Genomic DNA, 72,089 nt, shown 5'->3' on the forward strand with positions numbered 1-72,089 from the left:
CATGTATGAAATAACTCATTAATGACTCAATGTGCCAGTTAAAACTGTTGGCGAAAAGCAGGAACATGTTTACCTATACGTTTAGTTGTTGTGGAAATTTGATGTGTGTTACAAAAACGGTATCCTCAACCTAGTTCTACTAGGCAAGAATCCAGTAATAAGGTAGAAGCCACTAACTGGTGGCAAAACGCGTTTGTGCTGCACTTACACAGCAGGCTACCGCCGCACCACTTCTTTGTTGCTCCTTAATATTTATTATTCTTTCTTATTTATGTACTAATTGTTATTCCATGTCTATTTCAACCTCAAGCCCTTTTCTGACCGGTCATTACTCTTTTGACCTTCAAAAAACTGGACTGTTGCGAGGTATGCCTACAGTAACTTGGTTTCTACATCACCTATTACAGAAATATATAGTACAAGTTAACCCATGCATGATACTCATGCATTCTAGTCAAATCAAGCTACTTAAGGTGTTAAAAAGGTTCTTGTCATGCATTTGGCCTAGCCCAGGCCTCCTCAGGGGAAGAGCGTTACTTCCCGACGCAAGCGCCCTTTTTTAACGTGGTTTTGTCCACATGTCACCACCTCATCATTTTTCTCCATCACCTCATCCTTCATCTTCATCGCCACATCCTTCATCAAGCTACTTAAGGTGTTAAAAACTCCCCACTGTCACCCCCGGCAACCACCAACCACTCCCAACAGCTTGTTTTATTTTTTCACACACGCCACTAGGCATTTATATAGTAGATTATATATGACTCTATGGCACCAAAATGTTTTGCTGAACATGGGGGCGAGGTTGTCAAGATTGACTCCATCGCAAAACAATGTCCCAATGTACTTTCTTGTCACCTCTTTCTATAAATAGACACTGATACCAGAGTCATATATTTGCATATTGAATCTCCAGAAATGAAACAGAAAGTTATCCACACAAAATATATTTTTGCTTCTAGCGTCTGTTTCAACAAAAATGTCAATTGCACACTGTTTTGATGATAGTGTCGCCTTAAAATGCAACTTTGCCATGGTAGGAAAATTTTTTCAACAGTAGTGTTTAGGATCAGGGCCGCCATCAGGGGGGTACGGCCAGTACTGCTGTGAGGGGACCTGATAGACTAGGGGGCCCGAACCGCTCCCTGGACTGTCCGGGCCTGTCAGTCTGACTGACTGTGCTGCTCCATCTTCTCCGTGATGCTGCAGCTCCGCCTCCCAGGCTCTGCTGGGAGCGCTGTGCGGTGACATTATCACTGCGCGCCGCACTCCCAGTGTATCAGTGACCGGGAGCTGTAGCATCACAAAGGAGAAGGTAAGTTAATTAGCTATTCATTTTATAGGAGAGGGGCAGATAGAAGAGAGAACATTAACTGTGCCTGGGGGGACATTAACTGGGCCTGGGGGGGAGGGGGACATTAACTGTGCCTGGGGGGGAGGAGGGGACATTCACTGTGATTGGGGGGGGGACATTAACTGTGATTGGGGGGGAGGAGGGGGACATTAACTGTGATTGGGGGGGAGAGGGGGACCTTAACTGTATTTGAGGGGAAAGAGGGGGACTTTAACTGTGGAGGGGGGGAACATTTACTGTGATGAGGGATAGGGGTGCATGTATGGCGAAGAGGGAGGGGGGCACATGTATGGGGAGGGGGGGCCCTGCCAGATTAATTAGTACTGGGCCCCACAGTTTCTGATGGCAGTCCTGCTTAGGATAGCCAAATATGCATCAGAATTCAGTAGAAAAACCTAACATCAGACTTGGGGCATACACATAAGTGGTCACATTCAGTGGGAGATAATGACCAAGCACAGTGGCCGAGAGGGGGCATCTTCTGCTCTCATTTACCAAAAAATTTGATAATGATCTGATCAATTTTTTTTGTGTGATTACTATTGGTCAGGGCCTGATTAATGGTTCTGGCTAAAATCCAGCTTCCTTCATTCCCCCTCCCACCAATGTTTACATTTCCTTCCAAAACTCAGCTCCACTTGGCTTTTTAAAAGGGTCATGGCAATCTTTCTCACTCATTTAGTTTTCATTAAAATCAGAACTGTATAGCGGGATGGAGGCATCAACAAGCGCTACTGAGGGTGAAGGTGGAGGGGCTGTCACACCTGCTTCTGTTGCCCTCCTTGTCTCTCCTTCTCGCTTTTTCTCACGCGCCTGCCCAAGGATGACTCATTGTCTTCATTGCTTAACGTGGGAATATGTCAGGATTAAATACCTTACTACAATATTCTTTCACATCTTCTTTTTACTTTGGAGAACAAAATTTGCACTCCCCCACAAAAGCCTTGCACCCTAGGCAGCAGCCTTGTTAGCCTATTGGATAATCAGGTCATGAGTTCAATTCCCGACCATGGCCTTATCTGTGTGGAGTTTGTATGTTCTCTCCGTGTTTGCATGGGTTTCCTCTGGGAAAACCAAGACAGTCAAAAGTCCAATGATCACACCAGAGAATCTATTTAATACTGAAGACCGAGGGGGAACAAGGGTGATTTGGAATAAATTTTGATGGGGTTTTCTTTTAAGAGACGCTCAGATTAAATGAAACAAGGAGTGCTAGGCCTGATGTAAGAATGTATACAGGACATATCTAAAGTATGTGTTAATATATTGTGCCACTTCATATCACATGCACTTACTACAGTGGTGTAGGCTCCCGTGTGTCACAATACTTAACACGTGTGAGAGTTTCACAATTCTGCCCATATGAGGCAATTTGGAAAACACTTCCATTTACTCTGTCTGACACATGAATATAATGAGCTGGTTCCCATCAGTTCTAATGTAAATAGGATTCATGAGTAATGGGACAATCTATTGTACATTATATTATTTTAACCATACTTGCCAACTCTCCCTGAATGTCAGGGAGACTCCCTGAAATAGGGGTGATCTCCCTCACTCCCTGAAGAGTCTGGCATTCTCCCTGATGCTGAGCCAGTACAAGACGTGGTTGGCTTCGCCATCTGTGGCATGATGACACAGTTCAGAAATTGTGTCCTATGTCCATGTATTGATGCCTATGGAGGCGGCCATTTTCATGGAGACCAAGATTTAATCAAAGACTGATGGGTAAGACAACATGACTTCAGTAATGGAGACATAAATGTAAAAGACACTTCAGTCTCTAGAGATTCATTAGCTGCTTTTCTTTAACGTATAGTTGCCTTCTCTCCCAGAATGCCCGGGAGACTCCCGCATTTCTGGGAGACCTCCCGGGCTCTCAGGAGAGCAGGGCAACCTTCCAGTTCTCGCCCTCGCAATAGATAAATGGTGGGGGCAGGAGTTAATGACACAAATACCGTGTCATCTTGGCCAAAATTGTGACAGTCGTTTAGGGGGTGGGGCCTAAATGATGCACGCCCACCTCCCCCGGGATCTCCCTGAAGCCAATGAGGAAAAGTTGGCAAGTATGATTTTAACTGATGAGTAGGGATGTTAGTAATTGTAACTGGTGAGTGATAATATGACAAAACACAGTTTAAAATAATATTTTGTAAGAGGCTCCTAGTATAGGTGATAATTGTATTCAAAGATATGTTGTAGTTACGTTTCCTGCATAGAAACCTTCTGACAATAGACTTGTAACTGTTTTTGTGCACAGAACTCTTCAAGAAATTGTAAGGAAAAGATACAATAAGCGTGAAAGAGACAGAAAAGAGCCAGGTGTGCATCAGGCGGTTAAAAAGTCAGATATACGGGTCCCAGGGATCACATATTTTCTGGAATTTAAACCTTATTTGAACCTGACATTGCTATGTAATATAACCATCTCCATGTATTCAGTCAAGGAGAGAATGAAAGTGTTTGAGTAGCTTGAAACAATTAGGAATTCAATGTTATAAAGTGTGATCGCTCTGTTTTACATGGTTAGGTATAAAACCTGCTCACACTCTAATAAGCAAAAAATTAGGTCATGGATAAGCCGAATATTGCTTTGTAGCCAAGAGGAAGATAATAAATATCTTTGCCAGTAGGGAGGGAAGTATTTTGCCACAGTGAAGTAATTTGGAATCTAACAAACGAATTAGGAAGTTATCCTAGAGCTAATTCAGTGCTATTTTTAAGTGTTATAGATCTCCCCAAACAGATTCAATACAATTGCATGGGACGGAGTTGAACTGGTTTCCAACATTTGCACAAGGTTTAGTGATGGCGTTCCCCTAAAACACAACAAATTTGCATGCTCTGTGCTCCCTGTATAATGGATCTCTGAATTGTAGGGCAAACAAAGTCCTATTGAGAGCCGAAAGTTTAGATTTGTCAAACGACCCAGAACCAGATTCACCATCTTTTAAAAAAATCCAGAAGACGTGGCAGTGGACACTTCCCAGACATCAACCATATTATTGGGGTGCCCACTTGAGTCAAAATACGGCCTCCTTCACCCCACCTGCCACCCTGTCCTGGCTTTATATTGAATTCAAGCCAACAAGAGAGCACTTGACCAGACCCCTTCCCACCTTTCACTTCTCCATCAATGTAAATCTATGCTTATTCCACAAACTCCACATTCTCCCCTGACCCCATTGTGGGGCAATATTAACTTTCCCCCCCAGGCCTGTGATATTCATATTCCCAATCATAGATCAGAGCTGGAATACGTTTTGTCTCCAATCTTTAGTCAGAGGGTCTTGGGTGACTTAATTCTAATTTTAACGATTATATCCAGACTCTACATTTCTGAAGAACAATCCGAAAACCTAAATCTCCTATAACCATGCCTAAGTTTGAAATGTTCTGTCTATCCTCCCCATTACAGAGAGGCGTGATATATTCTCTCTACTGCATCCTACTAGACTCAACACTAGAATCCCAATCCAGGCATGAAGTTGAATGGAAGAAAGATCTCAGCCAGCCCCCGAAAAAGGATATTTGGGAAACTGTAAAGGAAAAATATGCTTCTAGCTTCATCTCAAGCCTTAGTAAGGAAAATGCACACAGTATTTGTACTAACCAGAGAGGTAGTAGCTCTCAAGTATAGCTCCACCACCCTACATACTGGAGGGATTGTGGTCAGACTGGGAGAAAATGACACATGGAGAAAATCAACTACCATCTCCTTCAAGGTGGCTAAGTGGTTAGCACTTCTGCCCCATAGCAATGGGGTCATGAGTTCAATTCCTGACCATGGCATTATCTGTGTGGAGTTTGTATGTTCTCCCCATGTTTGCTCCGGTTTCCTCCTGGTGCTCCGGTTTCCTCCCACACTCCAAAAACATGCTGTTAAGGTAATTGGCTGCTATCAAAATTGACCCTAGTGTCTCTCTCTTTGTGTGTGTGTGTGTGTGTGTGTGTGTGTGTGTGTGTTAGGGAATTTAGACTGTAAGCTCCAATGGGGCAGGGACTGATGTGAGTGAGTTCTCTGTACAGCGCTGCGGAATCAGTGGATACCATATAAATAAATGGTGATGATGGTGATGATTTAGGTTTGGGTCCCATCAGGGCCGGATTAAGGGAATGGAGGCCCCTTGGCTAATGTAACCTGGTGGCTTCACAAATAACTTAGACTTTTAAGAACTTGAACAAGCTTCATGTTTCACCAGTGTCCCCGTTTGCTGTTTCCAAATAAATCTTGACTCACGATGGCAATATTAACACAACAGATTAAATAATGAATCACAATTTTTTTTTATTCATAGTCAAAACATGTTAGCCCTGTATTCACAATCATAACATATTTGCTACATCTGAAAAACAGCCCATCAAAAACCCAAACTAATTTTTTTTTACATTGAAAAATAAATCTTAATCTCTACAGTTAAAATACAACGATAAGTTTTGTCACTAGAAATTCATCATACAGAGACTCAGGTACTCTCAAAGAGCACTTTCTCAGTTAAGCACATTGACCCACGGGATATTACAATAAACTACTTAGTAGAAAGATGAGCAAACTTCACGCAGATTATTTTTCTTAACTAGTCACAGTATAGATACATAGTTTCCTCAATTCAGCCTTGAAATGTATTTCTTTTGGATTAAAAGATAGAATTTTACATTTAACACCAGAATTTTAAGGATAGTGTAAGAGGGTTGACTACTCGTTAATTGTTGATCGCTGATTTTGCCAGCCATTGACCAATCATATGGCGCTGTCGGCAGAGCGTAGCAGTCGGCCCTATCATAATATCCTACGAAGGATCTATCTGCATTTATAACATTGATTCCAGATCCCTGTAATATCCAAAATCTGATGAATTGTAAAACTTCCTGAATTGCTACTTCACTCATGTCTACGGCTCAGTGCATCTTTCCCATTGACTAATTCAGTGAATGACCTTTACTTTACCAGAACACAGAAAAATACAACTTAGCTGGATACAAGTTATCTGTTCCAACATTCTCCAGAAATTACAGTTAGTTCTCTTCATCTACATTTATTTTCATCCACTATGGGGATAGTAGTATATTTCACAGACCTGAAGTAGTCTAGTAGTGTAAGATACTTTTAAGCATGACTGATGTGAGCCACAACATAATGTTCTGTTCCCGGTCTTACTACTGATTTTCCAATTTATTTATTTTTTACCTTCGCAAAACTAATTCGTTTAGTTTAACATAAGTTCACTACTTCCCCCGTTTATTGCAAATATAATAATAAGTAGCGGAAATGGAATCAGACCAATATATAATGGATCAAATGAGTCATGTTTGACGTTATAATATAATTATATTATAACTGATTCAAAAATAGATAATCTCAACAGTGGTTTAGTTAATCTTATTTAGTAAAGAACTGATAGACATGTGTGTTATACAGTTTGCACAAATGTTTAGGGGATTTACACCTTCATAAAAATTTTAAGGGCTAGATTTACTAAACTGCGGGTTTGGAAAAGTGGAAATGTTGCCTATGGCAACCAATCAGATTCTAGCTTTTATGTATTTAGTGCATTGTACAAAATGACAGCTAGAATCTGATTGGTTGTTCTAGGCAACATCTCCACTTTTTCAAACCCGCAGTTTAGTAAATATACCACTAAGGCTTGTATGTGCCCCCTGCAACTTTTACTTAAATGCATTGTCTTTTCTTTGTCACTCCTTCCTGTAGACTTGTTTTCATGTGAGCAGGGAAGGTTTTGTTGCTGTGCACTGGATACACGTGTATCAAATGGTAAATTTACAGCAGATATGTGTTGTATACAAGGGAAAATACAACAACGCAGCCTGATCATATCAAAACATGACTGAAAAGAACAGAAGGAGGCTAGAGGGAAAAAAACTAATTATGTAGTAAATGCTGCAGGAGGTAAGTACAAACAATCTAAAGTAATCTGAAATGGGAAAGTCCTCTAGTAAGGGTCATTTAAATAAATGATCTCATTTGCAGTTTGTAATGCTTAAAGTTTTACAATGATCTTTATAAGCACCCAAACAGGTTATTTTTCAAGGAGTTCCCTGTGTGAGAACATAGTATACAATTAAAGGCCAAGTCGAATGTATATTGCCACACTTTTTGCAGATCCAGTATTTTGGAATTTGGTTAAATTACCCAAAGGCTTAAAAGGATGACCTGTTCTCAGGGAAGGAGATAAGCAACTGCTTTATAGTCCAGTAAAGTAACACAGAGGATGACATTTAAGCAAGTGCAAAAATTGGGGCTTGCAGCACAAATTATCTTTCATTGATGTCATGCCCTTTTTATGGGGAGTGCAGGGATTTGCTCGGCAAGGCAGCCCACTATGGGAGCGACCCGGCCAGCAAATGTTTTTGTCTTCTGACACGAGGAGCTGGGCCGAATATTGACTAGACGCGCTCATTCACCTCATGTTGCACCCATGTGCAAAAAATAATTTCGTTTTGCAGACCAGGATTACTTAAATAACATTGAGGCGATGGGGAGGGTGCAGTGAGGGGGTCGGTAGTCTTTTATCAGGGAGCTCCTTTGGAGGTGGTATAAATCAGGCATCGGTAAGAATATTTATAGGGGCATTTTACCAATGTAATCTAAACATTCAGATATTCTATGTAATATACACCACAAAGACACACGCAATAAAGACTTTCATGATTACTTTAAGACATAAACAAGGCTGCTTTTTTGTCTTCTGCAATATGGTAACCCTAAACAGGTCGAGCAACTAAAACGATCAATAATAAATAAGTATTTTGCTGAATAACATGGATTGGATTTTAAACCAAACTAGATAATCTCACTTAACATCAGCCCGTTCCATAAAGCAGAATCGGTGCGTGCATTTGCTGAGAATGTCAGCATGCTGCTATATATTAAATGGATTGTAAATGACCCTTACTGGCTTAGGGCTTCCACCTCTACATAGGTGGACATTGTCACATGTTTGCGTCTTGACGTGCACACGAGGACCCAGCTGAAGCCATGTTGCAGAATAAAGTAGATTGAAGTAGAACAGACATTATAGCTGCTGTGTAGGAATTATAATAGACAAAGGATACATTGACTGTGGCAATCACAGAATATTATCTCCGTAATTTATGGAAAAAGATATATTCTACATTCCCCCTACTCAAATTAAAAGCGATTTCTACTGATAACAAAATTAATAATAAAAAACCCTCTCTCTACTATACAATACATTGCACCTTTTTTTTTTGTTAGTACATTTTGCCCTGCTTAGAGGAACACACTTTTACTAAGCGGTTTATAGAAAATGTGTCATATTGACATACAAGGAGAAATAGATTCACATTTGTCCAAACATCACAGCAGCCAACGGAATGTTTACTAATCCCATTTGTATCAGTCTGCAACAAACATCTGGCTGATTGTTGTGTATTTTATTTTCTTACAAAAAAATGTTGGTGTAACTCTGAAAACTATTCTTAAAGCTTTTCATAAACAACCATTTCAGGGACACCAGGTTTGAACTTTTTTTGTGCAGATTTCTTTAGACTTTATTTGTGCAAAACCCAGAAACAAGGGCGGGTAATGGGCCCATTGTGGTACCACTGTTACAGCTATACCAACATGAAAGTATTTACCCTTTTTATGTGTCCTGTCTACCACCAAATAATTTGTTTCATTTTTTGTTAATGATTAGAAAAAAAAAATATTTACAAAAGATATTATCACTGTGAATAGCTTATGTGGGGATGATGTCTGTTGCTCTTGAATGATGCCAACATTTCGGTGTTGAAATGTTTTCCTATTGTCATTTTGAACTACTTACCACTGCATCTATATATAGTCTATCATTAGTATGTTTGGAAATAGCAGATAGATTAATGTCTCAGCTTGCCCACCATGCTTTCTAGCCATTAAGTATTAAATGTGTTTGTGTTTTATTATTATCTTGATTGAAAAGTTGCTTGTTAACATCATGAAGAGTTGTCCTATCACCGGAGGTAGCCAATCACTAGGAATAAGTGGTAACTTGGTGATGTCACTAGTTTGTAATAAACTGGTGCAGTTGTTTCATAAATACTGGACCAGCCTAAAATGTGGCTTTGAGTAGGTGACAGGTACACTATAGTAAACAATGATATTTATATATATATATATATATATATATATATATATATATATATATATATATATGGAAAAAGTAATGGGAATGTAAGTGAATGGAATTTAATAGTTTTACAATGAAGGCAGCAGGAGAAGCGGAGGAATGACATACCCCGTATACATCCTCACTTCGACTACTATATATATATATATATATATATATATATATATATATATATATATATATATATATATATATATATATATATATATATATATATATATATGTTTGCTACCATCTAGAGAGTTTAATAAGTGCAGATGAAGGGGAGTAAATGCATATAGCATTCTGTATTACATAAACACAAGTGGGTAAGTGTATTGACTGGCGATTCTAGCAAATCGCCAATATTCTGCGAATTTTCAGGGATAATTTAAAATGGATGTATTTAAAGACAAGTTTTGCAGAATAAGTTATGCCGGCAAAGTTGCCGAATATCGTCGGTTTACTAGAATCGCCAGCTAAAACATTTATCCCAAATCTGAACAGCCATTGCTAACAGCATCATTAAGAACAACAAACTTACTCTTGCCTAACATTATACCATTGTTTTAATACATTGATGTCTTAGGAAACAGCTGCCGAGGATTATAAAGTAATATCTGGCATCTAGTATTAGGAGATTTATTTTTATTAGTGTTTATAGAGGTACACAGAGGCACCAGGCACTGTTTATATGAGGATTAAGTGCTATTCCTGATCTCACCTTATTACACTCAATTATATTTTCTTACACTGTCTCTTAACACCATAATATGAGTCTCCCAGCAGCTGCCAGCGCACGTCATGGAAATCTTGTAATAAAAATGCTGCAAGTCACAGAAAACTGTGTACATAATTTTTTCCCCCCCAAAAATAGAAGAGAAATTGCTTCATTGACACCAAGTCTTGTATCCTTCCACTGAAGTCTTCTTTTATTTTCTTATAAATAAATTAGTCATTACTTCCAGTTGGCCGGCATAGGCTTCAACTGTCGTTTTCCTTCCATCCACGAGCATTCTTCCCAAACTTGTACACCAATCGCCTCCCGTCTACACGCTCCAAGATCTCTCTCTTGTAGTAGTATCTGGCAAGAAGATAACAAAAAATAATAATGTAGGCAAAGTAATGATGATCAAACACAACTGTCATGCTGTGTTGCTACCAGTTTCTAGTATAAATTGAGCAGCCATCACCATGGAGCACTACCTGACCTCCTTACACCCTTCTATATAGAAGCCATCACCATGGAGCACTATCTGACCACCTTACACCCTCTACAATGTTTATCTGTTGTCTATGTTTCAGCACCATGTACGATGTTAGTTATATTTTATTTTTACTGGGATTTCAAGTTGTAATGCATCTTTGATACGGTTTGAAAATAAAGAGTTAAAAAACAAAACAAAACACAACTGGTATGAAGTATTTTATATCCCATTTATGTATATCAAATATGTAATTAGTTGTTCCTTTATGGCGTCTGTAATTCAAGTGAATTTACAGATTAGTGGACGCATCTGAGAATATCACAGCTCATTGACTTCAAAGGAAAACAGATGTGAATAATCTACTGGTGGTGATAGTGAGCCGATGCTGCAATAGAGGCTACTGCATCTGCATTAGTCATCACATGACCAATAGTGGTATACATGCATGTCAATGATGTGACATTATTAGGTGTAGCTATTCTGATACAGCCAATTATCAAGGTCAGTGCTCATTCCTGCTATGGGACAACAACCTAATAATATCACGGACGCATCAAAGAGAAAGGAACTTCCAAAGAAATAGAAGTTTATTTTATGTGTAAACATTTGGATGTGATCTGTTATATTTGTTCATCCTTGTGGCTATTGGTAAGTTAGGCTCCCGCAGTTATTTAGAATTTGTTGTGGTGTTTGATTTTATCTGCAGGGGAGTTAATGCCTCCAAACACTACAAAGTTAACTTGCTGGGCTGCGTCTCAAAAGTGAGTGCAGTGTTTTCACCAGTTTTGGCAATGGTGACGGTTATTGTTAGCAGAAGAGTTGGCCTGGAGGTAGCAGGCTTTGTATTTCAAAGAGCAGTATAGACCTTATGCTATAAGAGCAGTGTAGACCTTATGCCATAAGAGCAGCATAGACCTTATACCATAAGGGCAGTATAGACCTTATGCTATAAGAGCAGTGTAGACCTTATGCCATAAGAGCAGTATAGACCTTATACCATAAGGGCAGTATAGACCTTATGCTATAAGAGCAGCATAGACCTTATGCTATAAGAGAAGTATAGACCTTATGCTGTAAGAGCAGTGTAGACCTTATGCCATAAGAGCAGTGTAGACCTTATACCATAAGGGCAGTATAGACCTTATGTCATAAGAGCAGCATAGACCTTATGCTATAAGAGCAGTGTAGACCTTATTCTGATGAAGCAGTAGCTCCATGGGCAAGGGCAGAACACTACATCGTTGGACCCCATAGCAAAATTTGGAGGGGGGTCCATTGCTACAGTTTGTAATCCTGCAGCCCTTGCTCTGCTTTTCTGAGTATCTGCGGAAGCCTGTTCATGAGCAGTGAAGTCCGGTTTAGCCCTGATAGTCAGAGCAGGCAGTGTTGGAACTGCCGCCATTGCTGGAGTAAGGTGGCAATCAACACCCGATCATCTCTGGGCCCCGGAGCTACTGCACCCCTGCATCGGGGGGTAAGCTTGGCCACTGACCTGGTATCCAAAATATATCACACTGGTCGGGGTAAGGTATTCAGTATTAAATTTAGAATAAAAACAAATGTTCTGTATATTAACAGAGGAAGAATTGTGGAGGCCAAATACTGTTGTTAACTTCACCTTTTGTTACGTAGTTTTTATTTATCAGGATGATCCCAGTTTCTTTGTTTTTAAATGATTAACCCACAGTCTATAAATGATGATCTATGCATATGTACGCAGGTGAGACTCTCTTCATACAGCTCAAACTTCTCAGACTCTAAAAACATACTACAATCTGATATCTCTCAGGCGGAACATTGGATAACGCAAACAAACTGTTTTTTGTTTTTGAACGCTGTTCATGTTATTTGGGACAAAGGCTAAATTAAAAAAACAAAAAAACAAAACCGTAAAACATCTGATTAGAGCAAACTCCGACATTCATCTGACTTTTAAGTGTCCAAATATAAAGATTTGGGTTCACTAGATCCTAATCTTTCGTTATTCACCTTGGCAAACTTGATATCTATTTGTGCATCTAAAAGCCCATCAACGTGACATGTTATCAGATCTAAGATGCCTGTCTGTGGTGTCCAGACATTCTGCCCTTGCTAAGGCTTCCTGCAACAACAAGTAAATGCTTTGGGAATCCATGAATTAAGCATATAACGCTAATTCTCCTGTTACCTCATAGCGCGGCTCAGCTTCTCGTAGGTCATGCTGCTGTTGTTTTTCTTCTTCCCCCAAAGCTGTGCTACTGCCTCGGATTTGAGGAACCGGAAGACTCCCTCAGACCGGTCTTCCCACCGTATCAGACCAGGGTTTTTTTCGGGCATCAGCAGGATATCTCTGATAAACTCCCATAGATGAGTCCCGCGTGGGTCTACACAGACAGACTTACGGTCAGTTCCACCAATGATTAATCCGTTAGCACAAGAGCCAGTAAACTGGGATTACATTGCTTTCCCTCAAATCTACTTTTAAGGTTTTATTTTCAAAATTTGTGAAGCACCCCCTGTTTTTCCAGATTAGTCTACTGCCTGTCCCTCCTTTGATACACTTCCCATTTGCACCTTCATCTGTCAATCATACTCACTTTGTATGGGACCACTATGGGAAAACTATCTGAAATCTTATGCACTTGTTGAAATAACCGCTAGTTCCTGATTGGACAAGAAGTGCCACGCCTCCCCCCAATCAGGAGCCAGTCTTTTCTACTAGAGCAGTGGTTCCCAAACTGTGTGACGCGGCTCACAGGGGTTCCGCTGCCAGGGTCGGTGGTAAGCAAGGTGTGGGACTACTTGTTTAATACTTTGGCTTAGGGGTGCCTTGAAAAAATTACGGAGACCTTAAGGGTGCCTTGAACTGAGAAAGATTGGGATCCACTGTACTAGAACATTGATCCTGGGGCTTGTAGATGGCTCTCCCGCAGCCGGGATACATTGAACCACGCTAAGGTTGTAAGTGGTTCTCCTGCCCCCGCAATGCCGATAAACTCTCCTGTATAAGTTATTGGCAAATTAACAATCACTCACTGTGTCTCTTTGTGCTGGTTTTCTGGGGATGGGCCTGGGATTTATTCACCTCCGATTCTGCAATGGCTAAAAAAAAAAGACAAAACAGTATTGTTGTCCTATAGGGTGGACTGTGCCAGGAGTGGTGTCATAGTGACTGTGGAAAATTTCATATGGAAAACAAACAAAGGACCAGTTCAGTTGTGCGACAATGCAGCGTCTTAACCCCCTAATGTTCCCACAGCCTTCACAGGGGCAATTAAAGGATTATCATAAGGGGAAATTTAACTTTGTTTTCTATATGATGTAGAAAAAAAGTTTGAAATACATAAAGCATATGAAACCCATTCTAATGAATAACCCAAGAGTGGGTAGGAGACGCCGCGCCTACTGGCCATTAAGAGTACTGCAACAGCTATGTTCTCTTAAAAATTGGGGTTTTGGGGTAGGGTTTATTTTAGCAGTCTCCCAAAATGAACTTGTGGCTACCGTATTGTTCAGTATAATATATGGACACTATATAAATAAAGCGTAGTAATAACAATATTTAAACTGTTGTGTGCAGATATAATTGGTCCATAGTAATTTCATTGTTAGGGATTAGATATATACACAGATTCTAGCTATCATTTTGTAGAATGTAGTAGATAAATATAATCTGGTTGCTATGGGCAACGTCTCCACTTTTCCTTTTTAGAATGTTTGATAAATCCATGTTATCTATAAGCAATAGCCTGTGGTCATTGCCTATGGAAGATAAGCCCTTTTTTCAGGTAATATTGCACATTTTAACATAATAAAAAAGCCATCTGCATTCAAATAAAATAATTTTTAATTGGGGAAATAATTGTGTTGTGTTCCTTTGACATGATTATTCTCACCCTTCTCTAAATTGTCAATAGATTGTTGTTTTTATTTAGTTATTGCAGAGCCTGCACAGTTAAAAGGGTTGCACCAGCCATTGGCATTACAGCGGGAGATGTACTTCAGTGTGATTGGCCAGAAACACTGCAAAGCAACTGGACTGAAAAGGACAGCCTGTGATTGGATGAGAGCCAGAGAAGTCCGCTTATGGCTTTGTTAGCTGTAGTTCATGTCTAATCAGTAGTTAAGCTCTTAAATACGATCAGTATAACTTAGTGACTAAAGACTACGGTCAGAAGAATATTCAACCACAGTGGCCCATACCTAAGGTCTCTGTTGTGAACACTTACCTGTAGTGTAATGATTAGACGTTGTCACTGAGAGCGGATTCCGACAGAACGGTTTACTATCGTACAATTCTAGAACACAAAGTGGATCTGAGTCAGACTCTAGTTGTGACGCATTAACGTACACACACAGTGGAGGCAGCCATTGTATAGACTGAACCAACATAGGAAGGCTTCCTGCCTTGGTGATGTCTGCATTTTAATGTTGCTTCAGCCCACACAATGGCACTTTAAGGTCATATAAACGTACAAACGTTGTACTCTCCGCTTACCGTCATAGCTGTTTTCATATAGAAATGCGTCTTCTTTCCAGGGAGTGACAGAGCTGGGTTCTAGGACAGATCGGGTAACAAGCAATGATTAGAGAATCATACACCTAAAAACCATGAACTTGCTCGCACAGCTTACACTCCAGCTTCGCTCTACAAAGAATAAGCTAATTTCGTTATACAACACTACACTAGGGTCACATAGATGGCTTTTTGGATTGTCATGTAGGGTACACAACATGACATCAATTTATAAAACAGATGATTAAATGCCAGAGCTGATTCACCCACATAGTGTGACACTCGGGTGTGACAGAGAAACATTTTTCTCCTGACACATGAGAGAATTCATGATCAACCAGCTTGTCCGTTATCAATGTCTCAATAAGATAAATCAGGTCTCATAAAAATTAGTCCCGAAGTCCTTGGAACACGAACTTAAGGACAGTGTGTCCAGGACTTGCCTTTCATACCATTCGGTATTTTATGGATTATTTCCTGGGACCCACACCATTGGGGCAATACAGTAGGCCTGGATTGGCTTTCCAGGAATCACCTCATTTTAAAGCGGGAGAAGATGACCATCCAGGACTGTCGCAGGCTGATCCACAGTCTATTAAGAGACTACAACACCCTTGACAATCATGATGAAGAGAAGGATGATTGATTGTTGTATCCATCTTCTCCTTTTCCTCTGTATGTGTGTCTTTTTTTCATTAAAACCTTCGGTTTGTGCCTCCCCTCCCTCACCTCCTCCAACCCATTCCCCATCTCTGTTTGAAGTGTTATTGAATGGCATGCCTTATTTATGCACCCTTCCCTATATTTGTGTCTGTCCTCAATAAAACTTCGGGCCTGTGATCTCCCCACCCCACCCCTCTCACCTACCGTCCCCTCACATCCATTGGTTTTTTTTAATCTGTTTTTTTTTAATCTGTTATGTGGTTTCAGTTTTGTATGGTTAGTGCAGTACTCGATGTATAGTGTATGATGTTAGAACTTGTACTTTTTTCCTTGTATTGTACTACGATGATTGAATGATTATGTTTCACGGTGTACTGCGTACACTTGAATGTAATGAATCGTGTGTTTTTTTGTACCTTTATATAAATAAAGTTACTTTTTCAATCAAAAATTGGTGTAGTCCACGAAATGGCTGCATCCACTGTGTATACAACAAGTCAAGTTTTATGTGGTCAGATTTAAAAAAGTCCTGTCTAGATGTGTCTCCACATCTGCTGTACCAATCTCTCAATCCCTACACTGGCTTCAAATCCAGAATCCACCTCAAATTCCTCACCGACAGCTTCCCCTTCATGAGATACTCTCCCTCGTGCCGTTTTAGATCTGCCTCCAACCTAAAATTCACCTCTGATAACCACCTCTCACTCCCACCTCCAAGACTTCTCCCGTGCTGCTCCCAATTATAGAACTCCTAACCACACTTGACCAGACTACTCCAAACTTCAGTCTTTCAAGCGCTCACTCGACTAAAACCCACCTCTGTCCTACAAGAAACTACGTTCCCAATCTCCATTCCGAGTCCCACTCTCTCCTATAGTCCCAGCATTGTCCTCTCCGTCCGCCGTAGTTTTGTGGGACCTTGTAAATAAATGATGCCGAGTTGCCTGACAAATTTTACATTATTTTTTTCATCCCAACACCATTAATCTAGTTTCTGAATTGACTATACTGATTAAGATTTTGCAAAAAATATACAAAAATAATACCTGTTTGCTCTGTCTTGATAACAACGTTGAGGGATTGAAAGACCTGACTTCCATAATGTCCTGCAAGAAGGAAAATATATTGAGAATGGCGAAGTCTGTAGCACCTCATTTATATAGTGCCAATCTTATTATGATGTGCTGTACAGAGAATATGGAATAATTTGCATCAGTTACTGTCATCATCATCATCATCATTTGCCACTAATTCCGCAGCGCTGTACAGAAAACTCACATCAGTCCCTGCCCCATTGGAGCTTACAGTCTAAATTCCCTAACACACACACTCACACAGACTAGGCTCAATTTGAAGGCAGCCAATTAACCTACTAGTATGTTTTTGAAGTGTGGGAGGAAACCAGAGCACCCAGAGGAAACCCAGCCAAACACGGGGAGAACATACAAACTCCACACAGATAGGTCCATGGTTGGAACTTAACTGATGACCCCAGCGCTGTGAGGCAGCAATGCTAACTACTGTGCTAAAGTGCAGCCTCGTCATCACCAAACATTTACAATGAATAACCGATGCCATGGAAATGTATATGTGGCCTTCATTCTGTGAAGGCAGTCCTTTTGAACCGGTATTCTTTGCAGTGGCATTTATCAATTCACAAAGAACTAATGGCATAGACATGAGGCTGAATATTGATTTAGTCCACAAATGGCTGCCTCCAAAATGACTGGGATCTGCGGCTTCATCAGCTGTCGTGTCAACAGGGATATGTCTAGACCAGGGGTAGGCAACCTGCGGCTCTCCAGGTGTTGTGAAACTACAAATCCCAGCATGCCTTGCCACCTATCTGCTGGTTATCTACTGGCAAAGCATGCTGGGACTTGTAGTTCCACAAACACCTGGAGAGACGCAGGTTGCCTACCCCTGGTCTAGACAGGGGCAGCAAAGTAAATAACACTAAAATAAGGCTTTTTATCAAGAAAATGGTCACATTTTAACTAAAATTCTCCACATTTGCTGCCTCCGGTTGGTTGGTTCCCATGACCTCAGGAGACTATGCCACTTATTTAATACTCTGAATAAAATGAGTGCTATAAGCAGTATCTACCAATCAGATATCAGCTTTCAACAGCCTAGTGTAATGAGACCAATGTAAGCTGTGACCTAATTGGCTGCAGTGCTATAGATTTCAGTTACATCACAGCATTGATCTTTGACCCAGGATCCTAAATAAGCCATATAGGTAGGGTAGGTGAGGTAAGTATTTGTTAAACTGAATGAACGTTCAAGTGGACGGCTCACATGTGCTGACTGCAACTTTCCTTGTTTGCATAGATGAGTGTTTGTTATGGAAGTTAGATGCCAAGGAGGAAGTTTTGCAAAGCACAGTCTAGGCACAGTACCAAAATATGAAGCAGAATAAGGAAATGTGGAAAATGCAGACATTTAAAGGAGTTGTTGACTCTCACTCTGTGTAATATAAATATGGCAATAATTAGTTTGCCAACCCCCTTGATACCTTTGGTGTAATGAAAAGTGAAAAAGTAAAAAATAAACTTGATATAATCTTGAATATAACATTAATGGGAACTTACAAACGCCAACAGCAAATCCATGTTTGTGGCGACAAATGCCTATTTTTTCATGATTGATGCTGTTTAAATGGATGACACAGCTTAGTGCGCAGACTCTGTGGGTGTAAACGTTACTCCGTATGATGTGAGGATCAGATGCACTGAGGTTGCCTTGCTGGATGAAGGCTACGCACAATGATGCACCTGGTCCCACATACAGAAACAAGATTTCTAACTTCAAAGGGTTGGAGACTGCATATTAGTGGGGTGTTCTCAGTTAGTGGCTGGATGCAGAGCGTTTATAGTGTTTACTCCCCCATGTATCTTGTTTACTGCCCCATGCCCATTTTCTTCTCCCATATGCCCAGTGTTAGGCCCCTCTATGTTCGTTCAGATAAGTAACCTGTTTGCTTCCCCAGGTATCTTACTGTCTCCCAATGCCCGTACCCTCTATTTTCCCACGGCTGTTCACAGGCGCGGGCTGACGGACGTCAGCCCGGGGTGCACACGCCGCACAGGCGGCCGCATCACATTGATATTACTTCCGCGGAGCGGGCGGCCCTAACAGCCGTGATTCTGAGCGGCCCGGTGGGCCGATGCCCCCCTGCCCCCCGGCCCAGCCCGCCCCTGGCTGTTCACACGTTACATGATTGTTGTTACTTTACTATATCTGCATCCCCATGTCTCTTGTCTGCTTCCAAAAGTCTATCGCTTCCCAATGTCTGTCACCTTCCTACTGTCTGTCAGCTTCCCAATGTCTGTCAGCTTCCCAATGTCTGTCAGCTTCCCAGTGTCTGTCAGCTTCTTAATGTCTGTTAGGTTCTTAATGTCTGTCAGTTTCCCAATGTCTGTCAGTTTCCTAATGTCTGTCAGTTTCCCAATGTTTGTCAGCTTCTTAATGTCTGTCAGCTTCTTAATGTCTGTCAGCTTCCCAATGTGTGTCAGATTCCCGATATGTCTGTCAGCTTCCCAATGTCTTTCAGCTTCCCAATGTGTGTCAGATTCCCGATATGTCTGTCAGCTTCCCAGTGTCTGTCAGCTTCCCAATGTGTGTCAGATTCCCGATATGTCTGTCAACTTTCTTATGTTTGTATGATACTTCCTAATGTCTGTTAGCTTCCCAATATCTGTCAGCTTCCCAATGTCAGTCAGCTTACCAGTGTCTGTCAGGTTCCCAAATGTATGTCATTTCCTCATTTCCTTATGTCTGAAACTTCCTTATGTCTGAAATTTCCTAATGTCTGACTGGCTTCCTAATGTCTGTCAGCCTGGCAGACACAGTAAAGCCAAAGGATATTATAAGTCTGACTGACACTGTCAGCTCCCCAGTGACTTCTCCCACATGCCAGCAGCCCATGTACAGAAACACATTTCCTCATCCTCTTCAGCTCCATCTGTAGAGACGCATTTCACAGAGAGATCTCTGGCAGGCGTGACTGATAACACACCTCATAGCTCTCTCATCTGCTATAGAAATAGTGTGTATAGCGAGTTGCATTTTTTTTTGAGAAGAGGGTGTTTTATGTAGCTGAACTGAGTCATGGACCTGGCAAAAAAAAAAAATATAGATCTGGTGGCACAGCAGGTGGCATGACATCCATTAGTGCCACCTCACCCCCTTATCTCTGGATCTCAGGGCTGCTGAACAAAAATAGCAAGGTATACAAAAGCACTAGTGGATACTTAGGAGAGCTCCAGTAAGGTGCTGCACTAGGCACATGCCCACCAGTGCCTACCGAGGAGGGGGAGGGGTTCATAGTGCCTGGAAACCCCCCTCCAAGCCTGGGGCACTGTATACTTGAGGTGGTTGGACCCTGCCCCTGCTTCACACAGCTCTGCTTGAAAAGGGAGAGCTGCCTGCACCTAACAGTAGTGCACGCAGCATTGCCCATGTATATTATGGGGATAGGAAGAGTTGGAGAGCAACCAAGTACTGGCTAAAATTATAGCCACGCCCCCATGCCTGCTGGGCACGCCCACTGGTGGCGTGGTGTGGAAACCCCCCTCTACAAATCCTGCGTTTGCCCCTGCCTATATTACCAATATGGTCTGCAGAGGGGAATTATTGAAGCTCCAATCACAATTTAAAGACAAATATGCAAAACTAATTATTAAGGGTCCTAGTTTATTAATAGGCAGTACGTTTTGCCCTGAAGGATTGGCAAACTCAGAAAGTGGACATTGCACTTATGTATGAATCCAGCAGGGACATTTCTGTATAATTCATATTTCGTGGTCAGTAGATTAGTAAACGACCCTTATGGTCTAGTGCAGTGTTGGCTAAGCCGTGACACCCCAGGTGTTGTGAAACTACAAGTCCCAGCATACCGTTCCAGCAATAAGGTGCTATATATTGGCAAAGCATGCTGGGACTTGTAGTTTCACAAACACCTGGAGTGTCACAGGTAAGCCAACACTGGTCTAGTGACTACATTGTTACATCCTGACTCCATGTCTCACCGTGCCACTTGAGGTTCTGTACGCTGCTGTACAGGATGTGTCCGGCAGCGCCCGCGGCATGCGTAAAGTCCTGCAGGGTCATACTGCACAGGCGATCGCCAGAGATGTCGAACTCCTGGAAGGGGATACAGTTTGCATCCAATTGGTTGGTGTCCACGAACTGCTGCAGCCATTCCCATACCTGGAACTTGCTCCAGTACTGAGGAGGGACATCGTTCCACGGACCCGTGAAGAAACCTGCAAAGCACCCAACACGTTACACGTCGTTAACTCCAGAAGTAAATGGCACAAGTTGGAGATTTCATAGAAGCAATTGGCACCGTTTACTTGGAACCGTTTCGCTTTGTTTGTGAAAGGAGTATATATGAATTGCTTAGTGCCAGGAGACACCTTTCTTCCTGGTCCTCTGTACAAGTTACTTTCTTAATTTCCAATTATAATAAAATTGCAAACAATGTCTTAATTATGCATTGTTATTGTCTTTGTGACACAAAGACAATAATGCATAATTAAGACATTGTTTGCAATTTTATTATAAATTCAATTTCTAATCAGAAATAATGTTCTTTTAATAAATATGTAATATATATCTGGGCTTGCAAACCCCAGGACCCAGTTATGTCAGCCTCAAAATTTACACTTTTCCTATCTTGCATCCGGGAGAATATGCGACTATTCCTAAATTACTTCTGAAGATCTTCTGGAGAGACTTTCTATAACCTGCAATGGGAGCCTATCTGTCCTGGCTCCTTTCACTGTCAAGCTAGCCCCAAGAATTGTCCGGCTGTTTCCTGGATATTACACTATCTCCCTGTCATTAGAATTATTGTAATTCGGTTTTCTATTTTCTCATCAATTATCTCTGACTCCTCTGGATGTCCCCAGTTCTGAGGTGGGTGGGGCTAAGATACCCTATAGCCAATCAGTTCGCCAGAATGTTCGCATCAGCACAGAGTATTCCAGGACATGGTGGTGCTGAACTTGTAGGAGGCGATAACCTGTTCTACATGGACCCTGGGTGTTGTCAAGTCTCCCAATTTACATTTTATGTACCTGCTTACCTGCTTAAAATTAGAACTACTGAACACTTTTGTAATATAATTTTCATTGAAATATACAGCAACCCCACACTTTTGACATGACATACTCGCAGTGCAAAAAGTGAATGTGAAAAAACTGGGTTTCAATGACAAGCCTTAGGACCCAGGTAACTGACCAAAATGCCCTATGTATAGTGAGGGCAGGACTGCATGTGACAGGGGCAGTGACATGATGTGAGGAGGGGAATGGAGGCAGCAGGAAGCCACAGACTGAGAGTTATATAGTGGAAGGAGCAGGGTCTCCCAGCAGCACAGAGTATATCAGGAGGTTATGATGTGTTAGTGAGGACAGGGCTGCATGTGACAGGGGCAGTGACATGATATGAGGAAGGGAATGGAGGCAGCAGGAAGCCACAGACTGAGAGTTATATAGTGGAAGGAGCAGGGTCCCCCCAGCAGCACAGAGTATATCAGGAGATGAGTGATGTGTTAGTGAGGACAGGGCTGCATGTGACAGGGGCAGTGACATGATGTGAGGAGGGGAATGGACCCAACAGGGAAGACACAGATTGTGAGTTTGACAATGGAAGGATCAGGGTCTCTGAACAGCACAAACCAATTATGTGATGCTGTTGTAAAACTGCTGCAGGAAGATTGTCTTATCAAATGCACTTCTATAGGAAACAACTAGATTTTTCCTTTTCAAAAAAAAAAAAAAAAGAAAGCATTTCTAAAACAATTTGACAGGATGGTATATAATTATTTGTGAAATATTTATCATCAGAATGTGTTAAATCATGATGCACTTTAATAAAATATACCCTAAAGCTTATGGGTATAATGTGTTATGTGTAGGAAATATACATATTATCTGTATATGTATATATAATGTACACTCACACGCTTCACATGGATGCACTAACTTTAATGTTCTTTAAATCCTATGGCCCCCCAGGTCCCTGCATCCAACATCTGTAATGTAAATTATCCAGTAGCTAAAATGTTCTCACCGTCACATGCGGAATAAGGAGCTCCCCAAACAGGTTGGTGTGAGTGTGAGCTGGTGCTCGGGCTAATATTCATAATGTTGTTTCCTTGTAAAATCATGATCTGTAGAGAGAAGAATAGATGTGTAAATCAATAATTGCATATATCAATCTTTAAAGAGCACTGAGTTTTGAATCAGTGAAGGCAGCTAACTATTTACTAACGAAAAAGGAAAGTACACCTGAATTATTTGTAATTATTTTTTCTGTGTGTACCGCAATTGGGGTGAGAATTACCTGGCTGAGTGTGCAAAGCCTGTCAGTCACATTGTTTTATTTCACTCAACCACAGTGTGGGAAGCTGAACTTCTGGTTACCTGGAATCCTAAGATGGGTCGCACGTAAGTGCATTGATGTAACGTAAATATGGGTAATATTGTCGCACTGCGCGCGCACACAACTCGCGTACATATTTAGAGATCTATGTATCTCTGGCTCTGATAGGCGGATCAGGAGCAGTGGCAAACGCAGGATTTGTAGAGGGGGGTTTCCACACCACGCCACCAGTGGGCGTGCCCAGCAGGCATGGGGGTGTGGCTATAATTTTAGACAGTGCTTGGCTGCTCTCCAACTCTTCCTATCCCCATAATATACATGGGTAATGCTGCGTGCACTACTGTTAGGTGCAGCTCTCCCTTTTCAAGCAGAGCCTTGTGAAGGGGGAGCAGGGTCCAGCCACCTCAATTATACAGTGCCCCAGGCTTGGATGGGGTTTCCAGGCACTAGGAACCCCCCCCCCCCCCTTGGTTTGCCTATGGGGAGCGTTAACATACAAGCGCAGTACAGTAAGAATATCCAGACACGTTAGGCATACATCTTTTTCTGAGTTACACGGATCTTGAAATATGTTAGCTATGAGATGTATATTTTGAACCTACATAAACTGGGTGCAAGTTTTGGAGTTGATGATGTTGGTCCCATCTATACTTTACATTTAAGGTTGAACATATCTTAAGATGCGTACAACTGAAAATACTGACCTAAAAACACATCTTTGCTCATTGGCAGTCATGCTGCTCGAAATTGAACCCTAAATCTGTTCCACAGAATTGTACTCCAGCTTTACGGACCGGTGTTCAATGGCCAATCGGCTAGGAGAATGTCTAAAAAATGATCTATATTTTTTACATGTTCCTCTAGTCTTATCAGGCTTCGGAAGAGAACACGTATCTCCAAGCTGGAGAAACACTTCTTAAACATTTGCAACCAACATGTCCAAAAACACACAGCAGCAAATGCATGAAACTACATTTTGCTGGATGATGGGAAATTAAGTATAAAGTATAAGGCAATAAAACAAAAACGCTATACAGATTTTTATTTTTTATTTTACTATGCATTCCTATGTGAAGTAATATTCAAAATGCATAAAAAAAGTATCTTGCCATTGGCTGGTATTGAAAAAAAATGGGAAATTTTCAAATCTTTAGAGTTTGGCTGCCCGTGAACATTAGGGACTTTTGGCTCGAATTTATGTTCGTTTCATAATTGTTTTCAAACTTTGATTGAATAAGTGAAACTACTTCACAAGATGAGTTTGTCACAATCCAAACTGTATTTATTATTATTATTACCATTTATTTATATAGCGCCACTAATTCCGCAGCGCTGTACAGAGAACTCACTCACATCAGTCCCTGCCCCATTGGAGCTTACAGTCTAAATTCCCTAACACACACACACACACACACACACACACACACACACACACAGACAGACAGAGACTAGGGTCAATTTATTAGCAACCAATTAACCTACCAGTATGTTTTTGGAGTGTGGGAGGAAACCGGAGCACCCTGGAAGAAACCCACGCAAACACAGGGAGAACATACAAACCACACAGATAAGGCCATAGTCGGGAATTGAACTCATGACCCCAGTGCTAACCACTGAGCCACTGTGCTGCCTGATTATCATAGCAACTGTACATTTAATATATGGGGATTATTATATACAGTAATATTACAACAGCATGGGGACTACAGTGTCTACTTATGAATAATGGTCAATATGGAAAGTTTTTCCATTGCTGCCTATCAAAGTACAGGTTGAGGATGAGACCCACCCGTCTTTAGCGCTAAAGGAGTTAAACAAGGAGAAGCCCTAAATCTGGTGAAAAATTTCCATTTTTGACAGATTTAGGGTTTTACCCCTTTGGTAAATAGCTCCCCAAATTTCTTTCTAATCTATTAGAAAGCTGTTCAGTCTATCTCTGTTGTGTCTAAATAGAATAGTATTAATGATGGGGATTAGTATCTACTATAGAATTCTTTGTGCTTCCCACCCAGGAGGTTGCATTGGTGTTCACCATGGAAAGATTGCAGCGTAAACGGAGTTGATGATAGAGCCGGCAATTGGCGCATCCGGACATGGCGTTGATGTCCGCACGAACCATCGCCACCAATTAAATCTCCCCTTATGTGCTGCAGAGATGGTGTAAAGCTTAAATATTGTTGTTTTTTTTAACCATTAGTCAGAAAAAAATGTAGAACAGTATTTGCAAATGTTATCAATTGGGATAGATTCATAAAAAAAAATCAATTACTTTAGTTTACGGTTAAATTGGAAAATCATATTGAGGGATCCACTTTAGTTTTCCATTTTTTTTTTATTATAAGCATCTGCAGATGAATATTAAGTGAAGGGGTTAAGTGAAATAATCCCAAAACCTTTGTTACCTCTGCCAAAACAAATCGGTGTACAAAGAAACTTGGCAATGGTTATTATTCCTATTTTCATAAGGTTTCAGGGAGAAACTAAATGCTCAGAGATTCCTCCCCGCTGGCAGTGACAATGAATGACTCTATATGTAATGGCCCTTTGCTATACTGTCTATTCTGTACAATGAATGCACAATAACCGTGCTTGTTTAGGAACCACCGCTTTGACTGTTTAATTAAACTGTTTTACAGCTATTTGTGAAATGGCGACACTTACGCCTATTCGAACCCATTGTTGCTTTGACTGGAATGCTTTTAGTGGAATTAGAGGTCAGAGAAAGGTTTAATAAACTTCATTGTTGCCAGAATACACCTAAGGGGCTCACCCAAAGGCGCTTGACTTAAAAAGACAATTGTGTTAAGTCATGAAAATGCTGGATTTGGATACAAGACGTAGATATACAGAGCAGAAAATTGCTGCTTACATTATCTATCTAATAATCTACTTCATGGTGCGCTACGGAATTTGCTGGCGCTATATAAATAAATGTTGATGATGATGTTGATGATGATGATGATGATGATGGTCTTATGAAGATCACATGTGAGTGGCATATAGGTCTCGTGCTTCTTGCTGATAAATCGCTCATGCCGCACCTCTTGTCATTCCAATCTGTGTAATCAGGAAGGGGGCGTGGCCACATCATGGTGGAGGCGTGGCCACCTTTCCTCCCCACTGCACTGGTGCACACATCCACACCCACTCGCCAGAGAAGCGATGAGCAGGACACACCCATACCTCCCAACATTTAGAATCACGAAATAGGGACAAAATAACCCCCGGCCCCCACCAAAAATGATCAAAATTGGGTGAAACTTTGCCCTCTTTTGGTTACGGCCCTCCACTTTGGTGGTGCAGGAATTAGGATGTCCTGAAACCTGCTTCTAAGCAATCACAGTCTCGGCGGCTTTGGCGTACTAAAATCTCCATCAAGATATCGTCACTGATATTGATGTAATTGTATCCACTTTAAATCCTCCTAAGCCATACAAATGAACTTACAAAGCCCCGAAAGTCAGAATAGATAGTGAAAATGCATTCAGTGTACAGAAAAAGAGGAACTGTGCAGCTCACATTGTCAATTCTGAAAAACAGGGACACTTCCAGGGTGCTAAGGAGAAAAATTTCCAAGGGGCAAAACTGGAATTGCCCCTGGTAATTGGAGTCAGATGACAGCTATTCAGGTAACTGTTGGGGCTGAGAGTATCGCTTTCTACTAATTTGCAGATTATTGTTTTTCTAAGTCATCCTTCCAGAGCACTAAGGGTTGGATTTATCAGACCTTCTGAAAAGTAAAAGTGGAGGTGTTGCCCATAGCAACCAATCAGATTCTAGCTGTCATTTATCTAGTACATTGTAGAGAATGATAGATTGGTTGCTATGGGCAACACCTCCACTTTTCCTTTTTAAAAGGCTTCAAAAATCTACTCCTAAAAAACATATATAGGGCAGCAAAATAAGTCGCCATTTTTGGCACTGTTGAACTCATGGTCATAACTACTTCTCATTCCCCACACCATGGGATCCATTGCCATCTTTCTTTTTTTTTAGAATTGCAAAAAGCAAGCAGTCAGTCATTTTTTAAAATTGACAGTAAAAACAATATTTAACAATATCTCAAACCTGATTACTACTCAACAATGTAGTAATATAATTGTATAAAATAGTAATGTCATATAGTAATATGTCATGAACAAGTTATGAAATGTTACTCTAACTATCTGCAATGATTGGATACGAGGTACTGGAGCAATGTGTGCTAACGTAAAGATACCCAACAGCAACCAATTAGATGTTTTCTTTAATTTTCTAAATGGAGCTTGAAACTTGACATCATCTGATTGGTTGGTGTGGGTTACAGAACATGTGTCTAATAAAATGCCAGTGTTAATACTCTCTGCCACAACCCTAATACCTTCTGTGTTATACTTCTTACCAATGCTTAACTAAAATAACCACACGGACGCAAGATATAGATTTGGCAAAAAAGTCGCAGTTTATTTAATGTAACATATTTATTAAACTCTGATGGCGGCGAGAGCAAAGCAGTCAGCTAACAACCAATCTTGAAACCAATACAGCGTACAGTAAACCGCAATTACCACTGTCCCAAGACTTCACCATACCCAAGTCTTTACCATTGGCCGGAGCTAAACTTGGCGTCATCGCGACTGCCCCCCTCTGGACTCACACTGACACGCCTGCCCAAAGGCACGCCAAGGGACCCTCCACCCAAGAGGACCAAGTGTCGGATTACTGTGAAAGGGGCAGTGACGTGCGGCCAATCAACGGTAGCGCCTACGATTAGTCACTGACTGCACCGCGCTCCCACCTACTGCGCCTTGTCTGAAAAAATTCTGAGCCGAGTCTCTGGCTAAAATTTGCCAGTCAGCTACTGCTAGCAGCACCCGTGAGGCTCACAGAGCATTGCATCATAATTAGTATTTGTAAAACTAAGCAGTCAGTGTTAAAGGCCTCACCACCACCTTCCCCAAACACAGCTACCAGCGTTCTGTGGCCGTTTAGGATTTATTTGGAAATTCAAGAGAATTTCCGATACAACAAGACAACCACAATCACAAGAACAACACATCATTGTAAATCCAAATACGTTTCAATTCAGGTTACTCCATATAAAATAAAAGATTATTAATAGACACCTTCGAGGCTATTTGGCCCCTGGCCATTTTCTAATTAATCCAGTATTTTGGACACAGAAGCCCATTATAGCTAAGAACGCCGTCACTAATTTCAAATGATTAGTAACAAAAAAAAGCAAAAATCAAACCAAAATATTACGTAATATTTGTACAAATAGAGAAATACAAACTGAAAAATTAATACTTGCTATTCTGTTATTGATATTATTTTTTATTCATCGGAGATGACATATCTTAAAACAAGAATATAAGTATTTGTACAGTCACACAATTCATGGCAATCAAGCTTAATCATCATTGTTTGTCATCGCTGTGTGATTGTTTATCTGTAAATTAAGTCTAGCTTTCTTTTTTGTAAAACAAATCTGAATCATGCAACTAATTATAAAAAAAAACAGGCCATCATTAGCATGAAAAATTAACACTATCAAGACAACTGTATCTACTCATGGAACTAAACCAGACCTAAACCTGTTACAATGCCCCTGAAATAAAGGTTCTAGCATCTGCAGGTAATTGTAAAACACAATTGTAAATGACATTACCATTAAGAATTCAGTGAAAAATATGAATACGGGGTTTTGGGATTAGTGACTCTGAGATTTTGGCCATAAATCCTAAGATTTAGCAAGAAACCTGAGTGGTAAATGTATCAAGCTGCAAGTTTTCGGTGAGTTTGAAAAGTGGAGGTGTTGCCTATAGCAACCAATCCGTTTCCAACTATCATTTTGTAGAATGTACTAAATAAATGATAACTAGAGTCTGATTGGTTGCTATAGGCAACATCTCTACTTTTCAAACCCGCCAGAAACTTGCAACTGATACATTTACTCCCTGAAGGACAAAACCCTACATGTCTAACAATATGAAAGTCAAGGTGTACAGGCTTACCACCACGTACGACGGATGAAATTCAGAACAGTCGGCTTAGAGTGTTCATATATTCTCATCCACTTGTTACCTCAATTAAAACAAAAGTGTCTAACGTAATGTAAGTAGGGGCATTTTCATGATCCATTAAGTGCTCTTTGTGGATTTCTCTTGCTCCCTAAGTTATAAATGAATGCAGGGGTTGGTCCTCTACTGGTTCCTCGATTAAGGGTAATAATTCCTCCAACTCCTGCTATGGCAGCCTTCTTAGCTAGGTTAGGTTCAAATTATTCATGTTGGGGATGATACAGGGTGGGAGGTACACCAATTTGATTAGGGTATCTTGCATGGAATTGCATAATTCTTAGGCCCGTCTCAGCCTGGAAAGGCAAGACGGGGAAAGGCGAGTGACGTTAAAATTTTATTGGGTATGTCTTTTGCACCTTCTAGAGGGCAAAAGATATGATTATGAATATTTACTCGCTAACCTAGCGCATTATACGTCATGGTGGAGGTGAACATGACCTATTCTTCTGTCTACCATGTTGTCTTCTAAAAGAAATTATTTTTCTCAGGATTCCGCTTCTCGCTGCTACGGGGCACAGTTCTTCCCATCCAGTATCTCCCATTACTTGTTCCGATACATATTCTACAGCGTCGTTGCGTTCTTGTTACTTGGTTATTATATCGACCCATAAAACCCTATAATGTCTGGGACTCTAGTGGCCCACCAATTATCACATGAGGTCCTAGTAGAGCTCTCAGAATTGACAAGCCCTCGGTGGTACCAACAGTAAACTATGACAAAAGGTAAGAATGTTTGACGCCACATTCATAACCAAGCTGCTAAGCAACATGTCTCCAGTACTTTCTGTTAAACCTGTAACAATGGCTGAGAGCCGCCCTGTATATAACTGAAACCTATGCACAACATACACCTGTCTGTCAATATGTCTCCTGTTTCTTGGCTAACAATCGAATCCAGTGGAGCAATAATAATCTTTTACTGTCTCAGATATCCACCCACCCAAACAATGCTGTGTTTGTGATTGCTGGGACAGAGTGTTTCTGGGGGAACCTGTTTGTGAATTTGTTGATGGGCTTAATGGACAATACTGTGTGTGTGTGTGTGTGTGTGTGTGTGTGTGTGTGTGTGTGTGTGTGTGTGTGTGTGTGTGTGTATGAGCTCAAATGAAGAGAGCACATCCAAAATAATATAAAGCATCTTAAAAGCATGAAGGTAAATCAAATGCAAAGTTGGGAAGCAACACGATTAGCGTCTAATTCAACCACTGTGAAGATAACCAGGACATGACTAATTCACAATACTTTGTTGTTGTCTGTCTAGAGATTATGGAGTGGAAATGTTTTAAAGGTTTAATTTTGGGGGGCATTATGTGAAATAAATAAAAATCGTATTTATTTGTAGTCCCCTAATTCTCCTACCAGGTGGATTCTCTCCGTTCAGGCTGGAGATCCTCTCTCCTCTGTCGGGTTGTTATTGCAGGACCCCCCTAGTTCTGAAGATTGGGGAACTCAGGTAAGTGAGAGTTTCTTCTTTTATCTCACATAGTTTTGAGTCAAGTTATCCTCTAAGCATCCTTCTATATGTGTATCCCACCAATATGTCTACTATAGCAGGTAAATAATGTATATAATTAATATAAAAACTCAGTGGACACTTCATTAGGCACAGCTGAACACTTGCTCGTTAATGCAAATATCTAATCATCCAATCACGTGGCAGCAGTTCGATGCATAAAAGCATTCTGGCGTGGTCAAGAGGTTCAGTCGTTGTTCGGACAAATAATCGGACTGTGGAAGACATGTGGTCTAAGTGACTTTGACGATGGAATGATTGTCGGTGCCAGATGGGGGTGGTTTGAGTATCTCAGAAACTGCTGATCTCCTGGGATTTTCTAAAGCTTACAGAATATGGTGCGCACAACCCAAAAAAAAATCCAGTGAACATCAGTTCTGTGGGGGAAAACGCCTTGTTAATGTAAGAGGTCAGAGGAGACAGGTTCAAGCTGCCTGTACCTCACATATAGAGGACATACCTCCCAACTGTCCTAATTTAGGCAATGCAATCTCGATTTGAATGGCCTCTCCCACTCTTCCTTGGGAGACATTGGTCCAGATTCCAGGACAGTTGGCAGATGCTCCTTCAATACTGCGCATACCAGCCTCAGAGGTGCTTTTATTGGAGGTTGAAGGGTGCTGCCCAGCTTTTCGGAAGCAGTGGACACACCCCTGGGCACACCCTAACATGACCATGCCCCTGTGTAGCACTCTTGTCAAGCATATATACGTCATCTACGAAAAATGGGAGAAGTTTGTTGACCCATGGCAAACGCATTATCGGCACCTTATTGGTGCTGCGTGTACGAGGTCTTAGTGTTAGGCTGGATGCCGTCCACGTGAGCCCCGCGATGAGAGAGACAGTAATCCATTGTTGGCAGGGTGACAGGTGCCTTGTGAACGCCTTTCACACAGAATTATCCAGTTGCACAGTTTACGTTGGCAGTCTGCACCGGCCTCTGCACCTGTTCCCCTGCTCTGCCACTATCTCACATAGGCTTTGATTTGCTGCAGAATAAACACAAAGAGCAAAGAATGGCATCTGCCTAAGGAGCCCCACTCACTTTCTCAGTAACGTCTATTATTAACCCCTTCAAGTCTCCTTAAGCCTAGACGGTCCTTCTGGACCAGAGTGAATAAAAGCTCATTATGTCATGATATACAACACATCTTATGAACTCTGATCATGAACTTTAGTCTGTGTGAGCCAGTAAAATAGGTGATTTTTTTCATGCAGTGGAAGCATTGCAATTCCTGCTTTTGTGTTGTTTCGGCAATATGATGCAGAGGCCTCATTGGATACCCTTCAGTTACTAGGATATTTATCCACTTCCATATCCTAATGTCCTTTCTACTTCTGCAACTCCAATTGCATGGCTCTATGCAAATTCCCGCTACCCAGTGCATATTTGCCGCTTGTTGTCCTTGATCTCCTGCAAGCACTAAGCAATGGAAAGATTCTCCTGAATATGTTAATTTCATTTAGTACAGTATAGAACTGAAGGACTGGTCTGCAGCCATGCACTACCAGTGATAGCACATAGAGGAGAGAGCTGCCAATGAACTCTGATCTCATGCAGAGTTGGAAACAAACTGCGTTTTCTGCAGACAACAACCTTCTGACCAACATTGCCACACACACAGCCCACTCAATACTTTTACCTTTGCATTCTAGCTGGTCCATTGTGCAATATGATGTAGCACATGCCCTTGTGTTTCAAACTCCCATTGTCCCAAATATTGTAAGCTTGCGAGCAGGGTTCTCTTACCTCTCTGTCTGCCTGTATTATCCAGTATTGTCTTATTAATGCTTGTTCCCAATTGTAAAGCGCTACAGAATTTGTTGGCGCTATATAAATAAATGTTGATGATGATGATATAAGTATTTTTATTTCTGCGTATTCCCGCAAAGCACTGGGTACGTTTGCAGCCACATGCGGATTGAAACGCATCTTGCGCTAAAGGCCGCTTGCAGCGCCTTACGATTGAAGAGGCGGAACGGAGGAAGGATCGGAGGGTGTCGAAGCAAATGACTTATGTAGACTGAGACTCAGATGCAAATGTGCTGCCATGAGGTGGGAAACTAGCGGACGCGCGATCACTGGTGTAAGTTACGAACTGACAGTGATGACGGTGTTCAACTCAACATACCCCTGTATGTTGTGTCTTTTTCTGGGATGCAATTTCCGTCTGCGGTTTTTGTGCAATTTGTAGATTTTGCCAAAACATACCATAGGCAAACCGAGGGGGTGGGGGGGCGTTTCTAGTGCCTGGAAACCCCCCTCCAAGCTTGGGACACTGTGTAATTGAGGTGGCTGGACCCTGCTCCCACTTCACACAGCTCTGCTTGAAAAGGGAGAGCTGCGTGCACCTAACAGTAGTGCACACAGAAATGCCCATGTATATTATGGGGATAGGAAGATTTGGAGACCAGCCAAGCACTCTCTAAAATTATAGCCACGCCCCCATGCATGCTGGTCACGCCCACTGGCGGCGTGGTGTGGAAACCCCCCTGCGTTTGCTCCTGCATACAGTATAATTTTGCAGAATATACATATCTAGGTAATATGGAATTTATTCTTAAAGGAGAAACTGGAACTTTTACCCATGTGGACATCCAATACTTGCCCCTAATTCCATATGTCTTACCTTGGTACCTTAAAATATATTACAAAAATTACCCAAACTTTTCATACAGTTTAAAAATGCCACAACCCCAAGGAACGACAGCGTCTCAGTCCCACGTACTAAAGCCTTTCTTTAAATGTCCTTATATCACCCCGGATCGCTTGTCTACATTCCCTAAACCTTACTATTGTTCAACTGCCCTGTATGAGTCCATATCTCTGTCTGCTCATAAACCCTTAGTGAGAGAGCAAGAGATTAATACGATAAAGATGTGTCAGACAGACTTGAATAAGTAACGTGGTTTATAGAACTGACACAAGTACTTGAGGACACGGTCTTTGTGTTAGACCTAGACTGGCCTGGAAGTCACCTTAGATGTAATGTACATTATCAGATAAAATACTTTATAGTCTGAAACATTCTAAGGTGTGAAACCTGTTTAAGTTTTATATTGTATTTGTAGTAGAATAATTCTGTGCCAGACAGATCTGAGAACTGGTATTTACAATGGGAGGACTCCTTACATTGCAGTACAGTTTTTAAAGAGTGCAAATACCCAAACCTACAGCAAACATTCAGTTCAACACCAGCTGAGGATTATATTAATGTACATTACGGCTCATCAAGCGCAAATTCCTTTAATGTTGTGCAACTCCTGATTTAGACGGAATCTGTGTAACAGACGTTATGCTAGAATTACGATCTACACTAAACAAAAGTGTTAGCAAATAAATACTTTTCCTATGAAATATTGTCATATAATATCCATAATACACACCCATTTGCAATTTGTTTTCACTAAATATTGTTTATTTGCACATTTTAGGGTTTAAAGGTCCCGTAGCTGTAATTTTTTTGATCAGATCAGATCTGTAACTAGGGGTGGGAGAGGGACCGGTGACCAGAACTTAGAAAAATTTGAGTATTGCATAGGGGGCAAAAAAAGATCGGATGGGGACAGGACAGAACCATTGAGGTCTGTGCAATGGCTGACAATGGACTTAGCCATACCTAAAATACAATCTTTATTTCAGCATAAAAAAACACAGTGCACTAGTCCATATACATAAAAATACAAACGGATGCTGATCATAAAATATAAAACAAAAGCAGTTGAAATTAGAAAATATATAAGTATGCAGACTTGTACAGGCATCATGCATTAAATAAAGGAGAATGACACTGTACAGCTTTCATCACAGTTTGTATGTTCTCCCCATGTTTGCGTGGGTTTCCTCCGGGTGTTCCGGTTTCCTCCCACACTCCAAAAACATACTGGTAGGTTAATTGACTGCTAACAAATTGACCCTAATCTGTGTGTGTGTGTGTGTGTGTGTGTGTGTGTGTGTGTGTTAGGGAATTTAGACTGTAAGCTCCAATGGGGCAGGGACCGATGTGAGTGAGTTCTCTGTACAGCGCTGCGGAATTAGTGGCACTATATAAATAAATGATGATGATGATGATCTATTCAGATTCCTTATTTGTTAATTCTATTTGAACTATTGCAGGAAATAAGATTCCCATTGGATTTTTTAAATGATGAATGGGGGAGTTTGTATTTAGTTAAAATTTATATGGAAAATGTGACTTTTGTATTTATCAATAACACTCTCAAGACACTATTCTCTTCACTAAATTATATTGTGTATGAATAGGTTAATGAGACTTTTGAATTTTTAACTAACACTAGCAAGCTGCATCTCGACGCTGTGATAGCTTGAGGTCTTATTTTATGGGTAAATTAAATATTCCAACTATTTTGTTTTAATTTACTAACAAATTTGTTAACCTCATTTTCTGTGCTACTTTATATCACCAATAGATCATCTATATAAAATTATTTTTGGACCATTGAAGCTTTTAAAAATGTTGCCATAAATTAGGGGCAAGTATAGAGCTCATCGCTGTTCCTCGTTTTTGTACTGGAAACCAAAAAGGAAAAAATGATGGAGTTATCAAAGCCTATTTCCCTCGATCAAGAATGGGGGATGTGTGGTGCTGAAAATACCTGCCTGATCAGGTAAGCATGAATTATGATTACTCATTAGAAGGGTTTTTAATGTGTTTTATACAATAAAGTTGTTTTCAGTTTTTACACAAATGCAACTACCTTGGGTCCTGTGTTTCTTTGTAGGACAGCATTTTCTAGAATGACCTATGTTAAATGATGGCTATAATCAGATTGGTTGCTTTGGGCAATACCTTTACTTCTCCTTTTTAGCAGTTTTGATAAATTTACCTCTAAGCCTGGGGGCTATTTGTAAATCCGTACATTGATTTTATCTAGATGAGAAAATTTTGTAACTGAGTATGTTTTGGTAAATGTTTGTATGTACTCAAGACAAGTTGAGGCCTATTTGTTTTTCAAAGTTGGCTCCGGTACAGTCATCAAAACGTTACTTAAAGAGTTTATACCTAGGTTTGATACCTTTAGGGAAAAGTTTTGATAGGGCTATTTCACAACACAGGTAATACTTGAGATATGTAAAGCTGGTGTTTAGAAAATACACTTGCCGAAACATGTGAAGAACCAGGGTTAAAATAGCCGAATGCCTTAACAATAGTGAGCACAAGCTCCACCATAATAAGGAAGACTGGACTAAGACACGAACATGAAATATTGATGGGGAGACCTAGGAGATTCATCATCTCCTCCAGTACTGTTGTCTGCTGATTGATGAACTTTTTCTGCACTACGGTAAAACACTAATGAAATGTATGAGGTCTTTTCATTCATCCATGAGACTCATGGAAAGGGGCCAGATCAGATGTGTCACTCCATAGAGCCTACAGGCTGGGTCTACATTAATTTGCACCAAAGGGAATCTTCCCTAGAGCCAAGGTAGACTAGATCAAATCAAGTGCTTCTGACTATGCTCGCAGTGGTCAAGTGCCAAGAGGGGCGGCACCTGAGTTTCCACACCCATTGCAAAAAGACCTCAGTTCTTCACCAAGGCTAGACTTGGGGAAGGAGAGGGAAGCATCATTGTCCCAAATCCCAGTTTGAGTACTGGCGGGGTTGATTCTGCTCTAGAGTCTACCCTTTTATTGTGCTGTGGTAAAGATGAAAGGATAGCTAGTGTTGTGCATTATATAACAATAATGTCCAACCCTTCCTCTACCCAAGCTGTTGTGCTCCTAGGAATCAGGAAACATGAACTGTGCAACTTCTTTACTTTCTCCTGGTTATCTCATCAGGTTTTACTTACACTGTAAATAGCTTTATGGCCACTGTCCACAATATATATATATGCACATATATCCACATAGGCACAAGAGTTTTTCCAGAATAATTGTTGGGCTTGTGCTCATGCACCCCATAACTCTAAGGAGGGCATACCATATTTTTCAGGTTAGGATAACTTGGCTCTTTATAAGGGCCTGAGAATAGTAACGAGCAGCGTGGAAATAGATCATGGATCACGGCCATGGACTTTAACAAAACAGTATATCTTCAACTGGCTACTTCTGCTTTTAGTTTCATTTGCTATAAGAATAAAGGAACACGCTCAGTAAGGTAATAGTCTTGGTCCCGTAGGAACCAATCTAAATGCTACACTTTATAATAAAGCAATGTATATAATAGGCTATAATTTGGCTCATGTGGTAAGCACTTGCCAAGGACTGTATTGTATTTGTGGAATAGAGACATCTCAATGGACAGCACGGTGGCTCAGGGGTTAGCACTTCTTCCTTACAGCACCGGGGTCATGAGTTCAATTCCCGACCATGGCCTTATCTGTGAGGAGTTTGTATGTTCTCCCCGTGTTTGTGTGGGTTTCCTCCGGGTGCTCCGGTTTCCTCCCACACTCCAAAAACATACTGGTAGGTTAATTGGCTGCTAACAAATCAACCCTAGTCTGTCTGTGAGTGTGTGTGTGTGTGTGTGTGTGTATGTAAGGGAATTTAGACTGTAAGCCCCAATGGGGCAGGGACCTGTGTGAGTGAGCTCTCTGTACAGCGCTGCAGAATTAGTGGCGCTATATAAATAAATAAATGATGATGATAATGAATGGTTAACCATAGACTGTTTAGGTTCAGAGTAATTACCCATTGAAAATAAGGGATGTCTTTTCTAAATCCAATGTGTGGTCATTACTGCACCATTGCATAATTTGGCTTGTATTGTATTTGTGGAATAAAGACGTGAGCATGGTTAACAATAGACTGGTTAGGGAGTTGTTACATATAGCCTCCTATCATCAGACACAGTACAAAGTCTGGAAGGCTCAGGGACATCAACCAGTAGAACAATGGTTATCATTACCGCATCATTGCAAGGTTTTATCTGTGTCATTGGCAAGTGTCCGTTATCATGTTGTATTTGAGCTTTCTGCAATTAGAATGACCTTAGAGATTTTGCTAGCAGCAGATGAGGGACCTGATCACTTATAGGTATGTATCTCTGATAATGTCAAACATATATTTGATTTGACAGAAAGAAAAATCCCCAAGAGAAGAATAAACAGATTTATATTGATAATAAGGCCCATACTACCGACACTTAGAGAATATTTAGTATAAAAACACTTTTTTCCATTAGAACCTAAGTTAAACTCTTGAAACTATAATCTTTCTGTCACACACATTGCTTTTCTAACATAGGAAACATGGTCTATGTTTGAGTAACCTCTACACCAACATATACCGTTGATTTGATCCATCAGGACTTTATGTGAAAATAAGTATTGTGGGTTAAAGACTTTTGTGGGAAAAATTAGAATGTCCTTGGAAAACTGGGACTCATTGAGAACCTGTCTATATGGCTCTGGGATTCTGGGTGTATCTATAAACAGTGGTTCTATATCTTACAGTGGCCCAGAAGGACAAATACAGAACAAGGGATTTGCTTCTCTCTTTCAAACAATTTGTTGAAGTTAAATTACATATGATAATACTGCCTGGCAAACAGCTATGAGCATGTGAATACCTCCTTGTTTAAGGCCTTCTGCTCCATGGGAGGTTTCTGTCCTCCCTGAGCTCGCCTTAGGACACCTTTGTTTACGGTTTGACAAGTGTACGGCCCCAGTCAAACTCCCCACCTGCCACTGTCCTCTGCGCTTTTATTAGTTCAAGGTGGGAATATAAAATGGTGCATTTTTTTGTATATTCAGTCATGTTCTTCCATTCCTTTTTTTATGGATGGAAACGTGAGATATGTGTGCAACGTTATAGTCTAAAGTTACATATCTGGCTATAATTCAGTCCAAAGGTGACAAGGAACTGAAGTAAATGTATGTTTTAAAACATTTTAATACATATTGTTTATGACTCATGCCATAATGCACTACAGAGTACATTTGTATTCTATATTTAGAAGCGTTTACTAGGAAATATTCACATTAAAACGTACATTTTTGACATTTTTACTCATTGATGTGGCTTTGTGAATGAAAAAGGATTTCACACTCTTAGAAACCAAGTCCTGGCAACACATGAGCGCTAAAATGACATAAATCTAGACATTCAGGCATTACGGCTAATTGCCATGGAGACGTGCCCTGTTTCACTTCCGTATTAGCTGGCGACTTCACACATGTTCAACTGTTGACCTGATTTTGTCAAATCAAATCTAATCTAATTGAAATAAATTTTGATAATTGAGAACCATAGATACCTGGGCCAAGTGAGCGGAGAGTCCACCTTGAGAGAATATTTTCCTAGGTGGTAGTGGAGCTTTAAAGAACATTTTACATCACTCACTGCATAGCTGCCAACATTTTAAAATAGTTTCCACTGTGTTGCATTATTGTATAACTAACACTGGCAAGCTGAATCCCTATGCTATGGTCAATGGAGGTCTTACTTATTTTATAGATAAATGTTAACCTCAGTATCTGTGCCACTCCATATTATTAATAGATCACCTATGTAATATTTATATAATATTATTTTTTTCACCCTTTAAAGGTGAATTATAGATATTCTCCTCCCTTCCATGTATTAAGATGTTGGCGTAACTGGGGGCAAATTTAGACCCCATCGCTGTTCCTCATTTCTGTAAAAATGTACCCCATGAGTGGGATACCTATGATATCCCTACCCTTCACAATGACAAACTATTATCGGTACTTTCCAGATTAGGGCAACTTGGCTCTTTGTAAGGGCCTGAGAATAGTAACGAGCAGCATTGAATTATACCCTGGATCATAGCCAAAGACTTTAACAAAACAGTATGTCTTCAACTGGTTACTTCTGCTTTTGGTTTCGTTTGCTATGAGAATAAAGGAACACGCTCAGTAGGGAATTGTAATGTTTCTGTAGGAGCCAATCTAAATGCTACACTTTATAATAAAGAATTGTATATAATAGGCTATAATTTGGCTCATGTGGTGAGCACTTGCCAAAGATTGTAATCTATTTGTGAACTAGAGACGGATCAATGGTTAACCAAGGACTGGTTAAGTTCAGAGCAATTACCCACTGAGAATAAGGTTTGTCTTTTCTAAATCCAGCATGTGGTCATTACTGCAACATTGCAAGGTGTTATTGGAAAGGATCCACAATAATAATTTACCTTGGAAAATTGGGACTCATTGGGAACCTGTCTATAATGCTTATCCTGAGAAGACATTTCTTGCAAAATTATCCATTGTAAACCTATGCATCATGTGTAATGTAGATAATGTATAGCTCTAAGATTCTGGCTGTATCTATACTGCTAAAAACAGTGGTTTTATATCTGAAAGTGGCCTACAAGGACAAATACAGAACAATGGATCTGCTTCTCCCTTTCCCATAATTCCTGTAGGTTAAATTATTTGGGATAATATTGGTTGGCAAACAGCTACGAGCATGTGAATATCTTCTTGTGTAAGTAGGCTTTTATTAGTTCAAAGTAGGAATAGATAATGTTGGTGCATTGTTTTGTATATTCAGTTATATTGTTCCATTCATTTTCTTCCGGATGGAAACGTGAAATATTGGTGCAAAATGATAATATAAAGATACGCATCTGGCTATAAGCCAGTCCAAAGGTGACAAGGAACTGCAGTAAATGTATATTTTAAAACGTTTTACTACATACCGTTTGTGGTGCGTGTCATAAAACATTACAGAGTATATTTGCATATTATATTTAGAAGTGTTTTACTAGGAAATATTCACATTAAAATGTAAATTTTTCACATATTTGCTCTTTGAAGTGGCTAAAATGACATAAATCTAGCCATACAGGCATTAGACTGACCAGCTAAATTGCCATGGAAACGTGCCCCCTTTCACTTCCATGCTAGCTGGCGACCTCGCACATGTTTGGGCAGCACGGTGGCTCAGTGGTTAGCACTTCTGCATCACAGCGCTGGGTTCATGAGTTGAACCATGGCCTTATCTGTGTGGAGTTTGTATGTTCTCCCTGTGTTTGCATGAGTTTCCTCCGGGTGCTCTGGTTTCCTCTCACACTCCAAAAACATACTAGTAGATTAATTGGCTATTATCAAAATTTGTTTTACCCTAGGCTGTCTCTGTCTCTGTCTGTGTGTGTGTTAGGGAATTTAGACTGTAAGCTCCAATGGAGCAGGGACTGATGTGAACGAGTTCTCTGTACAGCGCTGCGGAATCAGTGGCGCTATATAAATAAATGATGATAATGTTTATCTGTTGACCTGATTTAGGCTTTTGTCAAATCAGATGCAGTTTTGGCAATTTAGAACCTTAGATCTCGAGGCCATGTGGGCAGAGGGTCCACCTTAAAAAAATATTTTCTTAGGTGGTAGTGAAGCTTTAAAGAACATTTCGCATCCCTCACTGCGTAGCTGCCAACATTTTGTAATAGTTTTCAAGGACATTTTTCAGCATCATTTTAAATAGCCTTCTTCAGCAGATATTTTAGTCCAGATAATTAAAATGAGAAGTTAGAATGGCACCTTATATAGACTATAATAAGAAAAGTATGTATAAAAAAAGAAATTCTTTTAGCGCTCCACAAAAACAAGACGCAGCCTATCCACACTTCTGAGCACCGCCACGCTCAAAATACAAAATACACGCTCAAGATGCAATATTAGAGCAGTACGGTGGCTTACTGGTTAGCTGGGGTCGTGAGTTCGATTCCTGACCATGGCCTTATCATGCAAATGAGTTCTCTGTACAGCGCTGCGGAATTAGTGGCGCTATATAAATAAATAGATAATAAAGATATTGTGATCCATGTCTATAACAAATTGTGTTTGGTGAATGTTTAAAGACCACACACAACGTGTGCACAAAGCATATTTGCAGAATTATTTGGTTCATGGAGAAAATAGATTATATATAACAGAGGCGCCAATTTCAACACTTCATTTTGTTTTGTAAAATAGGTATAGCATTGTGCAGTTAGTCAATAGTAAAAATGAATGATACAATTAATCAGTTCCAGGTATAAATGATTCCAAATACATATCTCTAAAAGTAAAAAATTAGAGACTAGAGTTGGTAGCTATGGAGTGGATTTATCAAACGTTCTCTAAAGGAAAAATTGAGTTGTTATTTATAGCAACCAGATTCTATCATTTATCTAGTCCATTCTAGAAAATGATAGCTAAAACTACCCCTATGATTTTGGTTTGAATTATATGTTTAGCAGTAATTCATTAATTCCTGAAAACTAATGAGATAGCTTGCACCCTTTACAGAACAACACTCTAGTCTTACTTATACAAGGAAGGGGTACAAGAGGATAGACCCACCCACATGGGAGCTCCCAGCCAATCAGATTCCTTTTTGAGAGCTGTCACTTGTCCCACTTCTGTCAGGGATTAATTCATTGGATGATGTTTACTTCCATTATCCTGAGCATGGTGTTACATGGGTGCTATTGAATGCTGCCGTTTTCCTGCAAACATTATATGGTTTTATGAAACACTTCCAAGGTATTTAGTGGCTCACTACCTGCAACAGGAAACACCGTTCTCCTGTCTGTAAGTGGTGCTAGTTTGGTAAATGGAAGGCTGATAAGCAGAGGGTTACAATAGCCAAGGCAGGAAATGATGAGAGCATGAATAAATGTTTTAATTGTGTCGTTAGGGAGGTACGGACAGATAGGCCAGGAATGTTTTGGTTGGAGGTGACATGGTTTATTCAGTACTGCTGAGTAATAATAATAACAATAATAATATTAAATTAATATATATTATCTATGTCTCTAGATTTTTTCAGTTACCCAACTCTACTGCCCCTATAGAAGTGTGAGGATCACTTATAGATTTGTAATGAAGAAGGTGACATGAATTTGGCTCAGTCCACAGAACACACCCCACATTTCATATCGGATGCCACATAAAGTACCTTGAATAAACCTATTCCTGACAATTGAGTTAACCCCAGTGTATTGTGTTTCCAAGTAATAGTTTGTGGCAAAATGTAATATTACATTGCATTACTTTAAAAGTCCCATTGATAGTTAGGTCCCACAGAAAAAAAAGGTTGGGAAATTTTATTCTGAGTGAAGATTTTGTTTCCCACACTTGATTAAATAATACTAGAAAGTCTGGGGTACTTCCTCTCTGGCTGTGTCTGACATTACAGTACAGTATTTCAAAATTCTCTGTCTCTTCTCAAATTCCCTGTACGCGCTTTGTAGACTCATGATCTCCCAAACCCCTTGTATCCTGGAACTTATTTTCCAATCTTCTAATTTAATATTTATTTCTGTTACCTCTAAGAATCCTCCTATTTACGGCTGTGAGATGTCTCCATCTCGACAAATGACCATTGTACAAGAGACCCTTTCCACTATGTACCAAACTGTCCACTTAAAGGGCTTTAGAACGTAAAATGCTGGTTGTCCTAGAATATAAAGGCATTTTGGAACATTAATGAGTATATTAATGTAGGGCCTATATTCACCCCCCTCAACGAGCAGAACTGCAAGGTTCCTCTACCCAAAATCGTGATGAATTTACCTCCATACTCCCTTTATCTGCAGGTGTTTCATCAATTTAACAACAGAGATGGTTTGGAGGAGAAATATTCAACTACTTGTTTTTTTCAACAAGACTTTCAGTCTGTCTTATGGTCCAAAAATATCACATATTGTTGTTTATTTTATTATTATTGTTTTCCTTCTGCCATTCTGGCAAATGAAATTGAGGAGAAGGATTATTTAGATGACGAATAAGAAAGATACCACCTGCTACTCTCATATTGGGAAAGAATAGAAGATATGATAAATATCACAGTTACAATAGCTCGTTTAACTTAAGAAACAGTCCATGTAAGAGTAGAGTGATCATAGAACTTCCTTATCCAGCAACCCCAAGTTCTAATGTACTCACCCCTACCTTATGGTACCTTTTGATTGATGGTAAGGTGGGTACAACTCATATTTTGAACCGGGAGAGCAAATTTAAATTGTGCTGACAGATTTAGACTTACTTGGGAGGGGGAATGCACTTTAGTTCAACTCTAAATCATAGTGTAAATTTAAAGTTTGAGGGGACTGTAATGTCATCTTGTAGTTGGCACATTTGTCCCGACTCATGGTGCCTCTGGTGTGCTTGGCTATTCAAGGGTATTTTGGGGGAGTGGTGGACCAAGCTCCAATCTGCTGCGAGCTAAACTTGTCCCAAACTTGTCTACGTATTTTGTGGAGTCCTCTCGGACTACTGGGAGAGTAGGCCACCCTCCTCTTGCAAAAGGGGCGGGCCATGATGAGGTGATTCCCTGCAAGTCATGTCATCAATGTCCCGCGCTCGCAGCTCGATGCCCTAAATCGTGGCATTGATCTGTGGGAGACAGGGCTTTGATTTTGCTAACCGCCTCATCACGCTTCCCAAACTTGTCCCTTGGACCTCCCCTCCAAGGTCTCCAGCATGGGAGCTCCAAAACGAAGGCAAGTATGATTCGTCCCAATCTCCGTAAGGGACAAAGTTGAGAAGTATGAAACGTGGGTTCTACTGGTGCAAATATGGACCCCTGAGTTAGATTTGCTCCTAACTCTTACATGATTCTCTTAGTGTGGAAAACAAAGTAGACAGAAGCGGAACTGTACAGGATCTGGATTGATTCATACATTTAATTAATGTAAGAAAATGTATTTGCGCTTTAATTATAAAACGCTTCTGTATTTAAAGCCACATTTGCAGCTATAGTAAGGCCGACCATTACAGTGACTGTTGCTGCCAGTGATAGGCAAAGCATTCTGGTATTTGGAGTTTAATAACAGTTCTAGAACCAATGCTCACTAAACCACACAAACAGGGTTAATTAAAAAAAAATAATAATCCTCCTCCTACCACTGACTGCCATGATCCAACCATCGCCACTAACTAATGGTGAATTTCGAAACCCGGAGATTAATCAGTAACACCAAAACAGTCGTCCCTTTATGCAGAACATTCACACAAAAAGATGAGGTCACAGGCATTTAAATAGAGCACTTGTCCTCCTTTTGTAAACACTCTTTATTTGGTGTCGAAACTCCATAAACTATAATAAAATACACAACACTCATAAACTTATCCCAGCTGTCAAGTCTGTCGCGCTACTGATACTGCTAATCTTGTAATGATCATTCCAGGGCTGATTCATCTAATTTAAGTATGAATAATGGAATCACTTGTTAGAAACACAGGTGTTAATAGGACAATTATTGTAACAGGTCAATGTGGACTACACATCTAGAGAGAGATCGGGTGTATGACCTGACGACTATTATATGGAAGAGGTTTGCTACATGCATGTAAAGTGCCTATGAATCATGTATGGAGTGTCGTGTTTCACATTTACAAACTGTTGGGGGTAAATGTCTCAAACATTCTAAACAGGAAAAGTGGAGGAGTTGCCCACAGCAACCAACCAGATTCTAGTTATCATTTATCTGCTACATTCTAGAACATCATAGCTAGAATCTGATTGGTTGCTATGGACAACACCTCCACTTTTCCTGTTTAGAAGGAGACATTTACCCCTAATTGTTCAGACTGCCTTCTGGCCCTGGATTTTGAGAATGATTGGACAGATGGCCGTTCCCATTTCTCCCATCCAGTATTTGGATATAGCTGGACAGGTAAGGTAACACCATCACTCATTAAAATCACTGAGGTGCTGGGATGGTGGGTACTGAGGCAGTTGGGGAAACATCAGGCGAGAGGAGGAAATTCGTAGTAGGTGCTGCTATGAAGCCAGACAGACTAAGTGACCAATAAGTAACCAAGGTACTTTCCTAATTTACATTGTGGCAGAGACTAGGAGACAGCAGTAATAGACAAACCTCAGACAGGGATGTGGTTTGTTCCGTCGGTCTTTTATTATCATGTCTCTGTGTTGTGGAAATTATTTTACACTGTTGAGAGTATAACAACGTTGACACCAGGAAACTTTGGCCTCTGGTGACAAGGTTCTGTGAGATCAGATATAGATAATATATAGATAAATGCATGGTTTTATGAAAAATTACTTCCTTATTTCAGCGTATATGAGAATACACAGCATTCGCACTACTGTAAATATTACGTATGGTGAATGGGCATTTTATCCCATATAGCCTCACATACAAACACATAGACCAGGCCTGGACAGCCTGTAGCTCTCCAGGTGCCGTGACACTACAAGTACCAGCATACACTGACAGCTATCGGCTGGCTATCTACTGGCAAAGCATGCTGGGGGTTGTAGTTTCGCAACACTTGGAGAGCCACAGCATGTCCAGGCTTGATATAGACAGCATACATCCAAATAGCATTACATACCAGGTAGCCAATATGCACTCATATATGTAAAATACCTCCATATAGCCGGTATATAGGTTAAATAACTCCATATAGCCTCAGAGGCTCATATAGTTTCATATACCCCAATATAATGTATGAGGCTGTGTGATATAGCCTCCTGTCACAGGGGCAAACGCAGGATTTGTAGAGGGGGGTTTCCACATCAAGCCTCCAGTGGGCGTGACCAGCATGCATGGGGGTGTGGCTATAATTTTAGACAGTGCTTGGCTGCTCTCCAACTCTTCCTATCCCCATAATATACATGGGCAATGCTGCGTGCACTACTGTTAGGTGCACACAGCTCTCTCTTTTCAAGCAGAGCCGTGTGAAGCGGGAGCAGAGTCCAGCCACCTCAATTATACAGTGCCCCAGGCTTGGAGGGGGTTTCCAGGCACTAGGAACCCCCTTCCCCTCCTCGGTTTGCCTATGTGTAATACTACCCCCCTATGACACAGAAAACTGACCCCCCAACATACTATATGGGGCAGGCAGGGAGCAATGGCGGCAGCACCTGTCACGCCTCTCTATCACTGTACCTGCTGCTTATTTAATAACAGACTGTAAGGATTGGCACAAGGCCATAGAGACTTGGATCCGCCAATAGCGTTGGTGATTTTTATATTTGATTTTTTTTTAAACTCGCTGATCATTGTGAGACACACGATGGTAACCCTGATATTTGTCATATCTGTGTTTACAACATTGGCTCTCGTGACTTTGACTCCATGAGTGTCCTAAAATACTGGTTTATAGTGAACAAACGCAGAATGGAAACAGATAGACAGGTAACTGGGCAAGACAATGCTGTAACCCTTAGCAACCAATAGGTTTCCTTTTAAAGTAAGCTACAGATGTCTGGATGCCCCGCTTATTTGTAGTTTATCTAAAATGATGTAGCACTACAAAACGTGTGAGTATCAGGATTATTGACCGTTATGCGAAAAGTTTTTATCTTCAATTTTCCATTATTAATATACTTTTTACTTATCTATGCCAATGCATACCTTGAAATATTTTAAAGTAACAATTATTTGACAAACGTAGTACTTTCTAAAGCTCACAAAATTACGGTGCGAGTGCTATTATTTTGACTTGTAGAGTGATGACTAAAAATCAAATCAGATTATCAGCCGTGTTGGAGGTTGACCAATCATGGTCCGGTAAGTGGCCACCACAAAACAAATATAAAATGGTCCTTTGTCGACAATCTGGACAATATCCAACAGCCCCCACCAATATGTTTTCCCTATCCAGGAGGTACTATGCACCATTTGTGTTGTTGTGAACCCGTGTACAGCTATTGTACTGTTTACCCAGCTCTTGAACCCAGACCGAGGAATATATTTGCTCTTTATATATATATATATATTTGCTCTTTTATACGTGGACATTTTAGGAGCCTGTTAAACACCTGTTAGGCTATTTGTGTGCCACGTTTATCACCGTTGTTACAAAATGTTTGGTCAGGTTAAAAAGGGAGCTGTTGGCTGCTACAGCCAATGTCCTCTAAAAAATATATAGACCGTCCAGTATTTCAAAAAACAAAAAACAGAACAAGGGGCTTTAACTTTTCTAGGCAATAAAAAAATGCACTTATTTAAAAAACAATAAAAATAATAAATTGTCAGGCAGTTGAGTCTTATTCAGCTGACGCAGTGATACTGGACAGGAACTGTAATATTTATATACCCCCCCTGGTTAGGCCAGTCTCTGTGTCTCTGGGCTGGCTTCCATTATTTCCAAGTTTTCAAGTGGATTTTATATATCGTGATTGTTAAATACCTAAACAAATTATGGGAATATATCAGCTAATTGGCCAAAAGTAGCAAACTACCGATGAATGAGTTTTAGTCTTGGTGCACGTTGGATTTTCACTTTGTCTTTGGCTAAGGCTAAATATTTTTTTAAGCTTATTAGAACTAATGTCAGGCAGATATCCGGGCCAAGAACTGTGAGTAATAATGTCTAACTACGTTATTTCGTTGGTACTATGTCCCTACACGACTTCCTGACTCCCCCTACAGGTGTTGGCGGGGCTGTTCTCTAGAAGACGCGTTTCGCCACATATGGTGGGGATGTCCAAAGCTTGCTCACTTCTTGCTGGATGTCAAGAACCTGATTTTTGCGGTTCTTCAACCCATTTCAACGTAAATTTAGGTTTGAAAAAGTGGAGATGTTGCCTATAGCAGCCAATCGGGTTATAGATGTCATTTATTTAGTACATTCTACAAAATGACAGCTAGAATCTGATTGGCTGCTACAGGCAACATCTCTACTTTTTCAAACCCGCAGTTTATTAACTAAATACCCAGATCTCCCTTTGTTTAAATCTCTCTCCCTTCTTCTCCCTCTTCTTTCCCCCTTTCTCCTTGATGGTTCTAGCCACACCGCCTCGTCCTCCTTCCCTCTTACCTCTGTACTTTTTTGCAAATCCCCGAAAATGGGTCATATAGTCTTTGTCATGTTTTTTTTAACTTCCATAATAATTCTTTTGATGTCTTTATATTCACTTATGTTATTCAGTTTCGGTTCTGCAATTTGTTGCACTCTTCTGTTTTGACCCTCAACAAATATACGTTTGCAAAAACTAATACCTTACTACGTATAGTGAGCATGACAATGGTGCTCCCACACCTAGCAAAATTCTGGTCCTTGAGATAAGTGCCTCACTAACAGAAGCCGCCAAGACGGTCCCCTGACAAATTAGTTCAAGGTGATGTAATAAGGTGTCTTGGTTCTACTTAACAAGGAGGAAAGCGCCTGAATATTTTTCCCCCCAACCAAAGAAAACAGGGAGGGGGGATTCAACTCCCCCCCCCCCCCGAAGTACCGCCGGCACTAAAACTACCGTAATAACGGTATTGGCCAATTGAATCCCCCCGGGAATCTTGTTTTCCGACTGTAGCTCTCAGATCCTTCAAACTATAAGGAGGTTTTACTTAAATTTAAAGTGTCTGAACTGCCAACTTATTATTCTCAAGCTGTTGGGGCAAGACACTTGCCTACAGGGCATGATGGGACTAGTAGTTCCACTGCAGCTGAAGAATCACAGGTTGTCTGCCTGTATAGCTCTAGAAGCCCCAAGTGTCCAAGTCTATGCAAAAGATTATCATGTCATCATCATCATCATCATCACCTATTTATAAGGCACTACACATTCCGTAGTACCAGACAATCATTGTATAGATATGACACCTATCAATACAACAAACATAATAACAGGTACAGGAACACAATTAAGCATAACAACACATACATAGATAGTCATAAGATAGCAATTACAACTAGCATGGATATTGGTAAGAATTCCAGGCTTGTCAGTAAACAACCAGCAAGAACAATCCAGCCTAAGACCTGACATCAGGAACGTACGAGGGAGACAGACATGAGACGTAGCGTAGTGAGAACCTTACATACTTATACAATTGTAAATATAAAATGATGCATGTAACGCATATGGAAATAAAACCCTTTCTATCAAATGAGACCACAGACATTTGCATTTCTATGTGTCTGACGTGAGGTACAGTTTGTTTGACACTTTTTCTTTCATTTCAGAGCGTTTAACATGTGTCAACGCAGTTGAAAAAGTCCTTTGGGCACATTGTGAACATGCCAACATTTCTGTGACCAAGTTTTCACATATGCGTCTTTTTAACGTGTGTTTGGTTCAAACATGATAAAAAAAACTCGGGGCCTTATTCATTAAGGGACATAAACAGCGATTTTGTTCGTATAATCCGCAAAATTACTCTGCGCATGTCCAGTACCGGATCATACGTCACAGAAGGCAGCAACGTCCAATTCACCTTCCAGCGCAAAGGACACTTACTACAGCCTATGATTTCAGGGAGGGAACGGGGCGTGGAAGGTCCATTTGTCCATATTCAATGAACAGGAAGGGCGCGCCAATATCAAGCGCACGTAGCAGCATCCGACTCAATCTCTGGGCATCAGAAAGATGCTGGTTTCTAATCTATATCTCTCGCTCCAGCTACAGGTCTAGTCTAACTGCTATTACATGTACATTTTAGAGATGCTCACTGACCCCCGTGAACTGGTTTTGGTTTTGGATCTGGATTAGCTTCGTGTTTTGGTTTTGGCAAAACCACCCTCGTGTGTTTTGGTTTTGGTTTTGGATTTTTAAGGAAAAATCCTAAAATATGCTAAAATCACATAATTTTGCTCTTTTTTTGTTCCTACATTATTATTAACCTCGATAACACTAATTTCAAGTCATTTGCAGTCAATTTTGACCACCTCACAGATCACAATATTATTATCATACACCTTCAGACAAATACTGCAGCGACCTGGCTGGATGGTAAGCGACAGAGCAATGACACAAACACACAGCAGTTCCTAGCACATCTAGGACACATTGGCACACAGCAGTAGCAGAAAAGAAAAATGGGGGCCCACCCTACCTCCCACCCCTCACTATGTTGGATCTTAAAAAGGAATTCAAAACTCGCGAGATCCGATGACGTCACAATGACGTTTTGCCTCATTTTCAATTCCGAGGGCGTGCGACATTACTCGGTGCTCGGATCCCCTAAGTTCGGGTGTGTTTAATATTTTGTCATTAATGACTATAGAACATTAATTGAATAGTTTTTTTAATTTTCTGTGCGTTCTTTTGTGAGTTTATATTCCACATAGATGCTGGACGTATCCTGCAGTTTCCCATCTAGTAGGACAGAGCAGATCAAGACCTATTCAGCACCGCACGTAACCATGTTACAATGCAAGGGGTGCAATAAGATTATTATTTTACACATAACTTAAATACTGGCTTTTTTTTATACACATACTTGATAGCTTTATTTGTACACTGAAATTGAAAGTTGATCTAGGACATGCCTTACCCCAACTATAAATCTGTCCCCAAAGTTTAAATTTACCTCCCCTCCAATGTAACATGGTTTTGCCCAGGTGCAGTTACTCATTTTTTTGCTTTAATTTAATGAATCAGACCCATTCTGATTTTTAGTTGGAATTGGAACAGAAGCGTGTTAGGAAATGCTTTGAATGCATTTTCCAGCACATATCACGTATTTACTGACAGCGCTATATAAATAAATGGTGATGATGATGATATTTAAGTATTTGTGAAAGTCTCAGAGTTTATCATTGTGTCCTTAATTTTTGGAAAATAGCATTTTTCATTTTAGCCAGGAGATTTAAGCCAACCGCATGCACTAAGTGACAGCAATGTCATTTTCATAATATTTTCTAATAACTGTGTTTAGTGCAAACTCTATTGTTACCAAACACATTGGAAGCTGTTTACTAAAAACATGCCAACGTGCTGTTAGCAGCCAATCGATTATTTTCATTGTCTAATTTATATAAAAATTCATAAGTGATTGTTTGTAAACTTCCAAACTTTGTTATAAGATAACACAATTCTCTGGCTTGTGAACAATGATCCGTACTCCTGAGATTTCAGATTGCCTGAAACTACAACTCCCAGGATTCAAAGGCAGCAGGTGGAAATGCCTTATCAATTATCAGGGATTCCATATGTCACTGGCAATTTATTTAACCTCACAATAGGTGCTAATTAATGTAAGTGTTACAATTAAAGCTTTGTAAAATAAAGAAAAAGCAAAACGTTATCCAACTTTCTGATCACTTAAGAGAAAGTAAAGGCAAAACAGAAATGCAGTGTATTTAAAATGTTATAAAACGTCTAACGTACTGCAAATTAAAGATACAATAATGCTAGATACCGTACCACATTTGGCAAACACATCTGTAACCAGTTGTGGAACCACAAGTAACAGCAGAATAAAATGGTCATTGTGTCACTTTCAGAGGCAAAACTGATCTGGAGCCTCTGGCATCCAGGGCATGCTGTAACTTGTAGTTACACAAACCCTAAACATTGCATGTATAAAACTATACAAACATAAAATATATATTTTTTGCTTTGCATTAAATACATTGCAGCCACTGTACACCGGCTCAACACGCTGAAAACAAACGTCTTCATCTGCACACATAGCTATGTTTAAGTTTGATGTTTAAGTCTCATAGCTACATGTCCTAAAAGCCAACGCCAGATTTCAGTTCCGGCATAAACTCCAATTCCTACAGCGCAGTGATGTACAAAATGCAGGTCCTATGTCAGACTTTACACATGTCAAAAACTCAAGAGCTCCATCCTAAACGAAGACACAGTCCATTAACACTCTACAATCACCTGAAAATGTTTCATGACGAGAGGACTTTGATTGTAGAGCACTATATATACCAGACAACTAACAGCCTTAAGTACAATACAAAATATCAAATTGCTACAAATACATTCACCATTACATTTATTTAAGAAAATATGTAGCTTAAGATTCTATAAAATGAAAGAGTCTATATTCTTACCTCTAGTATTTCCATGCACTATTTTTTTTTTGCATATATGGACTAAGTTTATGATTTCTACAGCAATTAAACCTTCTTTACCAACCCTAAATTGATTAAATTAACTAAGTTCCATATACTGCACAGTGTTTTGTCAGGCTTTGGTAACATTGTAGCAATGCTTTCTTGTGTGGATACTACACAGAGGAGCCCATGCTGCATCATGATATAACTGTGATGGTAATAATAAAGATTTTTGCAATTATTTAGATTTTCTTCTCCCTAAACCAACAAGCCTCCTGGATGCTATCAGTTATGATCTGAAGGAGCTCCTTGAAGTTTATTTTTACACCACAAATGAACACAAGTATCAGTAGTTGTAAAACTCTACTTATTAAAGTATTACAACTACACTAATAAAACTACAACCAGCCAATACAGTATCACCTGAAATATTCTCCCCTCACAGCTAGATCTCCTTGTGCAGCTTCCAGTAACTGCATAAAGGGCAAAATGTCCCAACTTTTCAATAATATGACTTCATGTCAATAAAATGACTATTCATTTTCTTTTTCCAAGGTTTAACGAATGTGCTCAAGGCTATCAGACACGCTGGGACTTGTAGTTCCACAACAGCTGGAGAAGCATAAATTGAGTAAGCAATAAACAAAAATGCATGTAGAAAGACACATAACCTAGCACATACAGATCAACTGAAAGATGTGAATATTCCTGGGGTGCCCTGGAGGTGTACTTACCTGCACACAGGTGGGTAATGTCTCATCCACAGCCTACACTGAGCTACAACTGTCACAGGCAGGAGGTAAACACAGAGAGAATAGCACCACACACACACACGTATACTACAATACAGAGACAGTTGCTAAATATTTGTGCCATACACACAGCAGTGAGTGTTACTCGTCCAATCAGGGATTTTCCAATTGTCACTTCCTTTTATATATCACTTGCATACAGCAGAATAAAATAGGATCACTGTCATTTGCATTTGGCAGCTGAAAGTGGTCTGACTGGTGTCTGGGAGAAGTGGAGGGTGGGGCGAGGTGAGATAGAGGGAGGAGGGAGTTCAACTTACTTGTAAACTGTTAATTCATTCTCTTATGAAAGATTCTTTTATATAAAAGTGACACAGAACTGCTCACAAGCAGGCAGGTCTGTGGTCATAGTGCGCACACCTGGCAGGAGTTGTGTGGTCTTGTATTGTTTAGATTGAAGGCTGTTTGTATTAATCCTCAGTGGCAGCACGGTGGCTCAGTGGTTAGCACTTCTGCCTCACAGCACTGGGGTCATGAGTTCAATTCCCGACCATGGCCTTATCTGTGTGGAGTTTATATGTTCTCCCCGTGTTTGCGTGGGTTTCCTCCGGGTGCTCCAGTTTCCTCCCATACTCCAAAAACATACTGATAGGTTAATTGGCTGCTATCAAAATTAACCCTAGTCTCTCTCTCTCACTGTGTGTCTGTGTGTGTGTGTGTATTAGGGAATTTAGACTGTAAGCCCCAATGGGGCAGGGACTGATGTAAATGAGTTCTTTGTACAGCGCTGCAGATTCAGTGGCGCTATATAAATGATGATGATCCTCAAACCAAGCTGGGAACTTGAATTGCTTATGTTAATTTTCATTTCTTATCGCAATGATTAGAAATTACCTAACGTGTGCCAATTTATTAGAATTAATTAGCTGGGACAGTGGCTTCAACAGGACACTGTCCCATCGAATAATCCAGGGGTTGGCAACCTTTTTCTATCAGTGTGCCAGCTAAAATCTAGTCAAGCCCATGTGTGCCAGTTGTGTATATATATATATATTTATTCGTTCAAATTATGCCACAGAGTAGTAGTGCCCTCAGGTCATATTGTGCCACACATAGTGGTACTCTCAATTTATATTCTGCCACACACGTGCCCGCAATCAATTCGAATTTAGCCACACAGTAGAGCCCCCAGTTCATATTATGCTTCATAGTTGTGCCCACAAATACTATCATGCCTCATAGTAGAGCTCCAGTTAATATTATGCCAATTAGTTCTGCCCCCAATGCATAACATACCACATAGTTGTGCCACCAGTTCATATTATGCCACAGTAATGCCCCCAATTCACATTATGCATCTCATAAACGCCCCCAATTAATGTTCTGCCACACATAATTGCCCCCAATTAATCTGATGCCACATGAGCCACCTGTGAGTGTGTACGCGGCTCACCTCTTGCAGACACAGGAGTGATCCGTTCCGCAATGGAGCCAAGGGGGAGGGGGACTGCTGGGCATGCGCTGCAGTCAATGTCAATGTGAAGCATTGACAGATGGTTGCGTGCCAGACTACAGGGCGCTGTGTGCCATGCCTGGTACACATGCCGGGAGTTCCCGACCCCTGGAATAATCTATAGTAAAGTGATGGAAATTGTGATCGCTTTACTTACAGGTTTCTATGGCCAGGATAAATTTGCAATGAGGGTGGAGCACGAAGCCTGATGTGGAGAGATCTGAAAATCCCTCCCCTGTAATGCTCTTCCCATAGGTCATATAACGGCTAACCCCATCTGCAGTTTTTGGGAGATTATAGGTTGATAGATAGGCCCCATTGTTGACAGCAATGCTGGATAAAATGGAGAACCAGGGGCTGGCTGGCAAATTTTAGCCCTGCGGAGGACGCAAGATTTGGCTCAGCAGCCTATTGGGAACATTTTAAAGGAAAAAGAATGCAGATGGCCCAGTGACCCAGTCCAAGGCGGACCACTATGGGACCGGCCCAGGGAGCAGATGCCCCCTGCCCCCAGCCCAGCCTGCCCCTGTGTGTACCATTTGGATTATGGTATTGCCAGGTCAGTTTACAGATAGATATTTTTATCTGACAGTCACTTGCTGAACAAAATATGTCCCCAAAATACACAGATCTAATTTTATGTACCGAACACCATCATATTTCCATTGCATCGTCCACCAAAATTGGCAAAGATGTGAATTCCAAGGGCTAGATTTACTAAACTGCAAGTTTGGAAAAGTGGAGGTGTTGCCTATAGCAACCAATCAGATTCTAGTTATCATTTATTTAGTGCATTCTACAAAATGACAGCTAGAATCTGATTGGTTGCCATAGGCAACATCTCCACTTTTCCAAACCCACAGTTTAGTAAATATACCCCCAAATCTTTTAGGGTAAAGCAGAAATCCACCTTCTGTTTCCCGTTAGCGGAGCTGCGAGAACTGCACCCTGAAATGGTCTTTCTGGGGGTCCTCAGTTTCTAGTAGTGTAACTCCCGCAAAAGTTGCTTGTTTGCCATTTTAAAAACTAAAAACTAAAAAGCTGGTGAAAATGAGCCGGGTAACCTAGACCGATGCTGACTTGTGATCCCCTTGCTGACACCCCCATAGTCAGTAGTCAGACTGTTTGAGAGCCCCCCCGCCAGTCTCTGGCAAACAAGACCATAGTTCCTTACCTATGAAGAACCCTTTGTTACATAGGAAAAAGCAGTGAAAGAGCCTTTGTTGGCTTTTTGGCATACAAAAATATATACAACTGTTAATCTTTAAATCTGATAACATTACAATTGGTAAAAAAAATAACTTTTATTGTTGTGATTTTCTCAGCTCCTTTTGATTTCCAGTATACTGAGCTGGATGGGGGCCACAGCACTGACATGGGCAGATGAGGTTAGTCCCAGTGGTGAATTGTCTATTGGTGGGGTGCAGCTTGTCTACCTCAAGCTGTACTTGCACCTCAACTCCTTTAAAGCCAAAATTGGGCTGGTGCGGACCATAGATTAACAGCTAATTTCATATCTTGAATAATTGTTGTCCAGGAACGGAGGAGACGATGGAGGAGGTGGGTTCCTCGCAAAAAATTAAGGAGGACGATCGGGCTGAGGGTCCATCGGATACTGTACACCATGGGACTGAAAGTAAATCAACATCTCAGATGGTCATCGTAGACATGTATTAGAATTTATGACTTTACATTAGTTAATGCAATACCCTTGAGGTCATGCTGGGCATAGACAGTGATGTTGGGTGGGCAACTTGAATGTGTAGGTGTTTGCATATCTTTTAAATCTAGCCCCATCACTAACTCCGACATCCGATGGTTCCCCTGGCAACAGGATCCGGCAGTGACGCGGAGATGCGTTATCAGTCTATGGAGCCGCGATGCTTCTCAGTTGCACCAGTAACGTAACTTCAGATTGTTACCATGGTGATCAGGTTTCATCCCTGGGTGCCGCCATGTTAGAATCCCCTGTTTTAATGTGTTCAATCATTGCATCTTAGACACAGCTGTCAATCATTCCTTTTGGCTGCTGTTAGGGTACCAGTGCTTTAAAATAATTCCTTTTCTTCCTGCCTCTACCTTTGGATTGCATTTTTAAGAACTTAAGCTGGGTACACACTACAGAATTTTCAACCAACTTTTTATGCCAATCGTTTTTACATCTGATCGATGGTCCGATCGCTCGGTCTATGGACTGCATACACACTAGCCTTGTTTTAGACGATGAAGGGAAGAGTGGACGTCCCTTTAGCGACTTTTTATAGCCAGGTTGTCGTGAGCAATGATTTTAATTTCGTACACACTAAAGCAACATTTGCGGGGGATGTAACGATATATACCAAAGACATTAGCCTAAAGGGGCAGAGCTTTCACTGTAGTTAGCACCCAAAGCCGCATAAAAAGAGAAGGCAGCACTGTCTCTTCATTCATTCCTATACAATAGAAGTTTATTACCATTCATAAAATTTTGAAAAAACATTTAATGCAATAATTATTTCCTAATAATAAAATTCCTTCGTATATAATGGAATGCTCCATTCTCTGCGGGCATCATCGCTGATTGGTCCACAGCAGAAACGAACGCCCATGTCTGAGTGTATAAAATGACAGGAGCCTGTCTGGCGCCGAGGACCGTGAGAAGATGGCGAATGAGGAGAAGGTGTCAGTTTGGTTTGCGAGTGAGGAGAAGGTGTCAGTGGGGGTTGCGGATGAGGAGAAGGTGTAAGTGGGGGTTGCGGGTGAGGAGAAGGTGTCAGTGGGGGTTGCAGGTCAGGAGAAGATGTCAGTGGGGGTTGTGGGTGAGGAGAAGGTGTCAGTGGGGGTTGCGGGTGAGGAGAAGGTGTCAGTGGCGGTTGCAGGTCAGGAGAAGATGTCAGTGGGGGTTGTGGGTGAGGAGAAGGTGTCAGTGAGGGTTGTGAGGGAGGAGAAGGTGTCAGTGGGGGTTTCGGGTGAGGAGAAGGTGTCAGTGGGGGTTGCGGTTGAGGAGAAGGTGTCAGTGGGGGTTGCGGGTGAGGAGAAGGTGTCAGTAGGTATTGTGGGTGAGGAGAAGGTGTCAGTGAGGGTTGTGAGTGAGGAGAAGGTGTCAGTGGGGGTTGTGGGTGAGGAGAAGGTGTCAGTAGGTATTGTGGGTGAGGAGAAGGTGTCAGTGAGGGTTGCGAGGGAGGAGAAGGTGTCAGTGGGGGTTGCAGGTCAGGAGAAGATGTCAGTGGGGGTTGCGGTTGAGGAGAAGGTGTCAGTTTGGTTTGCGAGTGAGGAGAAGGTGTCAGTGGGGGTTGCGGGTGAAGAGAAGGTGTCAGTGGGGGTTGCGGGTGAGGAGAAGATGTCAGTGGGGGTTGTGGGTGAGGAGAAGGTGTCAGTGGGGGTTGCGGTTGAGGAGAAGGTGTCAGTGAGGGTTGCGGGTGAGGAGAAGGTGTCAGTAGGTATTGTGGGTGAGGAGAAGGTGTCAGTGAGGAGAAGGTGTCAGTGGGGGTTGCGGGTGAGGAGAAGATGTCAGTGGGGGTTGTGGGTGAGGAGAAGGTGTCAGTGGGGGTTGCGGTTGAGGAGAAGGTGTCAGTGAGGGTTGCGGGTGAGGAGAAGGTGTCAGTAGGTATTGTGGGTGAGGAGAAGGTGTCAGTGAGGAGAAGGTGTCAGTGGCGGTTGCAGGTCAGGAGAAGATGTCAGTGGGGGTTGCGGTTGAGGAGAAGGTGTCAGTGGGGGTTGCGGTTGAGGAGAAGGTGTCAGTTTGGTTTGCGAGTGAGGAGAAGGTGTCAGTGGGGGTTGTGGGTGAGGAGAAGGTGTCAGTAGGTATTGTGGGTGAGGAGAAGGTGTCAGTGAGGGTTGCGAGGGAGGAGAAGGTGTCAGTGGGGGTTTCGGGTGAGAAGGTGTCAGTGGGGGTTGCGGTTGAGGAGAAGGTGTAAGTGGGGGTTGCGGGTGAGGAGAAGGTGTCAGTGGGGGTTGCGGTTGAGGAGAAGGTGTCAGTGAGGGTTGTGAGTGAGGAGAAGGTGTCAGTGGGGGTTGTGGGTGAGGAGAAGGTGTCAGTAGGTATTGTGGGTGAGGAGAAGGTGTCAGTGAGGGTTGCGAGGGAGGAGAAGGTGTCAGTGGGGGTTTCGGGTGAGGAGAAGGTGTCAGTGGGGGTTGCGGTTGAGGAGAAGGTGTCAGTGGGGGTTGCGGGTGAGGAGAAGGTGTCAGTAGGTATTGTGGGTGAGGAGAAGGTGTCAGTGAGGGTTGTGAGTGAGGAGAAGGTGTCAGTGGGGGTTGTGGGTGAGGAGAAGGTGTCAGTAGGTATTGTGGGTGAGGAGAAGGTGTCAGTGAGGGTTGCGAGGGAGGAGAAGGTGTCAGTGGGGGTTTCAGGTGAGGAGAAGGTGTCAGTGGGGGTTGTAGCTATGGAGACGGAGACGGAGTCGAAGATGGTGCTGGATTGGCCAAAAAATTTTGAAAAAGTTAAGGTGGGAGATGGAGATACTCAAGAAGAGCAAAGAGCAAAGCCAAGGAGCCCAAGAGAGGTGGAGATGATGGTAAAAGTACTGGACCAGTACGACTACGACATTAAAAAAGGTGAGTAGCACGTGTAGTGTACCTGTAGTGTAGATGTAGTGTACCTGTTTGAAGGACTTTATTTCATTGTAGTTTCACACGAAGCAATGTAAACGCCTAATTTTTAACATAGATTTTCTTGTAATTTACACCCGTGCCCAGGCCAGGGCTGAGAAGGAGGTGCACTGCCTAAACTGTGCACCTCACACTACACACAGAGACAGGGGTTACTCAAGGTGAGTTGTATATAATGTAAAGAGGTTTGGGCAATTGTTTATGGGGGATTGTGAGCATGCCATCAACCCCCTGTTTTCATGTTAGAGATAATATAATGTAATTACAGTGTTTACTTGGTAATAAGGCTATTTGAGTATACATGTGTCTTAAACCATACACCTGCCGTAAGAACGGAGCACTTACTACCAAGTTCAGCCTGTAAGCGTGAGCGCTGCATATGGGTTTATTTGCGACCCTTTTGCACTTGCTGTAAATGCGACGTATATGCTGCAGCTGTAGAGCAGACAGTGTATGCGCTCACCTCTGTCTATGTATGAAAGTACGCCCCTTCTGCAAACGCTTTTTTCTAGCATAAATTATGTCCATTTTGCGGCCATTTCTGAAGCAGCCCCGACGTGTCCAAAATAACTTTTGTGGACAATTCACAAGATGAAAAATTATAGTGTTGAGTAACCCCATTGGTTCAGTCCCCCCAAAAATGGCTGCCTACTCTATCGATGACTGGTTCACTTTAAGAACATGAAATTATTGTTGAAGAATGGGGACTAGCCTGTTGTTGTTTAGTATAATATGACTTTTTCCCCTTTCTAGCGGGCAGTCGGTCTATAATGCCACTGACGTTCTGAGAAAGAGGAAGCAGACATATGGCTCAATGGATCATGAAGATGAACATAGTAAGAATTACAACATGTCTGTTTTAATATAGTTTGGACAAATTACAGCATAGACAGTAATTTTACATTTTTCTTTATGGTTTATTGTACGTACGATGAGCTGGCTGCAAATTCCATCTTGAAACCGCTAGGGGCAGGCATAGGTGTGACTTTTTTGGGGTTTATTGTTTTTTTCTACCCCTGCAATGTCTTAATGGGAGCCTACGCTCAGGGGCAGGCTGGGCTGGGGACAGGGGGCATCTGCCCCCCTGGCCCGGTCCCATAGTGGGCTACCTTGGGCTAGGTCCCTGGGCTACCTGCATTTTCTTTCCTTTAAATTGTTCCTAATAGGCTGCTGAGTGAAGTCTTGCCACCCTGGCTAAAATTTGCCAGCCCTCCGCTGCCTACGGTGTTAATGTCAATGTTTTAGCATAAAAGAAGGCAATAAATCAGTATTGTCTTTAGTACCTTTGAATGGCACCTACTGGTTTTACCCCCTTAGCAATCTAAAAAAAATAAAAATTGATGCACACAAAGGTTGGAGTTAAAATCTACATATTATCTTTATGTCTGTACTTGGTTGGTCCTAAACGACTGGTATGTTGGCATAATGGTCTAGGCAGTGGTCATAGAATCATTTTTGGGTGTGCCAGTAAATCTAATGTCCATCAGTGTGGTCATTGGTTCAGCCTAAACACCAAACAGCTGGTCTAACAGTGGACTGATCCTCAGACTGAGCGTCAGAAATGTCCTGTGTGTGGACATCATGAGCAACGTCAAAGTGGGTGGGGCCAGAACCAACCTGTAGCCAAACAAAACTATAGAACATTTCCAGGTAGAGACGACGGACGTTTTGTGCATAGAGTTTTGCACCAGAAGAGACAGTTTTGCCGCAGTGCAAAGTTCTATCAATACAATGTACAGGTTCTGTGTCGCCGTTCCTCACTATTGGGATATTTTTGCATTTCATATAATTTATAGTCTATGAATAGATCTGAGACGATGCTAAATCACCTCAAGGTAGAACTGGGAACACTAGAGGCCAAATTATACCAGCGAAACATTTCAAGTCCAATTGCAGAACAAGGACTTTCGGAACAGTTATGCAAACTCTGCTCAATGCTATTTACAGGGCTAAACCAATGGGATCATTAGAATGTTCAGTCATACAGTTGCACAAAGTTTCACATGACAATACTTGTGCAACATACTTAAAAAGTATTCAGTTAATGTATTTAGTTAATTTAAGCGGGACAAAACTATTTAACTTTCAGCTTTTTTCCATGTGTATCGTTGCCACCTAGTGAAACAAAGTTATTGTTTTGTCAGCACAGAACATCTAGGTCATCCAGCTGGATCCATCCTGGCGGGAGGTGTGAGTTCTTATTGTGAAAGAGAAGCTGTGAAAACCTGAGACAAATATGTACACAATATCTGGTGTACTCTGGGACGTGCGGTATCGCAGTTAGACGGAAGATAACGGCTCTGCCCCCAAATCATCTGCAATCAATGTTGGCACTGCCAGTATCGCCTGGCATTCTAGGTCACTGCCTGACTTCCTAGCTTCTACCGGGGGCAGAACTGCGAGAAGACAGTGGTCCCTCCCCCTTGCACCCTCTCCAATATCCTGATAACACGCCCATCATCAATGGAGTAGAATGGTATTATGTCTAAGGCACATCTAACACAGTATTTTACTCATGTCAGAATCAGTGAAACCATGGTGGGCTCCTTTAACTTAATGAAATGTGTGAATAAAATCATTTGAGAGACTGCAGCTGGGACAATTAAGACCACTGGGTATTTGCAGGTAAAAGAATATATAATCCAGCGCTCTGAAACAAACAATATATAAGTGTCAGCATATACATAAGTAGGGGAGATTTTGTGCACAATATAGCTATATTGGGATAAGCTCATCGGTCATCGTCAAGGCATCTCCTGTAAGCGAGTCCCAAGCCTGTATAGCGACATGTGTACTGAGGGTGTCACATTTAAAACCTTCCCGAGTCTCCGTTTCATTTTCACAGTATGCAGCAACCTATGAGGGGAGAGGTCTGACCAGCATTTGTAAAATGTCTTAAACTGAGATAACTGCACTGAAAAAGATTCAGCGATAACCAGGTTATTTATAAGGTGAAAAACCTTCCAAAAAGGTGATAAATATTAGCGGTATTTGGATGTGGGTGCAGGGCTGTACCTGAGGCCACCTGTAACATGCCGTCCTACATACCTACCTGCAGGGGGCAGCATAGTGTGGGTGTGGCACATGATAATAATGGCTCAGTATATACAGAGAGAGGTAGGAAGGACTGCTCTTTGGGGATATGAAGATCAACCAGGGTAAGTAAATAGAATGTTATGGTGGAGGGTGCAGTGATGCCATGGGAATGGCATTTTGGCACGGTGGATCAGAGAAGGTTGGGCCCCAAACCAGTATCTTGCCAAGGGCCCCATGGAGTCTCAGTCTGGTTCTGGCCTTTTTCTATGTGTGAGAATGGAGCTTATTCTTCCCCTCCAAAGACTTGAATCTCCATCAGGTCAGAGGTGCTGGAAACACAGCCAATGGGACACACATTACACCTGCCAGTTGCAGTTGTAGAACAGTACATTACAAGGTGCACAACCAACCAATGCTGTAAGAACATGACCCTTCCTGTCTACTCCTTCTCTACCTTATACTGCAGATGTAGATATGCTGAGCACCTAAAGATCCTACACAATGAGCAAGGGCTTGGGTACGCTTTACCTATTACCACTACTCCGACATGGAGAAGCCCTACAATAAAAATCCGAAATTATGAAAAAACAATTGGAAAATAAACAGACTTACCTTCAACCCAACGTTGGACATCTCCGATGGGAGCACCAAGCTGACCGCAAGTGATTCTGATTGAACAAGTGTTCGGCACTGCAGCTGACATCATCGCAACGTCTGTCAATAGAAATTTAAAGCGGCAATGTTGGGTTAAGGGTTTAAACACTTAACCTTATGGGTCCCTACATTGCCGCCTTAATTTTCTATTGACAGATGTCGCAATGACGTCAAGCTGTAGTGCCGAACACTTCTCCAATTGGAATCACTTGCTGTCAGCATGGTGATCCAATCGGAGATCTCCAACGTCGGCTTGAATGTAAGTCTGTTTATTCTCCAATCGGTTTTTCATAATTTCGGATTTTCTTTGTAGGGTCCCAGTCCCCTTCCCGTTGTGCCCCTATAGTAAGGGTCCTTTGCGCTTGAATATGAATGTGACGCAGCTGCGTATGGTCTAAGCATGCGTAGAGTAATTCTGCGCATTATACGCAATGTGTTACCAGTTACGTTCCATAATGAATCAGGCCCAGAATGAACAATCCAATACAACGCTTTTATAATATATAACCTTAATAATCTATAATAATTTTTATATTATATAACTTTTATAATCTTTTCAGAATTGTGAGAACTTTACACGTTCAAAAAACTTTACAAGACAAGTTCAAAAGTTTATGTTCACTAAGGTTATTATTGCAATATTAGATATCTCGCCCTCTTCTAGGGAAGACAAAAAGAAAATATTATTCTATTTAGTTTAAAGGAAAGATATACACCCATCCAGGTCAATGGTATATAACTTCTTCTCTCTCTGACAGGTGTGCTCTTAGCTGATACAATCTCTACACTAGATCCTCTTACACTTTCACTGTAGTGTTTGTTTTTCTAACCACATTTTATTGAATTAAGGCAACAATTAAACATTGGTATGTGGTAAACAATATTCAGGAGGTCAGCAAGTAATCAAAGAAGGTATTACTGGGATCCGCAAGTGTTCTTTCATATCCCACCCGTCTTGGAATTAATATTCATTTAGATCCGTGGTTGACTCTTCGGTGGAAGCCGTAAGCAACGAAAAAAGCTGATAAAAACTAAAAATGATGTGGATGGCTTAAGAGGAGGGGAGGCGGGTAAGAGACCATGATTGGGGAGAGGGGTCTAAGTGTTGCACTAGCTACATTTTTTCCAGCTCTCTATTACTATGCTGATTTTATGCTAACTTTGATATATTTTTTCTTCTTCCTTCTACCTATTGGTCTTATTCACTTAGGGCCTGATTCATTAAGTATCTTATCTTGAGAAACTTCTTATTTCAGTCTCCTGGACAAAACCATGTTACAATGCAAGGGGTGCAAATTAGTATTCTGTTTTGTACATAAGTTAAATACTGACTGTTTTGTCATGTAGCACACAAATATCAACTTTAAATTTCAGTGTACAAATAAGCTATCAAGTATTTGTGTGCTATGTGAAAAAACAGTCAGTATTTAACTTATGTGCAAAACAGAAAACTAATTTGCACCCCTTGCATTGTAACATGGTTTTGTCCAGGAGACTTAAATAAGAAACTTCTTAATTTAGGTTCCTTAATGAATCAGGCCCTGGGTTCTTTATTTTCCACACGATGGACAGTCAGCTTGTTGATATTTAAATTGTGGAAAAAAGACAAATTAATTTATTTTAGTTTAGTTTTAGTTATAGTATGCTTTGTATTATAATAATCTCTCATTAATGGTATAATCTCATGTCATTTCAATATATTGTATCTAAAATATACTCAATTATGGTTATAATATAACCACATATATATATATATATATATATATATATATATATATATATATATATATATATCCTTGTTCTCACTCACCTAGATCGGCAGTCTGCTCATATGTCATGCTGTATGACTCACCTTTAAATGACCTCATAGGTATCGCTCCTATTAATACATTCAATTACTTGTTTACTTGTTTCATGATTTAACAGGAGATTTTTCTCGAATTCTAAAATTAAAATCTTATTATATAACCGCTATATAATAAGATTTTAACTTTAGAAATAGTATAATCAAGAAAAATCCCCGGTTAAAACATGATTTTTAAAGGTTGGACGAATGCTAGCACAATACATCTCTGTAAGAAGAATACATCTGGATCTTTTAAACATGAATGAATTTCAAGCCATTGAATAACAATACTGCAAAGAACGCTAAGGAGTAGATGTATCAAACATTCTAAAGAGGAAAAGAGGAGTTGTTGCCCAGAGCAACCAATCAGATTCTAGCTATCATTTATCTAGCACATTCTAGAATTTTGATTGGTTGCTATGGGCAACTCCTCTACTAGGAAAATTCAGAAGGTTTGATAAATCTACCCCCTGAGTCTGTGCAGAAAGTGGAAGATATGAAGGTGGTTCTAACCAATGAAAAATATTGTTGGAATTTGAGCAACAAATGTGTTAATGAGAAATTAAGTAATTGAATGTATTAATAGGAGCGATACTCATGTTGTTACTCAATGGAAACTGTCCAGGCTGAGGTCATGTATAGGTGAGTCATACATCATGACATACTGTATGAGCGAACTGACGATCTAGGTGAGTGAGAAGAAGGATCTATAGATGAGTAACTCACGCAGAGAGCAACAGTATAGAAAAGTGAGCAAATAAACACTCATATATGGTATTGTAAAGCAATGTCTAGTAACAGAGGATATCACCATGCTACATGAACTATTATAGATCAATGTATCCAACCTCCTGATACTTCATATGACTGCGGAGGGACAATTCACTGGAGGAAATAACCACTCTTTCCAGTGCTTGTAGACACAGACTTCCAGTAGACGTCCACATACACATTTACAATAGCGAACTAAACACCATAAAGCAGTAAAACACAATATATTGGATTGGTGGCAATTCATATTTAGCGGCCAGATAGGGACTTTCAGAGGCCAATTAATTTTTACTGATCTTTGTGCCGAAATAGGGACTGTCCCTCCTAAAGAGGGGGAGGTAAGCGGTATATAATGGTAGAATACTGCTCTCTAAGCTGATTATGCACAAGACAGGTTATTTATATCACTTCCATTACTGGGAAAAGTAAATGTGGCGTAAAAATATAAGTAAACATAACTCAAAAAATCAGCAAATCTTTGCGTCATGTCAACGCCTTTCTCTGTCTCATAGCGCCCAGCGGATCTCTGTTTCTCTGCCATTTCCAATTCCAGCAGCAGATGTGAAGGTCACCCCAATGTATATGTATCTAACACCCCCCACTCAGTCTCAATATACGAGACATCCCTAACCTCTCAGTCACTGCTAGACATGTGCTTGGCCTAGCACTCAAGTAGCTACCACAATGTATATACCCATATCCTCCAATCTAAAAGGTACACATGTCCACCAAACACCCACCAAACCCATACTTACCCAGCCACCCCGCGAAAGGTGCACTTACTCACCAAACCACCCAAAAGCCAAAGAGAATAACAACAGTGTAGCACACGGATGACTCCAACTCAGATGTGTGCTTCTGGTTTGTCGAGACCTTGGCGGCACAGAAGAACATGACGGTAAGGTGGGACTGAGACCAGATAAGTGTGGTTGTGACATTTGATAAAATATATATAATATAATTCGTAGACGGGCAGCTGCACAATATGATTTCTTTGGTGAGAATTCTCCACTTGTGTTTTGACGTTTGGTCACCTTCTTGTCATCTTCAGATACCCTTGCCATCTTCAGATACCCTTGCCATCCTTGTAGTTGCCCGGGAATTGCCCTTTGTAATATCACTTGATTTACGTTACAATTCCTGTATTGCTGCTTGTACCTGCACTTTTCAGTTCTACCTGTGCTATGTATATTTTTGTGAAGATTTGCTCGTTTATGCCACCTACGCCAACCTTGTTGGTACTGCCGCCATGTATCGCGCTGCTCCGTGGTTTGAGGTTGGGACATATTTTGTGTGTGTTTTATTTTTTTCCTAACTCCTAGATATATAATATATTTTAAAAGATCGGGGCGTTTCTGTAGTTGAAATCTACTCACCAATTTGCAACGAGTTTGCAACCATCCGAAATCAATATTTAATTTTGTGAGCAATTAAAATGAGTCGCCAAAAGCGGAGACAGAGCACACTGGCTGTTGTTCCCTGATGTGTAAGGTGCTACAGATGTTTTCTCACGGCTCAAACCCACCAGGTTATATCTCCACCTTGTTCCGATGTTCAATTTTCTCACACTGACAATGTGTGGTTAATCTAGGAGCATAAAGGAGCTGAAAAAACAAAATAATGACCTTCGTAGCAAGACAGCAGTCATATCCTCTTACTATCATATGTTATTTAATACCAACATAACCTCCAGATTTCTTAAATGTATGTGACCACCTAACACACCTCCCCCGCCACATACACCTGAATTGAGGGTCTTCTCCCTGAGAACTTTCCCTCTGTGCTCTTTGGGCCCCCTGATGACATCAGGCCCCCACAAAGTAGGCCACATAGGAGCTTTGTGTCAGGCCTGAATCCTGATGGGGTGGTCCAGGGGTGATCAGGGGTTCCCCAAAACCATAGAGGAGGTTATAGAGAACCCACATCATTTAGTTAAGGGATCTTATTTTATTTAAAACAGCAGTAAACCTTTTTTAATGAGTCAAATGAGTAGTATTTTGGAAGACATACGGAAAAGTTCGTATTTGCTTGAGGCATCTATAAACGTCCCTAGCTTTCCTTGTTAAATAGACTTCCCCAAACTTTGCATTGTCCAATTGTCTCAAGATAATCTCACAGATTGTCTCATAACCAAAGTGTTTCAGATATCACCCAGATGTAGGTGTTTTACATTTATCACATGCTTCACACACGGTCTCTGAGCTTTAGTAATTGGTGGTTTATCAATTAAGAATCACCTGTTTGACCTCATAACAGACACTATTTTTCTCTAGACAATTGTATGCGTCTACTGCCATCTATGGTCCAAACTCATAACTGTTTGTAAAATCCTTGTAACAAATCAATCACAGGTAGTTGCACAATGCTTTGTTCACACTTATTGGTTAAATAAACTTTATTTTTGTATTCAGTTCTACTCTCCTCATTATTATATAGTATTCATTAGAAATATTTTACGCGCAGTATATTAAGAAACATGGCCCTATTGTAGATTGCAAGAAAATTGTGATGTAACACAGTGTCTGTAATCACCAACTACCTGTAGCCAGGAACTAGCACAGTGTCTGTAATCACCAACTACATGTAGCCAGGAACTAGCAGTGTCTGTAGTCACCAAGTACCTGTAGCCAGGAACTAGCACAGTGTCTGTAATCACCAACTACCTGTAGCCAGGAACTAGCACAGTGTCTGTAATCACCAACTACCTGTAGCCAGGAACTATCACAGTGTCTGTAATCACCAACTACCTGTAGCCAGGAACTAGCACAGTGTCTGTAATCACCAACTACCTGTAGCCAGGAACTATCACAGTGTCTGTAATCACCAACTACATGTAGCCAGGAACTAGCACAGTATCTGTAATCACCAACTACCTGGAGCCAGGAACTAGCACAGTGTCTGTAATCACCAAGTACCTGTAGCCAAGAACTAGCACAGTGTCTGTAATCACCAACTACCTAGAGCCAGGAACTAGCACAGTGTCTGTAATCACCAACTACCTGTAGCCAGGAACTAGCACAGTGTCTATAATCACCAACTACCTGTAGCCAGGAACTAGCACAGTGTCTGTAATCCCCAACTACCTGTAGCAAGGAACTAGCACAGTGTCTGTAATCACCAAGTATCTGTAGCCAGGAACTAGCACAGTGTATGTAATCACCAACTACCTAGAGCCAGGAACTAGCACAGTGTCTGTAATCACCAACTACCTGTAGCCAGGATCTAGCACAGTGTCTGTAATCACCAACTACCTGTAGCCATTAACTAGCACAGTGTCTGTAATCACCAACTACCTGTAGCCAGGAACTAGCACAGTGTCTGTAATCACCAACTACCTGTAGCCAGGAACTAGCACAGTGTCTGTAATCACCAACTACCTGTAGCCAGGAACTAGCACAGTGTCTGTAATCTCCAACTACCTGTAGCAAGGAACTAGCACAGTGTCTGTAATCACCAAGTATCTGTAGCCAGGAACTAGCACAGTGTATGTAATCACCAACTACCTAGAGCCAGGAACTAGCACAGTGTCTGTAATCACCAACTACCTGTAGCCAGGAACTAGCACAGTGTCTGTAATCACCAACTACCTGTAGCCAGGAACTAGCACAGTGTCTGTAATCACCAACTACCTGTAGCCATTAACTAGCACAGTGTCTGTAATCACCAACTACCTGTAGCCAGGAACTAGCACAGTGTCTGTAATCACCAACTACCTGTAGCCATTAACTAGCACAGTGTCTGTAATCACCAACTACCTGGAGCCAGGAACTAGCACAGTGTCTGTAATCACAAACTACCTGGAGCCAGGAACTAGCACAGTGTCTGTAATCACCAACTACCTGTAGCCAGGAACTAGCACAGTGTCTGTAATCACCAACTACCTGTAGCCATTAACTAGCACAGTGTCTGTAATCACCAACTACCTGGAGCCAGGAACTAGCACAGTGTCTGTAATCACAAACTACCGGGAGCCAGGAACTAGCACAGTGTCTGTAATCACCAAATACCTGGAGCCAGGAACTAGCACAGTGCCTGTAATCACCAACTACCTGGAGCCAGGAACTAGCACAGTGCCTGTAATCACCAACTACCTGGAGCCAGGAACTAGCACAGTGTCTGTATCTATAAACGTGTATACCCACTGTTCAGCTACAATTATTATCTGCCTCTTTATGTATCAAGTGGACACCTCTTATATTTTTAACTTATTTGTTAAGGATCATCATTATCTGCTGTTTCATGTCATGTTATGTAATTTATTTGTATTAACAAATAGCTTTGCATAATGTGCAGCTGCTGTAAATAAATAAAAAATATATAATAATAATTATGTTTACAATCTCCACATCTGATACAAATACTAAATAATAAAATACCCCATGATATAAATAACATGTCAGAATAAAAAGCATTACAGCCTCCTTCTTAGTACATGTCAGCGCTATAGGCAAATTACAGTAGTGAGGGCAAAATGTTTACCCTAAAGCAGCAACAGACGATGGCTCAGTATTTCCACACTGACTGCACCTAAAATGACCATTTTGTAGGAACAGCTGTGGTCGGCATGATGCACAGTGGTTAGTATTGCTGCCTCTGAGCGCTGGGACCATGGGTTCTATTACAAACAGGACCCCTATCTGTTTCTATTGTTCTCTCCGGCGTTCATGTAGGTTTCATACATTGTCCAAAAATATAGCGGTAGATTAATTGTCTGCAGACAGAATTGTCTCTACTGAGATGACAAAAAACACTCTCTGTACAGAACTATTTTGATTTGTTACCGTTTATTTATTTGTGATTCCAGTTCAGCGATTTGTTTCTTTAAGGTTTCAATTTCCTCGTCCTTCTCTTTTAGCCGCACAACTAACTTATGAAATTGTTTTACATATTTTTGGGGGGATTTGATGTTTTTTTTGGCCCTTGACAATTACTCTTTTATTCTTTCTTCATTCAGGTTTAGTTTCTCTCCTTCTACATCCTCCTCAATGTGTGATACAGATCCCTCTGTTCAGTCCTGTAGGAGTCAGAGAATGACGTTAGTAACATGACCGCCAGTTACACACAATGCAAATTATTACACGTCACAGCCTGACCCCCTCAGATCTTCTGCTTCCTTTGTCTTTTTTTGATTGTAATCTGATAATATCTTCTAGCTGGGAAAGGAAAAAGTATCATTTTAAATCCAATAATTTATGAAGATTTACAATAGGATTTGGCAATCAATGGCTCTCAAGTCATTGAGGGACTACAAGTCCCAGAATGTCCAGTGAGTTAGAGACTGGTAGGGCAGCCTGCTGGGACATGTAGTTCTATTGCAGCTGTAACATCACAAATTGCCTTTGTCTGTGTTACAGTAACTAGCAGTAATGGGACTAACATTTACATGGGGATGGGGGGGGGGGGGAGACAACATTAAATAAACCAATTTGGTGGATGTATTATGTACTTTCGATATGTCTAAATGGTAGAAACTGGATTACAGACAAATATCCAGTTGGGAAGTATTGCTATCTCTCTCTACTAACCTATCTATCTATCTATCTATCTATCTATCTATCTATCTATCTATCTATCTATCTAAATGACAATAGGTATGTTGAAAGGAAAAAAAAACCAAAAAAAACAGACATATAAATACTGCAATAAACAGATATCAAAATCCTTCCAATAATCAGGTATTATAAAAGGCAGTCTCCGTATATAAAAACTGCCTCTGAAATAGGTTAATATCTCTGTAGATCTGTCAGATATGGTATCCTCAGTCCGATAATAGACGCAACAGTCTTTCCATAGATACATCTCCTACCGTATCTACAATCTCAGGACAGATCCGGAAGATGTACAATCAGAGATCATGTAGCGGAGGAGTATCAGACATGCATGTTCCAGGTAAATGAAAAAGAAAAAATATCCACATAGCGTGACTCTGTAAAAATAACAATTTATCTAGCTCTAAAACATAAATGATCATAAATCAGAGGGAATGCAAATATTGGAACCCGTACCAGACAGCCGATGTAAAAGCGCCTTCAGATACTCACTCACTGCTTGTAATCCGGAGTACTGCAGCTCGCGAATAATGGCTCCAACAAGCAAATCCACTACAACAATGATCATCAAGTTCCACTCTCCTGCACCCACGCATTTCGGCTCCAGCTGAGCCGTAAAGGAGATGTATCTATGGAAAGACTGTTGCATCTATTATCAGACTGAGGATACCATATGTGACAGGTCTAGAGATAATAACCTATTTCAGGGGCAGAATTTATATACGGAGACTGCCTTTTATAATACCTGATTATTGGAAGGATTTTGATATCTGTTTATTGCAGTATTTATATGTCTGTTTTTTTGTTTTGTTTTTTCCATACAATTATCTTTGCAATAAACATCTAGAATAGCGCTAGAAAGGCTTCTCCTTTT

At 40.9% G+C, this 72,089-nt stretch overlaps 1 protein-coding gene across 1 annotated transcript; it reads right to left on the reverse strand.

Annotated features, from left to right (window-relative positions):
* Positions 1–10,109: 10,109 nt before the first annotated feature.
* On the reverse strand, positions 10,110–53,420 carry EHF (ETS homologous factor). Its single transcript, XM_075188348.1, has 9 exons — positions 53,242–53,420; positions 22,933–23,032; positions 20,883–21,119; positions 16,896–16,955; positions 15,169–15,228; positions 14,900–14,968; positions 13,707–13,772; positions 12,859–13,054; positions 10,110–10,567 (listed from the first exon to the last, which is right to left on the reverse strand). Exons 2-9 carry the CDS (start codon positions 23,027–23,029, stop codon positions 10,468–10,470), a joined length of 885 nt encoding a protein of 294 aa, XP_075044449.1. The 5' UTR covers positions 23,030–23,032; positions 53,242–53,420; the 3' UTR covers positions 10,110–10,467.
* Positions 53,421–72,089: the final 18,669 nt, after the last annotated feature.

This window comes from Mixophyes fleayi, chromosome 10 (assembly GCF_038048845.1).
Source record: "Mixophyes fleayi isolate aMixFle1 chromosome 10, aMixFle1.hap1, whole genome shotgun sequence".
Taxonomy (NCBI): domain Eukaryota; kingdom Metazoa; phylum Chordata; class Amphibia; order Anura; family Limnodynastidae; genus Mixophyes; species Mixophyes fleayi.

What these genes read in the sequence shown, in the direction of transcription:
- EHF (XM_075188348.1), bottom strand. Translation starts at nt 23,029, where the DNA reads ATGATTTTACAAGGAAACAACATTATGAATATTAGCCCGAGCACCAGC. An exon ending in TCCTTATTCCGCATGTGACG is followed by an intron (nt 21,120 to 22,932) that starts GTGAGAACATTT and finishes GGTGCTTTGCAG; the next exon opens with GTTTCTTCACGGGTCCGTGG. An exon ending in GTCTAATCATTACACTACAG is followed by an intron (nt 13,773 to 14,899) that starts GTAAGTGTTCAC and finishes TTTTTTTTTTAG; the next exon opens with CCATTGCAGAATCGGAGGTG.